Source organism: Carya illinoinensis, chromosome 11, assembly GCF_018687715.1.
Source record: "Carya illinoinensis cultivar Pawnee chromosome 11, C.illinoinensisPawnee_v1, whole genome shotgun sequence".
In the NCBI taxonomy this organism is placed as follows: Eukaryota; Viridiplantae; Streptophyta; class Magnoliopsida; order Fagales; family Juglandaceae; genus Carya; species Carya illinoinensis.
Window position 1 is genome coordinate 11,951,547 of NC_056762.1, and position 72,089 is coordinate 12,023,635.

The following is a 72,089-nucleotide window of genomic DNA, read 5'->3' on the forward strand; positions in this document are numbered from 1 at the left end:
ACATGAGGGCCCTCGAACAGACACATTCCTCTCGACAAGGTTGGACCCCTCTATGGAGTCCCTAGGGGCATCTTTAGAGACTTAATCCCTGACCGTGGATTGGGCAATGGATGTCGAAGAGGGATTCATCTCCACATTGGCCTCAGGAGTTAGCTCGACCATAGAAGACTGAAAAGGAACCTTGTCCAGAAGGGCCCTCCAGAAGTGCATTTGGAGCAAGTTACCTCTCCGAGTCGTATCCTGATGCCACGCAGGCATGATAGGAGCCTTTGAATCGGCAATCGCCACAGGTTCAACAATTAGAGCAACAGACAAAGGAGGAGCAGCCGGCATGCTAAGGCCAGAGGATTGTCCTTCCCCTGTCCCACAGGTAGGATCCACAGGAGACACTCAAGAGACTAGAATCTGTACAAGCATCACGAGCCTCAGTCCCTGGATGTCCACTGCCCTCGCCGATTGAGCTAGAGGAGACGAAGGGTCATTATCGGCCTTGGTTGCCTCTGTGCGAGGATTTTCCCCCTTACCCTTGAGGGGAAGGCTTGGGAAGTGCTTCTTTACCCAGGTCATTGACTGTTGAATGGAAATATCACGGCTGACATGAATGGTGTTGCCAATGGGAGGAAGATAGGCCTCAAGGGTATCCTCTCCCAGAAGAACCTTCGAGTGGACAAGAAGGGGGCGCTCTCTCGTCCACTTTTTGAAGATGGCGATGCGGCGCAACTCCTTGAGCTTAGTTGTTGGGCACACGACCATGTCGTTAGGAACGACACCCCAATTTGCCCAATGGGGAACTCCCATCCCCAGCTAGACACAAAGAAGAACTAGCTAGTCCAATCTGCAATCTTGCGATATTGCTGCTCCAATATGACGAGGGCATTTATCGCCCTAAAGCTGCAAATGTCCCCGATGCCCCTTTTCACATTGTGGGTTAGGAGGAATTCATGGTAGCTCAGGCCAGCGTGCTTCGGGCCAGACTTCAACAACGAGCACCGCTACAAGACGCAACAACATATCAGTATTCACGAAGCATTCATATAAAGGTGGGCAGGAGCTAGCCAAAGGTGGTGCAGAACCTCATGGATAGGGTAGGGAAAGAGTAACCTTAACCCGCAAAAGAACATACTGGGGAAGAGAGTGATGCGCAGTGTGAAACCATCAGCATCGACAGCCCCCTCTTAGGGTTTAGGAATTTCGAAGAACATTATGTCAGGGATGCAGTAAGTGGAGATCAACAACTGTAGAAGGTCGCGAGGGGCCTCCGAGCGCTAGTAATGATTGGCGTAGCCCGGCTCCAAAACACCAGCCTTGGGCTGGTTTTGCTCGTCAAAGTTCATAGGCTTAGTGGATGGTTTGGTAGCCATTTGGAGTAAGAGTGATTAGGGAGATGAAGGGAAGAATAGAGATGCAAAGGGAGAGCAAATGAAGTGAAAAGGGGAGCGAAAAAAGCAAGATAGAACTTATGTAGGGGAGCAACAGTTGACCTTCCAACTTCTGCAAAATGAATGTGGCAAGTTAAATGGTTCAAATTTTGCATACACAGGACGTAGCGTGAAGAAGAAGAAACCATCTGATAGCCATAATTGCAAAGGGAACAGAGCTGCCACCAACGAATACGGAGATTCAATCTTCGGGGATTGTGTCAGAGAAGTTGGAAAGTAGAGTATGGCCTATGGAATCAAGCAATCAAAGGGGGTAAAAAGGCCTGACACGTGGAAGGATCAAGGAATAGAGGCATCATGTCACCCTGGCCAGACGGGTATAAGGCAGTAGTAGTAGTGGAAAGAAGGGAAGAAGAAAAATTAACATTGGCCTAACCCGATGAGAATTGGCAGGGTAACTGGTAGGGGGTTTTCCCCCTGGCCCAGAAGGCCTAGAGGTCGAGACCAAAACCCAAGGACCCATACTGGCCAAGCCATTTGTCAACCCAACTAAAGGGCTCCTAACCTGGGTAACTGGATCTGGGGCCTCGGAGCAGAGGTCAGGCTACAACCTAAGAAGAGCGGGAAATTCACCCCGATAAAAAGGGAGGAGAAACATGCTATCTTGACGAGATTGAAGCCTAGGGTGGAACAGATGATCACGCTGCATTCGATGCGCACCTAGAGGGTCAGACATCACTAAATGCACCCCCCAGAAGGCCAAGCCGCATTAAATAGGCGTGGCGGAAGGGACTTTGGAAGAATATTCCCCTTCCAGCCACAAGACATGACTGCCTGATCCTCGAGGCCAAGTATAAAAGAGTACCCCCAAGTATCAGAAGGGGGTTACATTCTAGACTCTCTAAGCTCTCTTTCTCTCTACTCTCACTACTCTCCTACATATTTTCCCGAGACATTGCTGACTTTGGCATCGGAGGCTCCCCTGGCCACCACCTCTTGGTGTTTTTTTTTTGTATTTGTAGACTCAAGATCGAAGACTCGAGCTGCTGAGAACTCGGCCCATAAGCGTATGAAACACGACATTAATACTATCTTTTTAGAAATTTGCCCATATACTGACATTTGAACCCATTTAATTTCTTACTGAAGACTTCTATATATATATATAAATGGAAATGTGAATGTGCGTGTGAGAGAGATATCTATGCATGTGACACTGTTTGGGTTTTAAATTTAATATCAAATATCTTTTTGTCCTAATTTTGTTTGTATCTTTGCATTCAAATGCCACAAGAAGGATCATGTAGATTATCGACATTGAGGGTACACCATACACTTTTTGGAGTCAAAACACTTGTTGGAGTTTTTTGACAAAACTAAAGAGACCTTGGAACCATTGAAAAACCCTAGGCGCATCCTCCCCCCCCCCCCCCCCCCCCAAAACAAAAATCAAGGAATTTAGATATGATTCTTACTATAGGGGAAGGAGGCCTTCCTCCTCCTCCTCCTCCCTCTCCTTCCCTCCTTCCTCCATTCAGTCATCTTGTCTATGAATGTTTATTTTGCTTTGTATTATTTTGCTTTCTTCAAGGCCGAAAAAGACATGTATAGCCTTCCGGCAACTCGAGAGCACACATGGCACAAGCAAATTCACAAGTCGAAAATCATTCAGAGGAAAGTGGTGATTTTTCGAAAATCACTGGACATGGTTTTCATGTTCTGCCCACATCTGCGCGTGGTTCTCATGCTCCACGCCTTCTGACAGCTCTTATCAACACGCGCGCCAGATCACCGGACGTACCACCACCAAACCTTTTAGATCTGATCTTTGTGGCTGAAAAGAAACATGTGTGTTGCCTTCATGGCTTGTCACAGATTTTGAAGTCTGCCTGAGTTGGTTCAAATTGTAATCCGTCATTTTTTGCATATATTTTACTACTTTCCTTTTTGGTTTCCTTATTTTCAATTAAAATAAAAAAATAGAGTTCGTTTCTCGGTCATTTTTCTGTAGAGGTTGAGTTATCTCTTTCTATGAAGTGTGAGGTTGAGTCTCTGTTTAGGTAGAGAAAATTATCTTTTGTAATTTTGTTTGTAGAGAGTATGAGCAATAGTGAAGACGAAACCAGTCACAAAAAAAAATAGTGTACTGGTGGAGCTTCAAATACATTATTTTGATTTATAATATCATGTTTGATATGAGAACATGGATGTAAATTCCTCTAATGAATGAATGATGAAAGTTTCCCTTCATAAAAAAAAAAAAAAAAAAAAAAAAAAAAAAAAAATTGCCACAAGAAGGGTATTTATTATTCCATTGATCAATGTTGTAGGCATTGTTTGGTTAGCCCTAAGATCTAAAATAGAAAGAGATAGATATATAAAATAACAATACAATATTTATAGCTATTTCTTGATCACAATTAAATACTCAAAACATACTTTAAAATCTACTTCATATTCATATTTTTCTTGCACTCTAAATCTTAGTTACTTCATAAAGTTATTTAAATTACAACGATTTATATATTAAAAAAAATCTAAATTACACTAGAAGAATATAGAGATTCTACGACCAAATCATTTCCGGCTTAAGAGAAGTCAAAGCTAAAACTCATCTTTTCTGGACAATTTTACCTCGTTGCAACTTTCTGCTGCTAAGTGTGCAATTCTAGCAAGGGAACAATTTTATTTGTTTTTGAGGCAACAATAAAGTCATTTTGCGGTGTTTTATTATCGCCGTAGAAAACATTTCTCACTTTTCGTCATTTTATTTGCAACAATTAGGAGTTCGTCACAAAAAATATTTTTTGTGACAAAAAACACATCGCCCAATTAGTTTAGATGGAAAAAATAACGTTGACGCCTTTTGTGTCTTTTATGGCGATACTATTTTGCCGCTAAATGTATTGGATGATATTTATCTATTTGCGAAGATTATTTATCTATTTGCGGTAATATTAAATTGCGGTAAAAAGATCACAATTAAAAAAAAGGAAGAAACCTAGTCCCTAAAGTTTAAATCATTTTTCATTTCTTCTTCGCCCCCTTTGAACCCCAACCACCTGACGTCTCTCTCTTACCCTAAAAGTCTTCTATTTGTTCTCTCTCTCTCTCTCTCTCTCTCTCTCTCTCTCTCTCTCTCTCTCCTTGCACCACTGCAGTCCCTCGCTGTCACTTGTAGCAGTTTTGTCACACTGGTGACTCTCCATCCACCCCTATCATTTGTCTCCCTTTTCTGTCTCTTCATATGCGTCTTTCATTTTCTCAATTTCCCAACCCGTCTCTCCTTCCTCTCTCTTGCTTCACCTTGCATCACAAATACTTATTGGAAGAGATTTATGCCACCACAAATACTTATTTGCAACAACAAAATTGCAGCAAATACATATTGCGACAACAACAATAACTGTTTGTGACAACTTTTTGATGTAAAAATCTTATTATTTGTAGCAATTGGAATCGTCGCAAAAGTTAATGTATTTGCATTCAAATATGAATCGATGCAATGGATGGCTTTGAGACGTATTACCGTCCACTTGGAGGTGATAATTATTATATCTTTTGTAGCATATATAGTACTTTTTGCAACAATTTTCAATGTCACAAAAAGCCATTATTCTTTTCCCTATTTGGCTGCAAGATTTAACTGAAATCAACTCAATTCAATTTAATTTTAAGCTGACTCTAACATCCAAACACCTAACTTTCAAATTACTAAACTTATCTCAACTTAAAACCTTCTTACACGTGAGACACACAGCGTTTTTTGATTTAATACATCTTTATACGTGTGACCCAAAACTTTTTTTAATTGTTCATAAATAGTACTAAACTCATCTTAACATCTAAATAAATCTAAACTCATTTTAGATGAACTCCTCATAACTGACTCTACTGACTCAACTCATTACTATTTATAAAGAACTCAATTCAACATTCAAATAGAGCCTGAATGAATTTCTTGAAAGAAAATAAAGAGTCAAACGGGATTTGAAAGATTAATGTGGCCATCTTGTAATACTTATTTAGTATCTTATGCCGTACTAAAAATTTATTTGGTTAGTTATAAAAATATATCCATTTCGCATTTTAAATCTTTAAATTTAAATACAAACTTTAAAAATCATAATCTTAAATTTAAAAGTTGGATTCCACGTTAGTTAAATTTTGAAACTTTTGAGCTCAGATTTATCATCACATTTTAACCATTTTTATAATTCAATTGATAATATTGAAAATGATGAAATTCATAATAAAAATGCGACATCTTTGAAACTTTTAATAAATATGGTAAAATTTAGAAAAATGATATTTATAGTCTTAAAGTATGTAATTTTTTTTTAAAAAAATAAATATTAAATTCACATAAAAAAATTAATTTATTAATAAAAAATTATACTTTCTTTTCAAATATATATATATATATATATAATATTTATATCCTCTGTAACTGTATCTATTATCCCATATAAAATCAAGTAGGCGGTATGAAAAAGACCGTGCCACTTGAGACTTGTAATGGAAACAGACCGAAAAGTGAGTATTCACCTAACGTAGCTTTTCTGGTCCATCTCCCCGCGACCTGACGGTGGATAATTATACCTCTCTCTCTGTCTCTCTCCTTATCTCTATCAAACTTTCATTGGAATCTATGCATATGCCTATGTCATTTTGGCCGTACCATAAATATGTCTTATTCCCTCAACAACACTCTGGAAATTACGACGAAGGTCCCGAGTAGTACACATGATAAGTTAATTGGTGGGTAAAATATCATTCACATTATTTATATAATAAAATTTAATTTATAATATTTAAATTCTAATTTACTTTTTCAAATCAATTTATCACATATTATCTAATTTGAATTTTTCTTCCATTATTATACTTTCACTTTTACTATTTGTCTCGGTGCTTATATATTTGTCTTTGTCACCAAGGCCATGATCACCAAAATGTACAGATGTGGAATCCGAATCCAAACGTCGTTAATAGTGATTTAATGATGTAATAGACAAGAAGTAATATTAACAATTTCAAGCATGATATTTGCCCACGATATTCGCCCGATATATCAATTCCTCACAACATAGTATTTGCCATATAAGCAAATTTGAAGTCCCAACAAGGATTAAAGAAGATCAAGCCGTAAGACAAACCTTACAAATTAGGCAAGGATTAGAGAAGATCAAGTTGCATTGCAAAAGTCTTTGTGCTTATTAAACAATTGCATATTTCAAAACAATTTTAGATAATTACAGTAGATTCGAAGTATTGTACATAACTTTTTAGCTTGTAAATTGAAAAATATAGAAAGTCTCTGTTCATGTATATTTCTTATTCTTGTCTTGGAAATAGCAACCAAACTTCCTTTCATCATATAAAGGGAATTCAGCGATTAAACACATTTATAAACTAGTTAGTGAAGAAAGATTCCTTTCATTAAAGAATGGTTGTTCCATGGGAAAATCAACGATTAGTCATCCCACAATACCATCTTCCCTTTCTTTGGTTTTACTTTTTATGGTGGGGTGGGTGGGGTGAGGGATCTTATTTATTTTTAAGACGATAATTTTTTAAAAGTAAACATGAACTTTTGACTTTATTTCATCATTAATTTCCGTATACTTACGGGCGAAGCGATCTAATATATTACTAAATTATTTTATTTTTAAATAGATATATAGAATATATCATTTACATCATTTAATTTTTGAATAAAAAGTTTGACCACCGTAATTATTGCTTGTCACGTGCTATATCGTAAATACCGCTCTATTTGACCGGTAACATATTTGCATTTTTTTCATATTTTTTTATATATTTAAATATTTTTAAAAAATAAAAAAATATATCAATATATTTAAAATTATTTTCTTAATTATTAAATAAAAAATAAATAAAATTTTTTTGCCAACCAGTACGCATTCGGTAGCAAACTAGCTTTTTTCATGTTGTAAAACAAAGATTCAATATAAATATAAAATTGACTCTTTTATGCAAATTTAAACTTTAAAAAGCTAAAGAGTGGTGCTACTCTGCTACATGAGTAACACTATTCCATTTGACTGTTAGGCCATTTTGGGGCTTTTGTTTTCTAGTTCTTTTTTTTTTTTTTTTAATTTTATAATATATTTTGATATTTTAAAAAAAATAAAAAAAATAAAAAAACCAATACACTAAAAATTACTTCCTTAATTATTAAGTAAAAAAAAAAAAAAATTTGACAAGCGGTCACAATAGTTTTATTCAAAGCTAAAATCTTAAAACACGTGCGCAAGTTTGTGTATATATGTATATATATAATATTGGCAGGTATAATTTTTAAATACACAAGTTTTTCATAAACCCTTTGTAAAAAAAGGGTCACACTAGAAACTAATATATTTTGTTATATTTTTTCATAGTAGGATTCACATTTTTACAAAATGACTAGGGCTAATAAAAAAAATCCGAAAATTCAACTCCAAATCTGACTCTTACAAAATGGAGTCAAAATCATATTTTTTTTTTATTTTTATTTTTTAGTCAGAGTCAAAATTGGAGGTGTAACTGGATTGACTCTGACTCCAACTTCGATCCGATTCAGCTCAGACTCATACTCTGATATTGTACATATGTTATAAAAATATATATTTATTTATATATTTATCATATATACTAGTATATTTATATCATTATATAACTAGAACTTATATAGTTAAATTTAATAATATTCTAATATGAGCTAATTATTCTAAAATAATATACTTATACTATAATGTAAAAAAAAATCCTAATAATAGTATCAGCAGCTGGCGAGCCGACCGCAGGCGACTTGGCTCCCCCTCTCAGGAGCTCCCTCAATCGGCTCCTCGACAGATGCCACAGTAAGATCGATGGTGGCAGTAGTAAGTGTGACACCCTCTCGGGTCGTCTGTGCGCGAAGAGGCTTAGTTGAAGGCACTCTCTCCTCGTGAGAGCTAGCTCCTTCTACAAAGTCTACAAAAACATCCCAAAGATTTGGTCCCCAACCGTGGATTGAACAATAGAAGGGGAAGAAGGGATCACCTCCACATTCACCTCGGGAGGGGGCTCTACCAAGGCCAACTGGAAGGCCCTCGTAGAAATGCAGCTGGAGCATATTGGCCCCCCGTGTCAGTTCACGTGGTCTTGCAGGCGCAGTGGGCGCCACTAGAGCTGCAACAGACAAGGGCTCCACAACTAAAGAGACAGTGGGAGAAGCAATAGCTAACGTGCCAGGGCTGGCAAGGTTCTCTCCCTACAACCTACTAGAAGGATTTGCAGGAGGGACTTGGGAAGTTGGGCACAGAGCAAGCATCGCTAGCAGTGGCTGTCACACTTCGAGCGCTTTTGATGATTAACCTAGAGGGGCTGAGATGGGGGCTTAAGGTTGTTGTAGGCCCTAACCTTCTCCCTGCGGGGCTTCTTCCCCTTGCCTTCAACAAGAGGGCTAGGGGAGAATTTCTTCGCCACAAAGATAGGCGATTGCATAGAATTGCCATGGTCGGCAAAGATAGTGTAGCTGAGGGGTGGGAGATGTACCAATATGTTCTCTGTCTTCTCAGGATTCTTGGGCATTTCCTTTAAAAAATTTGTAAATTTCGCTACAAAATTAGCCAAGACTTGAACTTTGACAGTAGTTTTAGGAACGTAACTGATGTTGTATTCGCACAGCTCAATGGACCATTTGATTAGTTGTCCCAAGGTGTTGGGCCTTTGCAATATCTTCTATAGGGGCGATGAGGTAATGACCTTTATCGAGTGGACTTGAAAGTAAGGGCATAATCGTCGCACCGCTATTACTATGGCAAAAGTGATTAGCTCAATCTTCAGGTATCTCGCTTTGTCTCCACTCAAAGCCTTGCTCACGTAGAACACTGGTCTTTACTCCTTTCCCTCCTCTCTTACTAGCGTGGCTAACACGGCTTCTATGGTTGAGACAAATATAATGACAAGGGTTCCCTTAGCTTGGCCTGGCTGAGCAATGACGGGTGGGTCAAGTACTCTTTGAATTGTGTGAACTCCTCTTCTCATCTAGCATCCCAGCATTGGGCGTTCTTGAGTACTTGAAAGAAAGGGAGGCACTTGTCCGTTGATCGGGACACAAACCTGTTGAGGGTTGCTATCCTTCCTACCAACTTGTGGACCTCATTCAAACTCGTGGGTGACTTCATCTTAATGATCACCCATAGTTTCTCAGGATTTGCTTCGATGCCCCTCTCTGAAACCATAAATCCAACAAACTTGCCCGACCGTACTCCAAATGTGCACTTGGTTGGATTGAGCTTCATCTTGTATTGTTGTGATACTCTGAAAGCCTCTTTAAGGTCCTTCACATGCTGACGAACTGCATACTATTTACTAGAAAATCATCTACGTATACTTTCATGCTCTAGCTTATTTGATGTTTAAACATCTTGTTTACTAATCTTTGGTACATTGTCTCTGCATTCTTTAGCCCAAAAGGCATAACCTTGTAGCAGTACAGTCCCCAATCAGTTATAAAAGCTATATTATCCTGGTCATCCTAGCTCATCTTGATCTAGTTATACCCCAAGTAGGCATCAACGAAAACTCAGCACTTTATGCCCTTCTGTGGCATCTACTATCAAATCTATCTGCGAGAGGGGAAAACTGTCCTTTGGGCAAGCCTTGTTAAGATCCATGAAGTCCACGCACATTTGCCATTTCCCGTTAGAGTTATTTACCAATACCACATTTGACAGCCATTCTGGATACCAAGTTTCTCTATGAACCTAGCTACTAACGGTCGATCTACTTCTTCCGCAATCGCCTCATACTTCTCGATGCTGAAATTTCTTTTCTTTTGTTTGATTAGCCTTGCCTTTGGGTTAACGTTCAGCCTATATTCAATGACGTCTTCGCTAATATATTCAATGACGTCTTCGCTAATGCCAGGCATGACCTTGTGACTCCATACGAAGACATCCTTATGTTCGAGGAGGATCAGCATCGATTGTTGCCTTTCTTCCTTTGTCAGCTTGGTCCTGATCTTTACATAACTTTCTAGATGGGCTAAATCAAACTTGTTGAGTTCTAGGGGCTTGTGCCTCTCCTTGTCTCAATGCATCATCATCTCTTGTTTTTGCTTCAGTAATGAATATCTCTGGCGGCTTTGGGGGAGCTAAGTCTACAGCCTCTTGCGGCTCGACCACCTTTGTGACGCCCCCAAATCTCCACGCCCGAACACAGGGAAATCGAGACGTCCGGATGGTGACAACCCGGGTCACCATCCTATCGACGGATGCCAAGTGTGTGCAAAGGTAACATATGTGCACAAGAAGCACGCAGCGGATAACGAAAGTCATAACTAAGTACCAGAATTTTTCTTAACGTAATACAAGTTGTTTAAAACGTACATAGATAAAATATTACAAAAAAAAAACACAAATACAGTTTTAAACAAATATAAAACATAGCATCAGCAACCCGGCGGAGCCGCATCCTCGGGCTCAGCCTCCTCCTCTTCGTCCTCTAACTCTGCACCAAAAGCTACGGAACCAAAAATGGTACCGCAGGTAAGTAAAACTCAAACACTACCAGATAAAAACACATAAAACTTAAACAAGATGCATGAAACATGCCCAATGCACAAAGTCCATAAAACACAAGTTTTCCACACACGCCAAAAACCCATTTGGCCCAAAAACACACAACCTTTGTTTTCGGCCGGTGGCGAGCCAAATGGTGGCCGGACGGCGGTGGGCCGGCAGAGAGAAGGTTTCGGCCGTGAGGGAGAGAGAAGAGAGAGAGAGAGCTCGGGGGGGGACGATGCGGGAAGCAGGAAAAAGAAAAAGAAAAAAAAGAAAAAGAAGAAAAAGAAAAAGAAAAGAAGGAAAAAGAGAAAAAGGAAAAAGAAAAAGAAAGGAAAAAGGAAAAGAGATGTAGGGAAAAGAGGAGATCTAATCCTCATTCCGGGAAGTAAAACTAAACCGCCAAAAAGAGATTAAAAACCACAAAACAACTAAAAGAAATAAAACACAACATCAAATAAATTAAAAACTAACTTTAAAACGCAAATAAATTAAAATAAATAACTAATATATTAATTAAAATGAAAACAACCATATCAGCGAAAATACACTCAAAATCGGGTCATCACATCCTCCCCTCCTTAAAAACAATTTCGTCCTCGAAATTGCAAATCAACCACCAACTTAAAGCAAACCACAAGAAAGCACATAAACCAACTGTGATCAAGATTAAGATACATACCTTCTCTAATCGAACAAGTACGGGTACTGCTCCCTCATGTCCGCTGCTCATTCCCAAGAGAAATCTTGAGCTAACGGATCTCCCCAAGCCACTTTAACCAAAGGTATCGTCTTGGACCTCAACCGTTGCTCCTTCCAATCCAAAATCTGCGACGGAACAACTTCATAAGTGAGATCCGGTTGCAACTGAATACCCTTTGGGTCGACGAAGCGTGGCTCTTGCTGTCCAAAGCTCTTCTTCAGGGATGATACGTGGAAGACATCATGAACATCCCCAAAATAATCTGGCAAAGCAACTCTGTAGGCGACGGACTCTACTCTTTCCAAAATCTGAAAAGGGCCGACATACCTCGGATCTAGCTTCCTCTTCTTACCAAAACGCTTAACACCTCTCATGGGAGAGACTTTAAGATAAACCCAATCACCAACTTCAAATGACAATTCTCTCCTCCTGGTATCAGCGTAGCTTTTCTGGCGACTCTGAGCTGCCGCCATTTTATCTCTGATGATTCGGACTTGGCTTTGCATCTCTTGAATTATTTCAGGTCCAATTATCCTACTCTCCCCAACTTCATCCCAACACAAGGGCGACCTGCACTTTCTCCCATAAAGAGCTTCATAGGGAGCCATCTGAATGGTCGCATGGAAGCTGTCATTGTAGGCAAACTCAATGAGCGGCAAATGATTTTCCCAACTCCCTTGGAATTCCATGACACATGCTCGCAACATGTCTTCCAGGGTCTGAATGGTACGCTCTGACTGGCCGTCTGTCTGCGGGTGATAAGCAGTATTGAACTTCAACTTAGTACCCAAAGCTGCCTGCAAACTCTTCCAGAACTGCGATGTGAACCTCGGGTCTCGATCCGACACTATACTCTTTGGTATGCCGTGTAGCCGCACTACCTCTTTGACATAGAAATGGGTCAACTTACCCAAAGAGTCGGTGTTATTAACAGGCAGAAAATGAGCACTCTTCGTTAACCGGTCTACAATCACCCAAACAGAATTCTTCCCACTAGGCGTTCTCGGCAAACCCACAACAAAGTCCATCGTGATGTCATCCCATTTCCACTCAGGAATAGGGAGGGGTTGGAGCATACCTGCAGGTCTCTGATGCTCGGCCTTCACCTGACGGCATGTGTGGCACTTCTCAACATATAAGGCGATGTCCTTCTTCATGCCATCCCACCAGAAATTTTTCTTCAAGTCCTGATACATCTTTGTACTGCCGGGATGAACTGAATAAGGGGCCGCATGAGCTTCCGCCATGATCCGCTCTTTGAATTCAGAGTCCTTGGGGACCACTCTGCGATCTCGGAACCGAAGTATCCCATCATTATCCATGCTAAAATGCAATGGCCCTCGAGATTTTCTGACTCTCTTCCTGATGTTCAGCAGCTTCGGATCCTTTCTTTGGAGAGTCTTCAATTCCTCAAAATCAGTTACCCGAATATCAAGAACTGAAGATAAGATCTCTACTTGCTGCGAACTCTCTATAAGGAGCCTTCTCATCCCACAAAGCAATGAATCCAAATCTGACGGCTCGGCTTCATCTTCCATATGAGACTTCCGGCTCAAAGCATCAGCAACTATATTAGCCTTCCCCAGATGGTACTTGATCTCACACTGATAGTCACTGATTAGCTTCAGCCACCGCCTTTGCCTCATGTTCAGATTTTTCTGGGAAAACAAATGCTTCAAGCTCTTGTGATCAGTAAATACCTCACAAGCTTCCCCATACCAGATCTTGAGTGCAAAAACAATCGCAGCCAATTCTAGATCGTGCGTCGGATAATTCTTCTCATGGTCCTTTAGCTGAAGAGATGCATAGGCAACAACCCGTCCTTCCTGCATAAGGACACAACCCAAACCAAACTTAGACGCATCACTGAAGACTACGAATGACTTATGTGGTTCTGGGAGTGCTAACACTGGTGCCGTTGTCAACCTGTTCTTTAATTCCTGGAAGCTTCTCTCACATTTCTCTGACCAAACAAATTCTGTATTCTTCCGAGTCAAAGCTGTGAGAGGTCCGGATAGGCGAGCAAAACCCTCTACAAATCTTCGGTAGTATCCAGCGAGCCCCAAGAAACTCCTGATCTCACGTACTGTAGTCGGGCGCTGCCATGACAAAATGGCTTCTACCTTACTAGGATCAACTGCCACTCCGCCCCGGGAAATTACATGCCCAAGAAATTTAACTTCTTCCAACCAGAATTCACACTTACTGAGCTTGGCGTATAGCTGGTGTTCTCTCAATCTCTCAAGTACCAGACTAAGATGATACACATGCTCTTCCACATCTCGGGAATAAATCAGTATATCATCAATAAATACTACCACAAAGGAATCCAGATAAGGTCGAAACACTCGATTCATTAAATCCATGAACGCTGCAGGGGCATTAGCTAACCCAAACGGCATCACCTTAAATTCATAATGCCCATACCTCGACCTGAAAGCAGTTTTAGGCACATCCTGGTCTCTGATTCTCAGCTGGTAGTATCCCGACCTCAGATCAATCTTAGAGAACACGGCTACTCCTTGAAACTGATCAAACAAATCATCAATCCACGGGAGAGGATATTTATTTTTGATGGTCACCTTGTTCAATTCCCGATAATCAATGCACATACGGAGGGTTCCATCTTTCTTTTTAACAAATAAAATTGGTGCACCCCACGGCGACGTACTAGGCTGAATAAATCCCTTCTCTACCAGTTCTTGCAACTGAGTCTTCAACTCTTTCAATTCAGCCGGTGCCATGCGATAAAGAGCTTTATGCACAGGAGCCGCTCCAGGTTCCAAGTCCATGACAAACTCCATCTCCCGAACAGGGGGTAGTCCGGGCAAGTCATCCACAAACACATCGGGGAATTCTTCCACAACTGGAATGTCTGCCAAAGACTTCTTCTCAGACGGCGTGGACACCATCTGCACCAAGAATGCATCCGCTCCCCAAGCAATCTCTCGTCTTGCCTGAATCGCCGATATAATCATCGGCTTTTCTTTTAATCTACTCCCCGCAAATTCCAGACAATTACCATCTGGAAGCTGAAAGCTAATTATCCGACTTCTGCAATTAATACTCGCAGAATATCGGTATAGCCAATCCATCCCGAGGATGATATCAAAACCCAACAGCTTAAACACCACCAAATCAGCATCCAAGAATCTTCCCTCAAAATTTAATGGGCATCCCAAAGCAACCTTGGAATACCACACCATCTCACCATCGGGTAGAGCCACTACCATAGCCTTCGGCAACGGTTCCGTGACCAAGTTACACACCCGAGCAAACGTGGAAGACACAAACGATTGTGAAGCACCGGAATCAAACAAAGTACAAGCATAAAACTCATACAAACGGACTCTTCCTGAACCAAACACACAACCCATGAAATCCAAAAAAACAACGAAGAAACCAAATGCACCAAAATTAAATCCAACTTAAAAATTAAATTAATCCATACCTGTGATTACTCCAGCATCATGGGTCGCTGGTGCCTCATCATCCACCTCTCCGGGTGTGACAGCATAAACCCGGGCTTGCACTGCTTGTCTCGGGTTGGTTCTTCCACCGTGTCTACCTCCACGGCTTCCTTGAACTCTGACGGGGCAATCCCGAGCAATATGTCCCACTTGGCCGCACCGGTAACACTGGGGTCCGCTACTCGTCCGACACTCGCCCTAATGAGCTCTATTACAAGCTCCACAAACAGGCACACGTCCTCCCATGCGAACACTTGAGGATGCTTGAGGTCGAGTTCTGGTCCGCTGAACGAATTTCTGGGGCGAACCCGAGCTGCTTCCTTCACCAGAGAAACTCCGCCTCTTATGCCCTGGAGGGGAGCCCATACACAGATTATTTTCCCGCTCTACAAGGGTGGCCACATCCACTAACTCCTGAAAAGTGGATATCCAATGGCTGACCACCATACGGCGTTTGTCATGACGCAGCCCCTCCTGGAAACGATCTGCTCGCATCTCCTCAGTGGTGACAAGGTGAGGAGCAAACCGCTCAAGTTCTATGAACCTCCGGGCGTACTGTTCCACTGTCGCGCCCCCTTGGACCAGATTGGAGAACTCTCTTACCTCTTGCTTCCTTACCGATGCGGGAAAGAAGCGGTCATTGAACTCCTTCTTGAAACGCTGCCAGGTCACCGCAGCGAAAGATCCCAGTTCAGATTCCAACAGCACCCTCTTGGTATCCCACCAATCAGAAGCGGTACCTTGCAAGAGATAGCTGGCGTAGATTACTTGCTGTGCCTCAGTGCACCCACACACCTCAAAAGTTTTCTCCAGATCTTTGATCCATTTTCCAGCCTGAAGTGGATCCTCATTTCCAGTGAAGTGTGGAGTCCTATGCGCCAGGAAGCGCTCATAGGTGCATCCGGCTTGCACCATGCTACTGGACCCTCCTGGATACATCCAAGGCCCTCCCTGATATGGCCAAGGACCTCCTGGTTGTGGCCAAAACCCTCCTTGTTGCGGACAAGGCTCTCCTGACGGTGGATAAGGTCCTCCTGATGGTTGCCAAGGACTCTCTTGTTGTGGCCAAGGTCCTTGTTGTGGCCAAGGCCCTGTCTGTTGAGACCTCGCACTCTGCTGCATAAATTCTGTCATCTGCCGTATTGCTTCGGCTAGGGAGTCATCCCTGGAGGTATTGTCCCGTGGTTCCTGGGTAGATTTCCTTGGTCTCCCCATTTTCCTGCCACAACACCACTCTTGACCCTCCTTTAAGAAAACAAATAAAACCATCGTAAAACCAACAAAAACAAAACCAACACCACACAGCAAGAAACAAAAGAAACCAGCTTGCAAAAACATAACCAAATAAATACAAACAAACAAACAAGCTCAATCAATTAAAACAAATAAAACAACTGTACTTAACATAATTTTTAAAACACAACTTTAAAAAGCATTCTGGTACTGCCTACGGGACATGTGGTTTTACCCAGAGCCAAACCGCTCTGATACCACCTGTGACGCCCCCAAATCTCTACGCCCGAACACGGGAAAATCGAGACGTCTGGATGGTGACAACTCGGGTCACCATCCTATCGACGGGTGCCAAGTGTGTGCAAAGGTAACATATGTGCACAAGAAGCACTCAGCGGATAACGAAAGTCATAACTAAGTACCAGAATTTTTCTTAACGTAATACAAGTTGTTTAAAACGTACATAGATAAAATATTACAAAAAAAACACAAATACAGTTTTAAACAAATATAAAACATAGCATCAGCAACCTGGCGGAGCCGCATCCTCGGGCTCAGCCTCCTCCTCTTCGTCCTCTAAATCTGCACCAAAAGCTACAGAACCAAAAATGGTACCGCAGGTAAGTAAAACCCAAACACTACCAGATAAAAACACATAAAACTCAAACAAGATGCATGAAACATGCCCAATGCACAAAGCCCATAAAACACAAGATTTCCACACATGCCAAAAACCCATTTGGCCCAAAAACACACAACCTTTCTAACTAACACGCCAAAAGTCCCATTTGGCCTCTCAAACCATTATCCAATTTTAACCGTATGCACCATGACCTCCCCTAGGGGTCATCCGCACACCCTGGCTCCAGTGCCACACCGCAGAGTACCACCACGCGTGTGACACCTAACAAGCGATGCCCAGTTCCGCGCCCCGCGCGTGCGTAGCCAAGCATCCTCTAGCCCTCGCCAGCGAAGGGCCACGGAGTCGGTGAGTAGGGCGATGCCCGGTTCCACGCCCGGCGCGTTCGTAGCCAAGCATCCTCCAATCCCGCTCCCGTCGTCTAGCGACAACTCAGGGGACATCACTCAGTTTATTCCGCTCCCGAGTGACCAGAGGAGCTCCACCGAGATAATAACCCATCCCGGCTTGGGCTCGTGATACACACGCACCCGTAATACACTTACGCCAATACACAGGCTTTTCACACAATTCCACAAACACACGTGCATGCACCATGCAATGCCATAACAATGCATAATAAAATAATCCAACAACATAAATCAAATAAACAGGCAACTCCGTCCTCCATCCATCCGACCCCCGAACTCCTCGGACTCAGTCCGGAATCAACCAACCAGCAGATAAAATAATTGAATGAGCAATATATATTTAAATCTGAAAATAGGGTTTGGAAAATACTTACAGCGCTATATGGCAATTTTAGAAAACAAGCGGCGTTGCAAACGGCGGCGAAAAAGCAACGTCACAGTGAAAATTCACTGTGGCCGTGGGTTTGAAAAACCCACTTTTGAATGGGGACAAACTAGGACACGAAATTGATAGGGAATGGTCTAGGGATGGTTGTGAAGCTATTGGAAGTGGTGGTTGGCCGAGGGTGGCGGCGGAATCGCCGGAAATGGCCGGAAAATGCAAATCGGAAACTAAGCTCGTAGGAGCTATTCCGGTGGTCGTTGGAGGCCGGAAATGGGTGGGTTAGGACGGCAAGGGACCGATGATGAAGTGGTGAAGAAATGGTGGCCGGAGGTGGAGCGACAGCGGCGGATCGGAGCAAAATCCGTGGAGGCTTTGGAGGGCTATTCCGGCCAAACGGCCGGCCGGTTGGGGCTGAGCTTAGGAGGGGTGGTGCGCCGGAGAGAGACGAAGAGAATGGGATCAGTGGCGAGCCAAATGGTGGCCGGACGGCGGTGGGCCGGCAGAGAGAAGGTTTCGGTCGTGAGGGAGAGAGAAGAGAGAGAGAGAGCTCGGGGGGGGGGACGACGCGGGAAGCAGGAAAAAGAAAAAGAAAAAAAATGAAAAAGAAGAAAAAGAAAAAGAAAAGAAGGAAAAAGAGAAAAAGGAAAAAGAAAAAGAAAGGAAAAAGGAAAAGAGATGTAGCGAAAAGAGGAGATCTAATCCTCATTCCGGGAAGCAAAACTAAACCGCCAAAAAGAGATTAAAAACCACAAAACAACTAAAAAAAATAAAACACAACATCAAATAAATTAAAAACTAACTTTAAAACGCAAATAAATTAAAATAAATAACTAATATATTAATTAAAATGAAAACAACCATATCAGCGAAAATACACTCAAAATCGGGTCATCACAACCTTCACTTCCCTTTCTCCTTGCTTGAGCTCCTAGATGTAACATTCTCAGGCAAGCACCTGTTCATCATGAACCACTCCAACTCCCGTCTTCGTCAAAAATTTTAGTTTTAGACGATAAGTAGACGTGATTGCCCTTAAAGCATTCAACGTGGGTTGACCAATGATGGCATTGCATGCTGATCATGTCCTCACTACCAAGAACTCCATCATAGTGGTGGCCATGTGAGGGTCTACCCCTACAGACACTGGCAACATGATAGACCTCATGGGTTGCACTGCTTATTGCTTCCCAGTGAATCCTTTTAACGTTGTTGGCACTGGGCGTAGCTGATCTATGCTAATTCCCATTTTGGCGAAAGCATCCCAGAATAGGATATCAGCCGAACTTCCATTATTGATTAGTATTCTTTGCGTTGTATAGTTCACCAGCATAGTTACAACCAACGCATCATCATGTGGGTAGACTACTCCCCAACAATCCTCATTGCCAAAGGATATTGTGTGGGAGACCTACATTCGAGGCTGTTTGATAGGCATCTCTACATTGTACACCTCTTCATATCTTGCCCACCTAGCATATGCCTCTCTCCTAGAGGAGGTTGGGGCCACCTCCGGCAATTGTCTGTGTAATAGCCAGGTTCAATACCAAGCTATTTTAAAAATAATTTGGATTTTATATGTGTGAAAAAAGCTCATATGAGTTTTCAAAAATTTTTTTAAGTAGACTACGGGCCTAAAATATCTCTTTTGGTGAATTATGATTTCCTTCGGCTTTGATATTTAGGTTAAAAATCTTTTTGTGGGCCGAGATAATATTTGAACAAGTTGGATTATTTTTTTGAGTTTGAGTTAAGGTTCAAAATTCAGGGAAGAGCCCCTTTATTTATTTATTTAGCTTATATTCACGTGTTACACAAGTTCATGCATAGCCCTCATAGACTTTTCTTCATACACAACTTCATCATGTCCGTTTTCCACGGCCTACATGATGCACGTCTCCTTCCCTGATCATCTAAGTTTTTCTTCCTCCTCCAATCACCTATATATACACATGTATCACCCATATTCACATAGAAATCTCTCTCAACTACGGTTGCCGCACATCCTAGAATCCTTCCGTTGCATCCCCTCTATCTCTTCTAAGTATAAACATATCTGCCTTGCCCATGTTTGGAAGCTGGTCTTTGTAAACTTCTCACATCAATCTTCACCCACACACAGAAGCTAGCCATATCCATCCACAAACCACCTAGTGTTGCCCTATAAACCGCCCACAAGCCACTCAAACCTTGTTGCCTAGTACAACACTCTATTTTGCACCACCAAAAATAGAGGAACTGCTCCCCACTGTGAGACACATCGCTAGCCCCACCTCGTCATCACCACCTGATTAGACAGTGCCTCTGGGCACTTCTCATTGCTCCAAGTCCATCGTCCTCCTCCGTGTGCTACTGCTGCTACTAGTCATGTTGTCAACGTATGCCCAATGCCTTTCCAAATCACTGTCTCAAGTTTTCTCTTCTCTTGGTGAGTTTATTTTAGTCGCATGGTTTTATGGATTTTACTTCAAAAAATGATGTTGTAAAATTCAACTTCAGCCCATGCATGTTTTGGTTTTTACGAAAACACCCTTTAGGTGAGTTTATATTAAATCTAGTTTCATTCTTTCATTTTTACGAGAGTGTTTTTTTTTAATAAATAACTTAATAAATAAATAAATAAATATTGGAAGTATATTATTAGTCATATTATGTTTTTTTAAAATATGAATTCTAGAAATATATATTAAGTACAAAAATTTTATTTTGAAGTCTTTAAAAGAAACTGATTGATTCTATTTTTGATTTAGCAAAAAATTATGATTTTCTACTTAAAATGACTTTGTTATTATATTAGTTATATTTTTTTGGGAAATAATTTAGACTTTATCAGTTATAGCAATTAAGTGAATGTTGAGGAATTTGGGAAGTGATGATATTTTTGAGTTAAGAGAAATTTAAGTTTTTGAGGAATTAAAATAGGCGATCTGAGTATTTTGGATGCAATTACAAGTTACGTGTTCAATTGGAGATTTATCCAAGTTATATGATTTTCTATAGGAGTCGATTGATTATTCGTTGAGTACTGTTGTGAGGAATTGTTTTGAATAATTTATTTTATTGAGAATTTGGCCTTTATCCCTATGAAGGAACATGGATATTTGGGTTGAGCAAATGAATGAATATTTTATTGAGTTTCTAGTCTTTATAGTTGAGATATTAGAGTTGATATTAAGTAATAAGAGCTAACTCTTCGAACCTCCAGGATCGGGGCGTTATAGTCTGTTTCTCTCCTAGGGGTAGATTTCTTTTATCAGTATCCTGCCTAGGACATCGATCTCACAGTTCTTGCAATCTTCTTCCCCTTTTTGATGAACCCCTCCATCTTGGGATCTCGCTCCATCAGGGATTATGTTCCGGCTTCCAGTCTCTGTACGCGGTGGAGGAGTGGCGTTCTGGGCAACCATACGCTCCAACTTGCCATGATTCCTCATGTTTTCAATTTTTTGCTTTAAAGTGTGGCAATCTTCAGTTCTATGCCCACTCGTATTGTGATAAATGCAGTACTTCTTGGATTGTCACCCATGATGTTCGCCATGCCTGGTATCTTTTTCGTTGTCTTGGCTATGCACACTAAAATAGTGTACATAATTGCTATTGTGCCGCCTTACATTTTTGTCCCGCTTTTCCTCATGTTCGCCTTCTACCCTTCATCTCGATCTCTCTTCTAGCCTTCCTTCGATGCACATTCTTCCTTCCTCTCCGATCAGGCAGTTAAGGTAATCAGTGTATTTTTGGTATTGACAAAGTCGTTGGCTCTATCCATAAAATCTCACTACGTGGATGTGGTCCTCCTTGCCAATTCAGCCATGAAGGGACTTCTCGGTCATATACCCCTGAAGAGGGCAGCTAGCATGATCTTCTCGTCTTGGTCACCGGCTGTCATTCTTTCTATGTTGAACACAAGATACACTTTCAAACTCTCTTATTCTCTTTGCTTCACTGTTAACAAGTATGCTGCCGGCCTCCTATGCTTTTGGCTTGCCATAAACTAGGTAAAGAATTGCTGGCCTAGTTCATCAAAACTGATTATGGATCCCAGTTACAATGTCTCAAACCATCCTCGAGCCATCCCCTTCAAGGTCAGAAGGAAAGCCTGACAATCGATCTCACGTTTTTGCTAATAGTATGCAAGAAGAATTTGAAATGAATATGATGTGAGAACTTACATTCTTTCTTGGATTGCAAATCAAATAAGCTAAAAGCAGAATATTAATTAATTAGTCAAAATATATCAAAAAATTATTAAAAAAGTTTAGGATGGAAGGTATGAAGGAAATTAAAACACCAATGAGACTATCCACTAAACTTGATAAGGATGAAATCGGTAAGCCAGTTGACTTAAAGACACATCGAGCTATGATTGGTAGTCTATTATATTTGACAACCATTAGACTAGATATTATATTCATTGTATGCTTATGTGCACATTTTCAATTATCTCCAAAAGAATATCATTTGATTGCAATTGAGTGCATTCTTAGATATCTTGTTGGTACAATTGACCTAGGGTTATAGTATCATAAGCACACTTCTTTTAATCTAATCAACTACTTAGATACAGATTATGCTGGCTGCAAAGTTAATCGAAAAAACACTAGTGAAACATATCATTTCTTAGGTTATGAACTTGTTTCATAGTCTAGTAAAAAGTAAAATTATGTTGCATTATTTACTACTGTGACAGGATATGTTGCTGCGGTTAGTTGTCATGAAGCAATAACTTGAGGATTTTAAATTCATGTATAATCACATTCCAATTAAATGTGATAATACAAGTGTTTTAAATCTTTCAAAGAACCCAATACAATATTCTAGAACTAAGCATATTGAGATTAGATATCATTTCTTTTGAGATCATGTGTAGAAGTGCGATATTGTACTAGAGTTCACAAGCACACACGATCAGTTGACAGACATTTTTACAAAACCTCTACCAGAAGATAGCTGATGCATGATTAGAATAGAATTAGGAATGATGCATGAAATGAATATCTATTAAATATTTTTATTTTATTATCTCAAATGATTTACAAAAACTTGAGACTTTTAGCCTCATTTTTCAAGCGCTCTTGCTCTTTATATATCAATGTACTATCTTTATCTAAAGGATTAGCCAGTTGAAATGAAGAGAAAAGCAATGATTTTAAATCCTTGTTCTCCTGCTTTAAGTCTCCTATTTTTTTGTTAGACTCATGAACAAGTCTTTGAAGTACACAAATCTTCTCATTAAGCTTTTCAACCTCACGAGTTTGGACTGCAACCGCTGAGAAAATACGATAATGATGATGAGTATCAAGTATCAAGACTCACAAGTTTATAAATGATGTCATCATCTGACTTATTAGTTAGATTATTCTCATACTGCATCATGGCACCTATGGCAGATGCATAAATAATTGGTGACTAAAGTGTAGAATACTTCATATAGTGATCAAAAGGATTTTTGGAAGAACATTACTGAGCCATCGCAAAAAGAAAAAGCTTAGAGAGTAAGAATGCAGATGGATTACAGAGAGGAAAGAAGATTTTATGCGAATTAGATGATACTCAAGACTGATTTTGTAGAGATAAAAATGGGAACATGACAAACTATCATCTTTTCAAATATTACTTAGTAAAAAATTACAAGATACGCTGGACACATATTTTTACAAAATTCTGTTTGTCAACAACATCAGGAGATTTAAATCTTTTTTTACATTAAGTTAGGCCTAGGCTTTGCAAGACTTGTTTGGACTGCCCGTGATGCTTGCTCTACGCCCAACTTCCCAAGTCCTCATACAAATCTTGCGAGTAGGCCGGAGGGAGAGAACCTTGCTAGCCCTAGCATGTTACCTGTTGACTCTCCTGCTGTCGCTTTAGTTGTGGAGCTCATGTCTATTTCAACTCCAGTGGCGCCCATTGCACTTGCGGGCTCACTTGAATTGGCACTGGGGGCCAACATGCTCCAGTTGCATTTATATGGGGCCTTCCTAGTGTAGGCCCCCTGACAGTCGGGCTTGGCGGAGCCCCCTCCCGAGGTGAATGTGGAGATGATCCATTCTTCCTCTTCTACTGCTCAATTTGCAGTCGGGGACCAAGTCTTCAGGGACATTTTCGAAGACTTTGCAGAAGGGCCCACCTCTCACGATGAAAGAGTGCCTTCAGTTGAACCTTTTTGCACCCAGACTTCTCGAGAGGGTGCCACGCTTACTACTGCTACCATCGATCTTACTGTGGCATCTGTCGAGGAGCCGATTAAGAGGGCTCCTGTGGAGAGAGCTAATTCGTCTGGGGCGGCTCACCAACTATTGATACTGTTATTAGTTTTTTTTACATTATAGTATAAGTATATTATTTTATAATAATTAGCTCATACTAGAATATTATTAAATTTAACTATATCAGTTATAGTTATATAACAATATAAATATACTAGTATATATGATAAATATTTAAAAAAATATATATTTTTATAGCATATGTACAATATCAAAATCAGAGTCAGACTCGGATCAGATTGGAGTCAGAGTCGGAGTTAGTCCAGTGACACCTCTGACTCCGACTCACGACTAAAAAATTAAAAAAATCCGATTCCAACTCCATTTTGTAGGAGTTGGATTTTCAGATTTTTTTTATTATAGTCATTTTGTAAAAACGTGAATCCTACCATGAAAAAATTATAACAAAACATATTATTTTTTAGTGTGACCCTTTTTTAACAAAGGGTTTACGGAAAACTTGTCTCTTTAGAAATTATACCTACTAATATTATATATATATATATACACACACACATGTGCGCACGTATTTTAAGATTTTAACTAGACTAATAAGAAATATACATGAACAGAGACTTTCTATATTTTTCTATTTACAAACAAAAATGATATGTACAATACTTGGAATCTACTGTAATTATCTATAAATGAGTCACAAAGAATATTTAAGATCCACATTTTCTGATTATCTCTTTACAATTGTATAAATTAGCCCTGGAAACAATTGTAGAAAAATTGTTTTGAAATATACAATTGTTTAATAAGTACAAATATACAGCTGGCGCCTCGACAGTTGCCAAGGTGTCTGCACCAAGGTTAAGGGAGACTCCCCTAAATTCCCTTGTAGCTCCCATTCTCGCCCCCGTTTTGTCACTAGCCCCAATCGACACCAAAGCTGAGATGGTGTCAGTGAAGGCCAAGGAAGCGCCATCACTCACCAAAGTGGTCGCGGCTTCATTGCGCCTCCACCAACTTTGACTCCAGCTCTAGCTTTTACTGAGGCCGAGGTCGGGCTGGTGTAAGTGGAGGGCAATGGAGCCCTGACATCGGCCGCTGTAGCCAAAGCTTCATTGACCTCCACCAAAGCCACCGAGACCTCAATCTTGGGTGCATCCACCAGGACCTCCACCAATGCCACCGTGACCTCAATCTCAGGTGCATCCACTAGGAGCTCCTTGGCCAATGACATGGCCCTCGCTATCTCCCTCCCAACCTCCAAGTTGTCACCCTACAAACTGGCCATAGGAGGGTCATCACGAACCTGTTAAGGGGGCAACACCACCCTTGCCACAGGAAGGAATGGAAGAAGGCGCAGCCTAGGAGGCGATACGAACACCTCCTCCTTTTTCGGTGACAACGTCTTAGGCCGTTGAATGAGCACCCGCATAGACGTTTCCCTCAAATGGAGGATGGGCATTTTATCAAGGTCGACCTTTCACTTCCATAGGTGGACTAAGGGAACGCTTACAGACCTGAGGAATAGTCACCCCATCGGAATGCCCCTGTCTACAAAACATGGGTTGGCAGGGGGAGGCAGGTATCGCCATAAGCTGTCATTGTCCAGCAAGGCCTCTGAGAGAACATCATCGGGATGGGCCTTCACCCAGGCCTGACCAATCTTGATACGACTAATTTCTTTGGGAGTCGCCTTGGGCCTGACACTTTTGTTGTCCCTTACGACCCCCCAAATGGCTTGAACAGGGTACTCGTGCCAATTGACCTGCTCAACTGGGAACTCCCACCCTCTGCCGGACACAAAGAAGAAGTGCTAGCTCCATCCTTTCACCCTATTATACTGCACCTATAAATGAACCAACGCATGGATGGAGTGGAAATTGTAGGTGTTCCCACTTTGCCTCAGAAGATTGTGGGTGAGAAGAAACTCACATGCAGTGAGGTCAGGTTGATCAGAAACAACCTCCTCCAGAGTACACCGCCATATGACACAACATGACACCAGGTTCCTCCATGCATTTGGATGGAGTTGGGTAGAATCCAAACTCAAAAAGTCCAGCATATCGTGGACTAGACATCAAAAAGGCAGCTTGAGGCTGTTGGAGAACATGCCAGGATTTAGAGCCACCTTCGACGTGTACCCTTCAAAATCCATGGCACCCCCGTCGTGGGACAACGCCTCCAACTCAACAATACCAAGAACCTTGAACTACATCCTCAACAACTCCAACTCAATGGGGGTGGCCACTGACCGCCACGAGAAGCCATCGAATATTTGAGCTCTAGTGCTAACCTCAAGCAGTTCTAGGTCCCTGGGGCCTTGTGAGGGACTAGAAGGCTTGACTAACTTAGGGTTCTTAGGGGGAGGACGTGAAGAATTCTTGGGAGCCATGGGAATGCGAAGACAGAAGGCAAAACACATGGAAGAAACTAAAGAGGAAAAAAACTCAAAGCACTTTGAGAAAGGAAGAAGAGATAAAACAAGCACGAACTACGAAGGGAGAAGGCTTAAATAGGTTCCTGGCAATGATTGGTATCCCAGGGTCATGGGAACACATGCGCCATATAAAGCCAGCGAGCCTAGCGTGAATCTCGCGGCATGTACTGCACAATGTAACATGGAGGGAGCTGTCTAACCCCATCAATGCTGAGGGGATAGAACGGATGCAATTAAGTGCCGCAATTCAACTGTCAGAAAAGGTGCTAATAAAGTTGGGAGGCGAGCCATCACACACTACATTAAATTATGAAAAGACCAAACAAAGGTGTCCAAGGACTTGACACATGGAAGGGCTGGAAAGTAAAATTTAATAAGCACCACTCTTTACGATATAGCATGTGACAAGCAATAATTATGGTGGTCAAAATTTGTATTAAGAGATTAAATGATGTAGATGGTAGATTCTACACACCTATTTAAAAATAAAATAATATATTAGGCCGTATCGCCCGTAAGTGTACGAGGATTAATGATGAAATAAAGTCAAAAGTTCATGTCTACTTTTAAAACATTATTGTCTTTAAAATAAGATCCGTCATCCCACCCACCCCACCATAAAAAGTAAAAACAAAGAAAGGGAAGATGGTATTGTAGGATGACTAATCGTTGATTTTCCCATGGAACAACCATTCTTTAGTGAAAGGAATCTTTCTTCTCTAATTAGTTTATAAATTGATTTAATCGCTGAATTCTCGCTTTATATGAATGCAAGGATGTTCGGTCATTATATATGAACAGAGACTTTCTATATTCCTCTATTTACAAGCAAAAGAGATATGTACTATACTTAGAATCTACTGTAATTATCTATAAATGAGTCACAAAGAATATTTAAGTTCCACGTTTTATGATTATCTCTTTACAATTGTATAATTTAGCCCCGAAAACAATTGTAGAAATACATATATAAGCACAAAGACAAATGGTAAAAGTAAAAGTTTAATAAAAAAAGAAAAATTTTTAATTACAAGACGGTGTGGATAATATATTATATTTTGATTTAGACAAAAAATTAGAATTTTAATATTATAAATTAAAGTTTATTATATTAATAATGTGAATGATATTTTACCCACCAATTAACTTATAAATGGAAGAAAACAGTGAAAGTAGTGTTGTTGTTGCATGAATACAACTCGGAAGCTTCGTCGCGATTTCCGTAGTGTTGTTGTGGGAATAAGAGATATCTATGGTACGGTCAAAAGTGTATCTACCATAACATAGGCATTAAGGCTTAGATTCTAAAGAGACTAAAGAATAAATCTGAGAGTAAAGGCACGGAAAGTGCTTGAAGGAATTTCACTGTTAATTGTTTTTCCTCTCATACATAATGCTCTATTTCCATTGTTTTTCCTCTCATACATAATGCTCTGTTTCCATAGGTATTTATAATGCAAGTCACGACAAATACAATTCTCAGATTAAATCCTCACTGTACAGCTCAGCTAGTTAGTGACACAAATATTCTTTCAGAGGTTTCCACAATATTCTATTTGTTCACATGCGCATTTCTATAACAGCAAGTCTGGTGCATGAGCTTTCTTTTACTGTTGTGCCACTCACTGCATCCTTTGGTGTATCGGCTTGAGTAGTATCCTCAATAGATTCCAATGAAAGTTTAATAGAGAGATAGAGAGAGAGAGAGAGAGAGAGGTATAGTTAATAGTTATCCACTGTCGACTCGTAGGGAGATGGACCAAAAAAGCTACGTTACGTTAGGTGAATACACACTTTTCGGCCTGTGTCCTACAAGTCTTGAGTGGCACAATAGGGTCGGTCTTGTTGGGCTCTTGTTGGGAGTTCCCGCTAGTGTTATAATTTTTAATTTTTTTTATTATATATCATATTTTAACACTTTAAATATTTAAAAAAAGAAAAAAATTTGTAATATTATTAATTAATATTTTCTTAATCACTTAAAAAAAATGGTAGCTCCAAGCAGGATCGCTAGGTTTTTCCTTTTCTGTTTTAATACCACATCATTAATTTTGTATTTGAGCACAACAATGCTACAAGCAACGGTGCCATACATATTGAGAATTTAGACCTTTCAAATTCACCTATCTAGGATTTATCCTTTGTAGGAATAATAAAAAAAATAGAAAAATAATAACAACATAAAAAATTTATGTGGAAACTCTAAAACAGGAGAAAAACTACCAGACTCAGAGAAGAAAATTCACTATATGAAAAATTGTTACAATCACACAATCTTTCTCCTCACCACACCTACAAAGCTCCACCCACTAGTAAAACTTTAACTTTACACCTCTTCCATTTTTACAAAAGGCTAATAGAGAAATTTAACTAAAGTCAAAAGTTACTAGATAAGTTTTCAACTGGTTCACTTAAATTAAGAAGCTAAGTCCCTTATTTATAGATTAGGACCTGTGCCATTTCCTTTAATCTCACCGATGTGGGACTAAAAAGGAGCACAACTTCAACAATCTCCACCTTGCGACTTTGACTGGTCCCACAACCAAGCTCCACTTCAATAAAAATCTTCATAACTTCTGCTATCATGCTTCACCATAAAAGTATACCCACTCAGAATAAACCAATTCCAAGCATTTCACTTCAACCCATGTCGAAAAATAATCTTGTTGAAAATTATGGTGTAACTTTCATGTTTGACTTTCCTAGAAGTTCACCAGCCATCGGTATAAATTTCTACCACACACCCTGCATTAATGCCAAACCAATGCCTATGTGCAAACTTGTGGACTCGCTAACATTAACACATCCTCCATCATGACAACTTTGGAAATTAGCGGCATACCATGAGGATACACATGTCTTTTTTTAAAGATCAAAATCTTCCATAGAGAGAGACATGACAACATTAGCATCATTTCCAGTATCTCCATTTACTGACTTGGAGCCACTTGCCGAACCTGCTCCAACTCTTGGACATTTTTTCTTGACGTGCCCAGATTGTCCACACTTCTAACAAACTACTTTCTTCTTCATGAAGTTCTTTATCTTCCCATTTCCAGCTGCTACCATTACTAAATTCTTAAGTGGAACATTACTTCCACTACTTAGTCTTCTCTCTTTAAAAAAGATTTTACTGGTAACATCTGAAAAAATTATTTTCTCATTCCCATGTATCAAAATAGGTTTCATGTGCTCATAAGAAGGTGGAAGAGACCAGATGAGTCTCAAGGCTTGATCCTCATTATCAATTTTAACTCTAATAGCTTCTAGCTCAATGACAATGCTATTGAGAACGCTTAAATGATCTGAAATAGTTGTACCTTCACTCATCCACAGTGTATGAAGCTGCTCCTTCAAGTACACATGATTTGAGACGCCATTCGTCTGATACAACTCTTCAAGTTTTTCCCAGAGTTCTTTTGCCGTAGATATTCTATACACATTTGCAAGAACATTTTTGGCCAGGCACAAACGTATCACACTTGCTGTTCTCAAATGTAGATCCTCCCAATCTTCATCGCTCATTTTAGATCTGCTCCTTTACCAATCACACTAGTACCAGTGCTTACTTCAGTTGTTGGTCTGCCCTTCAATGCCTTGTATAATCTTGATTGAATCAAGACATCATTGACTTGTACTTGCCACAAGTCAAAATTGATTCTCCCATCAAATTTCTCTATCTCAAATTTGACAAGATTTGAAGGCCTACTTCTTGACATTACTTGAATGAATTTTACTGTAAAAATGAATAGTATCTTACTAAGTCAGTTCCTATGAAAGATTGGAGGGTCACAATAGACACACTTAAAATTTCCAATATCCTAGACAGAACCTTCTTAGACTGTATGTATCCACACTACCACACCAAAACTCCACCCCACAAAAAGAATCTAGTGGCTCCGATACCAATTGTTGAGAATTTGGACCCCCCAAATTCACCCCCCTAGGATCTATCCTTTGCAGGAATAACAAGAAAAATAGAGAAATAATAACAACAAATTTATGTGGAAACTCCAAAACAGGAGAAAAACCACCAAACTCAGAGAAGAAAATTCACTATGTGAAAAATTGTTACGATCACATAATTTTTCTTCTCACCACACCTACAAAGCTAACCCACTAGTAAAACTTTAACTTTACACATCTTCCCTTTTTACAAAAGGTTAATAGAGGAATTTAACTAAAGTCAAAAGTTACTAGATAAGTTTTTAACTAGTGCACTTAACCTAAGAGGCTAAGCCTCTTATGTATAGCCTAGGACCTGTGCCCTTTCCTTTAATCTCACTGATGTGGGAGTAAAAAGGAGCACAACTTCAACAATACAACCTTTGGGTAATCAGCAATGCCACATCAACCGATCTATTTTTTATTTTTTCTAAGAATATCGAACTGAAAGGAAGGAGGGAAATTTTATGATTTCATAAGCATTGTTGCATAAGCTGGAAGAAACGAGTTTGGAGGGAAATTGTTTATTGCCATTATCTTCAGATCTGGAGGAAATTTTTTTGTTGCCGTCTTCGGGTCTAGAAGAAGGAAGAGTTCCGCCTCATCTTGCTCGAACAGCTGTTAGATCTCCTCCATCTCTGTTCTTTGGCTTCGTGTCTCTGTGGCTAGCTTCAGGTAAGATCTTGGTTTTCCTTTTCTAAATTCTGAAGGTGAAATCTGGGTAAGATGTTGGATAGAAGTTCCTTTTCCTGGTTTTTTGCTTTTGAAATCTGAACAACAAGACATGCAGAATGCTGATAACGAGACAACCAAAAGCAGACATTTTGTTTTTTTAAAACTCCAATGGTACTGCTTGGAAGATATGGGTATGTTCGCAGAACTCTTAAAATCCATTTTTAGAATGAGAGATATGAGGGAGAAGATGTATAATGGGAGAAGGGGGAAGAGAGAGCAATAGATTGCAAAGAGGAAGAAGATGAATGAAGGTCGTCTTCGGGTCCAAATGAGGAAAGCTAAAAAACAAAACGTGCCATTTTGGTAAATCTCAAAACACACCGTTTCATTTTCCACGTGGGTAACGGTTCCCGTGGTGCTCCCGCTCGGTTGTAAATATTATTTTTGATTTGAGTAATAATAGATGCAGTGATAAATCATATAAATTTTATATATTTTTTAAAAAAAGAGTGAGATTTATTATTAAAAAATTACTTTTTTTCATGTGAATTCTATATTTTTTTTTTTCAAACAAGTGAGGGTTTATATATATATATATATATATATATATATACAGGGGTGGGGGATTTCAAATCTAGATTTTTTATTTGAAGAACCGGGTCATATGCCATCAGGCTAATAGGCTATTGGCAAGTGTGTGGTACTTGCACACTCTATGACTGCAAATATCATTTTTCTAAATTTCAGTTTAAGAGGTCTCATCTTTATTCGGAATTTCATCATTTTCAATCTTATCAATTGACTTATAAAAATGGTTAAAATGTGATGATAAATCTGAGATTAAAAGTTTCAAAATTTAACTAATGTGGAATCCAACTTTTAAATTTAAGATTATGATTTTTTTAAGTTTTTATTTAAATTTTAATGAGAAATGGATATATTTTTAAAACTAACCAAATAAATTTTTACTTCGGTATAAGATATTAAATAAGTATTACAAGATGGCCACATTAATCTTTCAAATCCCTTTTAACTCTTCATTTTCTTTCAAGTAATTCACTACAAGAAGAATAGTTTTTTCCAGTATTAAAAATTGTTGCAAAAAGTACTAAATGCATTGCAAAATTTTTTTGCATCCATTAATTATCGCCGCTAGGGCGACAGTAATATTGCATCTCAAAGCTATTCATTGCGTCGATTCATACTAGGTTGCAAATACATTGACTTTTGCACGATTCTAGTTGCCGCAAATAGTAAGATGTTCTGCAGCAAAAATCCATCACAAACGATTGTTGTTGTTGCAATATGTATTTGCTACGCTTTTGTTGTCACAAATAAGTATTTACAACAGCATAAATCGCTACCAATAAGTATTTGTGATGCAGTAGCGCAGCAAGAGAGAGGGATGAGAGACGGGTTGGCAAACCGAGAAAGTGAGAGATGCATATGGAAAAAGAGAAAAGAGAGACAAGTGATAGGGATGGACACAGACTAATCGGTATGATGAAGCTGCTACTTGCGATGGCAAGGGACTGCAATGGCTTAAGGAGAGAGAGAACAAACATAAGATTTGGAGCAAGAGAGAGACGTAGGGGGTGGGGTTTAGAGGGGCTGAAAAAGAAATGAAAAATGATTTATTTTCCCCCTTTTTCGCTTTCAATTGTGATCTTTTTGCCGTAATTTAGTGTTGTTGCGATTTAGTATTGTTGCGATTTAGTGTTGCCGTAAATAGTTAAATCATCATCGCAAATAAATAAATATCATCTAATACATTTATTGGCAAAACAGTATCACCGTAAAAGACACAAAAGGCGTCGACATTGATTTTTTCCATCTAAATTAATTGGGTGATGTGTTTTTTGTCGTAAACAATATTTTTTATGACGAATTCCTAATCGTTGCAAATAAAATGACGGAAAATGAGATGTGTTTCTTGTAGCAAGAATAAAACGCTGCAAAAGGACTTTATTTTCATCGTAAAAAAAAATACAACTGTTCACTTACTAAGATTTAGAGTGTAAGAAAAATATGAATATGCAATACATTTTAAAGTATGTATTCAATATTTAATTAAATTCAAGAAATAGCTATAAATATTGTATGACTTATTTTATATATTGTTCTGTTTATATTTTAGATCTTAGGGCTAACCGAACAATGCCTAAAACCTTGGTCAATGGAATAATAAATACCCTTCTTGTGGCATTTGAATCATAGTTTTAAATTCTGTTCCATTCTGGTCAGAACGGCTAGAATTTTTCATTTCAGTGTAATATCTAATACACTATACCTCCTCGTTTCATTTTACTTCGAATTCCGTTTTGGTCCATTTCAACCATTCCGGTTAAATTTTGGTCATTTCGACTGAAATTGACATTCTGGGCCATATTCCATTTCAGACTGTTTTACTAATTTTCTTGTATTTGAATGGTATTTTTGTAAATATAAATTTATATGGTATTTAATTAATTCTAAAATATAATAAGTATTTTTATAATTTTAATTTCTTTTATAACTTTAAACATGTACCACCATTCTTTTTTTTTTTTTAATATCATCATTTTTAATAATTTATGAATTCTTTTATTTTTTTTCTCTATTTTTTGTGTCTAGCTCAGCTCAAATTTGTGATTTTTTTAATTCATATTTATTTTATAAATCGTTAATTCTTTCATATGTATACACACATACATGATATATACTTACAAATTCATGTATTTATTCTATTAGTTATTATTTTATATACGCATATAAATATATAAATATATAGAGTTAATATAGTTAATCTTAAAACAATACATATACTAAAATGTACCGATATCAAAATATTTCATTTCATTACTTAAACCAAAATGATTATTGAAACGGAATTTAAAACATGGATTTGAATGCAAAAATACAAACAAAATTATGACAAAAAGATATTAATTTAAAATCCAAACAGTGCCACGTGTATAGATATCTCTCGACTCAGACACGCACATTCACATTTCCAATGTTGTATTATATAGAAGTCTTCACTAAAAAATTAAATGGGTTCAAATGTCAGTCTGTGGGCAACTTTTTAAAAGACAGATTAATAGAATTTCTATATAGTTAAGTACTTATAATATAACTATGGGAAGAGGTTGGATCATATAAGAAAGAAAAAAGCTACTTTACCCTCCTTATGCATGGACCAATCCTTTTGATCGCTTTGCAAATTTTTTTTTTTTCTCGTAATAATTAAGTAAGTGATTTTAAATATATTGATATATTAATTTTTTAAATATATTAAAAGTGTGAAACGAAGAAAAAAAAAACTTTAAACTAACTAGCGATAAGGTTGAGTGATGCTACTCAGGGTAGCACCGCTCTATAAGAAATCCTAAAGTTGGGTATGCCATTTGTGTATATATATATATATATAAAGAGTTGAGTATGCCATATTAAATGACTAAGATTTTTATTGATACACATATTTTTTAATTTTTTAAGAGTAATGCTAGATTCAGCTATTACCATGGAATTATTTTTAGTAGTATTGTAAGAGACCTTATTATATCATTAACCAAATTGAAATCTAATGTCTAAATTCTAAATTATGGTTAGAATTAAATCCTTTTATGATATTTTGAAGCCTGTTGATGTATATTTTCTCAATGTATTACGCTTCAATCCTACATTACCTGCATCGAAGTAATGAAAGAGATCCCATCTTGAGAAAAAAAAGGTTGGAGAAGAAGAGCCAATTGGGCTGGCAACATGCGACCAGACTAAGAATAAGGCAATTAGCACATTGTAGAAAGTTTGATAGATACAAGACAAGCATAGGACGATAAAGGACTTTTCACGCTATGCCAGGAGGGAAAATACTATGTTGACCGTACGTGGACAAGAACAAGGAGCTGAAAAGGCTGGTAGTTCTAAAAAAGAATGGCTCTTATAAGGGTGAGCAATAAGCAAGGACAAGCTTGACGCAGAGGAATGAGCTCCAAAGGCCACTTGGAGGTGCTCAGAGGATGGCATGTGTCATACACAAAGACCCACATTCCATAAGAGATGTCACATCTAGAGTGAGCTTACGGAAAAAAGACTATAAACCTACAGGCCATATTATCTAGTCTTAAAGGTATGGTCTAACACCAGATGGAAGACCCTTATTAGGGGAAGTACTGTGGGATTGGACATAAGGCAAGCCGCAGGAATGTGTGTGCCTTATTACATCGATCAAGTAGTCTCTGCAAGAGGGAAAATGGACTACTAAGATTGAAGGTCTCCTACTATTCAAGTATATCTAGAGTCAAACGGACATTAGAAAAATGACTGACAGTGCCACAATATAAAAAGCATCAGACAAAAGTCAAAATCTCACTTTTGAGATCTTTATGTGTTTACTCTTTTCTTTGGTCAGAGTTTTCAATAAACCTAGTGATTTTAAAGCTTGCAAGAGAAGGGTCGCCACCAATGTGAATGTAATATTATTCAAGTAAGTTAGCTCCTAAGACCATACTGGGAATGTGGGGTAAATGATAGTGAGTATGTTGTAAGTGTCAACTTTTTTATTATGTATCTCACCTCTTTCTTTCATGAAAATAAATATATTTATCTTCAATATGTTTATCGGTTACCTTTACGTTGTGATTTAAGATGATGAGTTTAAATGACATTCATTGATGATGATGTGGTTTTTGAGTATTGAGTCTTACCATGTGTCTATCATTATGAACGGGTTGAAGAGTCTCCACGTCATTTCTAAGGTACGTTACCACAAGTTTTATATAGGCAGAGAAATTCCATATGATGACCAGAGTGAAACATTTTCGTATTAGCCTCAATTGACAACATAGGTAGAGAGACTCACTGGGTCGATCATGCGTGATGTCCTTGTGTGTGTTGATCGGTTTGAGTGATTCCCCATGTTGGATGATTTGGATTTGGTGAATTATCTTGCACATTGGTTGGGTAGAGTGATTCCCTACATTAAACAGTGGAGTAATTCCCTATTGGTACTTATATGATGAGATATAATAAATTTTATGTGATTTGATAAAAGGGTGGTTCCTCGTCTTGATAATGACTATGCATACATGAGATTTGCTTAGATGGTGATTCCTAACCATGCTTATATACTTAAGATTTATTCTGTGGGAGTTTCTCACCATGACTATGAATAAATGTGTTTTTGCCCAAAGAGTGATTTCTCGCCATGAACAAATATATGTGTTCACATGTTTATTTACATGAAATAATGCATCGCATATTCATTTTTATTGTCTCTCATTAAATACTTTAATGGGTTTTAACTTATTAGATTTCTTAGAAGTCTTACTGTAGTAGTCCCACTTGCAGTTTCATTTACTGGAGCCATAGATCTTGATGCATATGTAGTCTAGGTAGAGTTTCCCAAAGAAGAAGGACCAGCTTAGACTGAGGAATAGATACAGAGGCCTGCCTCGATTCAGTGATTTATTATATTTGTTTAATATGTTTATTGTAGTTAGGCAACGAACCCTGTATGGTTCGTGGTATTTTGATGTAAGCTAATAATTGCTAGCAATGTACAATATTATCTGAGAAAAAGAGACAATGACATATGAATATTATTAGTGGAGGTTAATTTTACACAAACCTCTGGTACATCTAGCATTAGTCCTCGACTAATTCCTTTACTTACTCCCATTGCGTTAGATATATTTTACTTGACGAGTGTTCTATTCAAGAATGCATGCCTAGTCCTGAGTAAAGATCTAGGGTGTTGCCAACTGGCTAGCACCCTTGACACTTCAAATCCTCATCAAGCACCTTATTGAGGGAAGAGGGCGCCACAGGTACTTTTAGAATTTATTAAGTAAATAAAAGACACAATTTTGGGTATTTCAAATAATAATATAATATACGTAATATACTTATTTCCTTATTTATAACATCTTATGTATTGATGAAGAGGGTCACTCATTTGAGATATATGGAGAAAAAGTTAGTCACAAATTGATCAAATAAAGTATATAAAGGAATCCTAAGGAATAAGCAATGAAGCTCGCCTTGAGGAATGAACAAGCCAAGCCTACCCACTAATGGAGAATCTCGAACAAGCAATTATGCTCGATCGTCCCAAGTAAATAGCATGGTCTCAGTTGAGCAATGATGCTTATCTCGAGCAACATGCATGGCAGGCAATCAGATTGCCTGAATTGTGGCCGAGCATGATTTGCATGCTCTCCCACAATTAGTTTTAAACTTATCTATTCTAAAATCTTGGCGAGCACTTAGTTTTAAAAACATTAAGAATTGTCTACATCTGTTCTAGCTGTTGGACTGCTTCATAATTAACTTTTAAAATTCAAATTTAAAATCAAACATTATGATGCAAGTTATGATCTGCAATAAATGGGCTCTTTGATGACCATCATGAAAGATTTTAGGTCATTATGTTATAATTTATGGTGGCAATTAATTTATTGTGGCCATATAACTTATCTGTTCAATATTTCAATTTAGAACAGACGAGTTTTCTCAAAAGATATCTTTATCCTTATCAAAAAAAAAAAAAAAAAAAAGAAAGAGAAAAAGAAGAAGATATCTTTATCTCGTTATTCTCAAAATAGTACTTTGAATTGCTATAAAAAGTGTTGTTTTAAAAAAATGAATTTGAGGGTTTCATTGTATTTTGGAAGCAATTTTGTCAAAACTTTATAGGACTTTGAGAAGAGACAAAAATATGTTTTAAATAAATCATCTTTACTATTGAACCTTGGAGTCCAAATTTTTATTTACTTACATTCTTCATTTGTGATTTCCTAATTTTTGTTTTATTATTCCAACGGTTACTATACCAATTTATAATTGTATATATAGTACAATACACTCAATATGGAAAGTATGTACTCTTAGACAGGTGCATATTCTGTGACAATAGTTGCTAATTCAAGGCCTACGCCATAAGAGCTAGCACTACAAGATGCAACAAAATATACTTGGAGGAGCATGTAAGACAAAACAAAGGGCACTACGTACGGAATCAAAGATGAGATTTGAAAATAGAAATTTGATTACATATACATACATATATATATATATATATATATATATATATGATATGAAAAGTTCTATATAATGTTAAAATGAATAAGTGTCAAATTGACTATATTGTACATATTATTATATTGACATCACGTGACTCAATATCACTAAAATAAAAATCACTTTTAATGACGAAAGTTTTAACTGCAATATAAAAACAGTAGCTAAAGTTTTTATCTTTAGTGAAGCAAGACTTAAATTCATCCTTGATATTACTTTTAATGATCAAAATTATACCGTCATTTATATTGGTCGTAAATATACAAGCGGAAAAATTTCTCACCAAATGAGTAAATATTTGTGACGACAATTATAAAACTAGCTACGATTGTAATCGTCGCTAATAATCTTGCTACAATAGAGTATTGCCAACTAGTGGCATTTTCTCATAAATAATAAGTTTTAATAAAACTGTAATTTTTTATCAGTTATAGTCTAATAATTGACTTTTTTCAACCCAATTTATATTCATAAAAGGAAATATTTTAACGATAATATAAAACTCGTAGTTAAAGGTTTATCTTCAATAAAAAAAACTTTAAACTCGTTGTTGACATTACTTTTAATGACCAAAACTATACCATCATTTATATTGGCCACAAATATATAAGTGGAAAAATTTTTCACCAAATGAGAAAGTAATTGTAACAACAATTATTGAATTAGAAACAATTGTAATCGTAGCTAACAATCTTGCTACAGTTGAGTATTGTGAATGAGTAGCATTTTGTCAGAAATAATTTTTCTTTGATAGATAAATGGCATTTTGTCATAAATAATAAGTTTTAGTAAAGATATAATTTTTTGTCTATAATAGTCTAATAATTGACTTTAGGTGACTTAATTTCTCTTCACAAAATGTAATGTTTTAGGGATAATATAAACCTTGTAGCTAAATGTTTTACTTTAGTGAGAAAAATTTTAAATTCTTCACTAATATCACTTTTAACGACAAAAATTGTACCGTCATTTATGTTGTTCGCAAATACATAAGCGGGAAAATTGTATAGAACTAGAAACGACTACAATCATCACTTATAATCTTGTTGTAGTAGAGTATTGCTAACGAGTTGCAATTTGTCATAAATAATAGGTTCAATGAAGCTATAATTTTTGGTTTTTTTTTTTTTTTCTAATCAAGCATGTTATATATATCAAAATAATTACAAAGCATCAGGGGGTCTTTTCCGCTGTCCAAAAGCAAAATACTAGGTGGAATAAAATCTAAAGGAATGCTACCAAACAAATTGTTTGTAGCGGCCCATTGCGCTATGGAATGCGCAAGTCGATTTTGAGATCGATCTATTTTGTGAAAGCTCCATTCTGGATGAGCGACTAACGATCTTGCTATGTCTTTCGAGATGAAAGATATTTGCCAAGACTCCTCATGTTCTAAGATGGAGGAAATAACCTGTTGAGAATCTCCAACTAATGAAACCCGAGGAAATTTGATTGTTTCTGCCATTTTGAGGGCCAAATTTGCTGCTAGAGCTTCAGCTACTAGAGGAGTTGTGGAGAGGTTCTTCTCAGTGTGTATGATTATTATCTCTCCTTTCGAATTTCTGCTTACCGCCGCCGCTACTGAGCAAGAGTTTCTGACTGCTGCATCGAAGGAAATGCATAAATGATTTGTTGGAGGGTTTTGCCATGGTTTCTGTGAGAGATTGCTGAATTTTCCCCCCCAAGCATGCATATTTTCTTCATAGGAGAGATTCAACTGTTGTGAAATTTTTTGCAGTGAAATATCTTTCTGGTTGTGAATCTTTTCGTTTCTGAGCCTCCATATAAAGTCTAAAATCAGTGCCGCAAATATCCTGAAAGGATGTTCTTCTTCAGTAGTTAAGCTCAGCTTCACCTTGGGGAATAAAATAAACTGTATCCAGTCCTTTATAGAAGATAAACCCAAGGAAGTGAGGTTAAGAGGCCATTTACTTTGACTCCAGAGAATTCTTGAGATTGGGCAGGCTATGAAGAGGTGTAGCAGAGTCTCTTCCGCTTCGTCACAGAGTGGACAATTTATGGAAGTTAAGGAGGGGATGAAACTTTTGAGTCGCTCTCTCGTTGGCAAAATATCCCAAATGATTTTCCATAGAAGAAGTTTGTGCCTGTCATGGATTTTTAGGTTCCATATTTCATTCCACTGGATATCTGGATTCAGATCCCTGAACGGCAAATGGGAGGCAATACTAGATGCTAGATGATGGGCAGTTTTGACTGAGAAGCTCCCATTATGTGTTTTAGTCCAGATGAGAGTGTCTGGGCCTTGATTCGTCTGAGCCAAAGGGATTTTTAAAATCTCATTTATACTGTCTTGCCGAAAAAGAGATCTAAGGATGGGTAGATTCCATTGGCCATTGGTATGAGAGATCAGCTCTGAAACTTTCATTACACTTGAAGTGTCTATAGAGTGGTTAATGGGAGTAGGTTTGAAGCCTTCCACTGTGGGTATCCATGGATCGGACCAAACACTTACAGACAAACCATTAGTGATTTTAAAGCACTGACCTTCTGCCAGCAATGATCTTGTACTGAGGATACCTTTCCAGAAGAGAGAGTCGGTGGCCTTTGAAATCGTGTCTTTGAATGAGTTTGAAATCAGATATTTTTTTGATAGGAGATTTTGCCAGATGTTGTTGGTGCTTTTGCTCAATTCCCATCCTGTTTTTGCTAGTAAAGCCATGTTCATGTTTTCCAACTGCCGCAGACCCAATCCTCCATTTCTTTTTGATTTGCATATTGATTCTTAAGACTTCAAGTAGAGTTTTTGCCTTTGATCATTTTCTTTTCCCCACCAGAAGTCCCTAAATTTTGCATTTAGAGTCTTGCAAATAGACTTAGGGAACTTGTGAGTAGACATTTGATAAGATGGAATGGAGCTCGCTACTGATCTGATTAGCATTGTTCGACCCGCTTGGGAGAGTATTTTTGATTTCCAGCCATCTAACCTTTTGTTTATTTTTTCCAGCAACTCTTTGTAGTCTTCCTTTTTGGACCTTCCGAATGTTATTTGTATTCCCAAGTACTTCATTTTTTAGGATGATTCTTTATAAGGTAAGTTGGCTGAGATTATTCTTCTTGTTGCCGGACTGGTATTTTGAGTGATGAAGATTGAAGACTTACTGTGGTTGATGCGCTCCGGACCAAGATTGATATTTCTCTAAGATTTTTTTGATGGCTCTGATGGTTCTTTCTTTTGATTGCCCAAAAATTATTAGATCATCAGCAAACAGGAGATGGGAGATGGGTGGGCATTCTCTACTGATTTTTATACCTTCTATTTCCCTTAAGACCTCTGATTTTGCTAGGAGTCTTGAGAGAACCTCTGTGCAGAGAATAAAAAGAAAAGGTGAGATTGGGTCACCTTGCCTGAGACCTCTCTCTGCTTTAAAAAAACCCCTCGGAGAACCATTGATGAGTATCGAGAAAGTTGCCGTTGTTATACATTCCTTGATAAGATTTATCCAGGTTGAGCTGAAGCCCAAGACTTTCAATACTGCAAACAGAAAGTTCCACTCTATGTAGTCGAAAGCCTTTTCCATGTCCAGTTTTAAAGCCATCTTCCCCTTCTTACCTCTGTGATTTTTTAGGTGGTGAAACATTTCATGTGCTATGATGGAGTTTTCTTTTATATTGCGGCCCGAAACAAATGCTGTTTGGAAAGGGGAAATTATACTTGGAAGGATATTTTTTAGTCGGTTTGCCAAGATTTTTGTGATGAGTTTGTATATGACATTGGTCAGGCTGATTGGTCTGTAGTGCTGTGGGGTGCTTGGGCTAGCGTTTTTGGGGATGAGGGCTATATGGGTATGGTTTATCTGTTTTAGAAGTCTGCCACTTCTAAAAAAATTCTGCACTGCCGCAATCACATCCTGCTTGATGATGTGCCAGTAATGTTTGAAGAATAGCCCTGTCATCCCATCTGGACCTGGAGCCTTGTTGTTAGGAATTTGCTTTAGGGCTCCGAGAATCTCGTCATCCGAGGGTATCGCAATTAGGATGTCATTTTCCTCTCCTGAGATTTGACTTACAAAAAGGTTTTCTAGATTCTCCGGAAATGAGGGATTCGTAGAGGCATAAATGGATTCAAAATAATTAATGAAAGTAGATTCAATAATATTCTGATCCATAGTCCAGTTACCTGGTCCGAGCTTTATCGAGTCTATTCCGTTCCTTCTTCGCCGGATTGTGGTTGACAAATGGTAGAATTTTGTATTCAGGTCCGTGGTTGTGAGCCAATTTATTCTTGATTTTTGCCTCCACAGAATTTCTTCTTGCTTCATTTGTTCTTGGATTTTGAGATGGAGATCTTTCTCTTTCTGCATATTCCAACAATTTTGAGAGTTGCTTTGAAGATTGCTTAGTTCCTTCTCTAGTTGTTGAATATTTGTTTGGATTTTCCCGAAGTGGTTCTTGTTCTAGAATTTGAGCGCCATCTTTGTTTCCTTGATTTTCCTGCATAGAATAAAAGATGGATTTCCATAGAATTGCTTCTTCCAGGCTTCTTCGATGATAATATTGCTAAGTGGCTCTCTGATCCAGAATTCTTCAAATTTGAAAGAGGAGGGTTTTTTCATTATCTTTGTCGTATTCAGCAAGAGGGGATTGTGGTCTGAGGCTGCAGAAGATATGTGTTGAATAGTAGCTTCTGGAAATAGTAATCGCCATTGAGCGTTTGCTATACCTCGATCGATTCTTTCTCTGATTAACGCTCTCCCTGTTCTGTTATTTGACCATGTGAATGAGGGTCCCGAGAAGCCAATGTCAATAAGACCACACGAGTCCATCAGATTTTGTAAACCCCCAATAGAAGAAGATGTTACTGGTCTACCACCACTCTTGTCGGGCTGGTTTTGTAAATCATTAAAATCACCAATGCAAAGCCAAGGACCAGTGAAAGAATTGTGAATAGAGTTCAAATGATTCCAGAAACTAGCTTTTTGTTTCCATTGAGCCGGTGCATAAACAAAAGAAACTAACCAAGGATGATTAGGAGGGTCAGAGTAAACCAAAGCTGAAATAGCATTACTATTAACATTGACCGGTTCAATATCAACACCCGGTCGCCATAATAACAAAAGGCCACCTTTTTTCCCCGAGGCAGTGGCTGCTACAAAATGGTGGAAACCTAGACTATTTACAATAGTAGGGGTTCTGTCGTTTATCGACATGGTTTCCGACAAAAAGATTATATCAGGGTTATATTTTTTTATAAAGGCCCTTATACTTCTAATTGCTTTGGGGCGGGCTAGACCCCTGCAATTCCATACCAACGTCTTCATGGATCCACTGGAGGCATGGTAGAGCCCGCTTCGTCAGCTTTCTTGAACTGTTTCTGTGGGAGTGTCTGCCTTGTGACTCTGCTGTAGGGTTTGTTCTTTGTTTCATCATTTCCTTTTTTTGCTTTCCCATGTGACTTGGATTTGATGGCGAGGAGTGAATCAGCTACTTTTTTCTCTTCTTCATCAATGTCTGTGATTTTGAGCCCAGAATTTGGTGTACCATGCTCTGATATTTTTTTGGACTTAGATCTCAGATGAAATGAGGAGTCAGAAGAACTAATGGGAGCCAATCTCTTGTGTGGAGCTTCTATCTCTATTTTGGGAGTTAAAACAAACTGAGTTCCAGGATGAGAGAGAGTGGCTTTTCCTAGAGGACTGAAAAAAATTTTTTGTTCTGTCGGCTTCTCAGAGACAGAGTGTGTGCTAGAAAGAGGGTTGAAATTGGCCTTGAGTTGGACAGGCTTGTAAACAAAAGAAGGAGAATAATTTGGTACCTTGGGCCTTTGACCAATCGGATTGAACAAGTTGTAAGGGGGGCCCAAAGATTTATGTCCAGGTTGCTTCGGTTCAAAGGGAGAGGGACCCGATAGTGAGAATGCATTGGTTGCATTGGCTACGTGGAAGTCATTTCCGGATCCTATAGGTTCACTTTCCAGACAAATACCTTTCCCTTTATCCTTCGGTGGGCCCAGTTCTTTTAATGCTTCATCTACTACTCGATTGCCCTCATTGACTAACTCTCTACTATGCTTGTTCGGTTGCTTCAAAGATTCTTCACTTGTCTTCAACCAGCCGGTTATCCAATCCCCTTGACCGAACTGCATCAGTTTATTGCATGGATAAAAAGGTACAAAAGCCTTGTTCTGAAGTGATGCCCGATGGATTGATGTGGAGAGATTAGGTGGCTGTTGCATTGATGAGTATTGAAGGGGTGGACTTTCGGTTGGTGAGGGAGCTTTCAATTCCTGTATAAGGTGACTACTGTAGTCCACAGTGTTTTTGCATTTCGGCTTGTCAAGAATTCCTGCTTCTGATGGATCACCGCAAGGGGCGGAGGTATATTGACGGAAAACGATTTCTTGGAGGCACTTCCTTTGCTGTTCTGATTGCCTGGGAGTAAGGAGACTGCCAACCTCTGTTGGTATTTTGGGTTGACTTTCCGAGAGAGGAGGAAAGGAAATTAATTCATAAGGGCTATTTACTCTGATTGGGCTCTTCACTGGATTTTTCTTCCCAAAACAGATCTGAGGTTTCCTTTGATCCAAGTCCTTATTGTTCTGTGAAATTCCTCTGACATATGAATTACCTCTAATTGAAAAGTTTTCAGTTTCCAGTACTTCTTTCCCTTTTCTTGATCCTGACAGAGAATTTGCTTTTGTGGCTTCTGTGTTATCTTCAACTGAATATGGAAGTGGCAAGTACAAAGCCGATGAGCCAAAAGAAGAAAACAATTGTTGGTCCTGACTGTTGTGTGGCGGTTGTACAGTCATGAATAAAGGAGATTCTGCTCTCAACCAAGGCCCAAATGGCATATGTTCTGGAGTTTCAGTAAGGAATTTACAGAAAATCTGAGAATGTCCTATTCTCCCACATGCATAACAGAAATCAGAGAGCCTTTCGTACTTAAAAGAAACCCATGTGTCTGGATTAAAATCTCTTGGTTCCCAGAGACCTTGTTTCAGTGGTTTGGAGATATCAATCTCCACTTTAATCCTGATAAATTTTTTTGAAGCTAGACCAAAGAGAGGATCAACATCCACTGAAATAAAATTACCTAGAGCGCTTCCTATTTTGAAAGCAACTTGCTCTGTCATGTGATATCTTGTCAGACCATGGATTTGAACGTGAAAGGGTGAGGACTCAAGGCTGATCTCTTTCCAAGTAGCATTTGCAGGGCAGCTTTTGAGGATGAGGAGGTGTCCTTTGAAATTCCATGGGGCTTGGTTCAAAATTCTGCTTTTATCACTGGCATTGTGGAAAGTGAAGAGGAACATATTGGCATCTAGATCCTCTATGTGGAAACTGCTGAGGAATGACCATGCTGCCTTGATTGTTGCATGCATTGAAATTCTATTCAAGGGTCTGAGAGCCACTATTCTACCAATGAGGGCTAGATCAGGATCATCGTTTATCTTATCTTTTTCAGGAGATAAATTCAAGCTCTCCCAAGAGAGTGCTTCAGTCTGTGAGATCAGTTCTTCCATAATTTTCAATACTAGAAGAGATGAGAAGAAGAATGAGAGGGGTAGATGAAGGAAAAGCAAAAGACACTATCAAAGTGTTAGAGAGAACTCTATTCTGGAGAGAGAGAGCGAGATTATAATTTTTGGTTAATTATAGTCTAATAATTGACTTTTTGCCGCTCAATTTATCTTCGAAAAGGTAATGTTTTAGCGAGGATATAAGACTCATAGCTAAAGTTTTATTTTCAATAAAAAAAAAACTTTAAATTTGTGGCCGATATAACTTTTAACAACCAAAGCTATACTATCATTTAAAGGGACGTAAGGGTAACATATAAAAAAGGTGTGTACGTACTTTATAAGGGGGGTGCGCCGCACAACGTAAAAATGGTAAGGAAGAAAACTACTACACACATATATTGTACAGTGAAGGAGAATTGAGAAAAATTGGAGTTTCTCTTTTAGTTTTGTTGCTAGCTTTACGTTCTAGAAGCACTGTAAGTGTTATTTTTTTTATCAATTAATTATTTTAAATATTATTTTAATATTTATTTATGTTTAAATTTTTAAATTTATTTTCATGAACATGTCTATCTAAATTTTTAATTAAGGTTGCAGATAAAATCTTATTATTATGAGATGTAATTTCTTCCTCAATTATTTGTGTTTAATGATTAATTATTCTTGCTTCATGTCAATTGATAGAGATAGAATTATGGATATGGGTTCAATCATGATTTTCTCATAATCTTGAATCATCTTAATCAATTAAGAATGATAATATCCGAATTGTTTTAATTTTATTACTTAAAATAAAATATCTTCTATTAATTAAGAATAAAGGTAGCAAAGAAATAAGAGAATCAATGCAAGCTTTCCACGTTGGGCTATACACTAGATACACAACAATGCAACGATGAAAGCTAACGTGCATGATAAGTGCAAACTCTCTTTTTTTAAGGGAATGATAAGTGCAAACTCGAATATGGAGAGAAGGCTGGAAGACGTAACTAACGGAAATTAATAATTATGAAAAAAAAGGTGCAACAAACCAGGTGGCTCAAAATAAAGTGACCAGATCTAATATCGGGAAAACTAAAGTACTTGAGGTATTAATTTACATATATAGGAATAAAATAAATTATCATATTAAGTACTAGTACGTAGAACTTGTTTAGAAATCATTTTAATAAAACTATATATTTCTCCTATCTTTTAGGTCTTCTTCACTCTTAATTTGTGTTTTTTTTTTTTTTTAAAAAGTTATTTTTGCAAAATAACATAAATGTTTGGAAAAATCTGGTTATAAATGATTACGTGTACTAATATGTGTATCCATCCAATGTGATTGGTCAAAAAGTCAGACTTTAATAAAAACGATATCAATTTAAATTTTAAATATAAAGGCAACAACATTGATAGTACACAAATTTGCTTGTACATAGCAAAACTCTAAATGTTTATATATATTGTTAGAGATTTAATTATCATTTTAGAAAAAGATTATTGTATGTATATATAGGTTAATTCTTGGGGTTTGTGCTAATTAATTGCAAATTGATCCATGTGGTATATAATTAAGAAATCTAGAAAATTCATGATTCACATAGTGATCAGTTGTAACAATTGGGTCCGGCTTATTATGTCCATTATGTGTTAAATCTTTATATAAGGTGCTAGATTTAGAAAGAAACTTCATAAAAGTAAATATCAAAAATTAATGTGATTAGATATGATACATTATATTCATGCTATACTACAAAAATTTGTAATCTAATGTCATGAGGAAGTTACGTGGTACATACATGCCTTTACTTGTGATATTACACTTTGTAAGCTAATATTTTCTTAAAGAGTGGTGTTACAGGAGTGTCAAATCGTGTTAACGGGGTCGTGTTCGTGTCGTATCAAATCGTGTTAACGGGTCATATAGGTCAACCATAACCCAACCCGTTAAACTTATCGTGTCAAAATCTCAAACCCTAACACGACCCATTAACATAACAGGTCGTGTCGTGTCAACCCGTTTTGACCCATTAATAAATATTATGAAATATGTTTTTTTTTATAAGTAAACAAATAAATTAAGAAAATATTACGAAATAGGTTAATACGACACAATACAACTCATTTTAAACTATTTATATAAATGGGTTGAATAGGCCTGAAATTAACTTTTTTAACCTGATTAAATTTAGCATAATTTTATATAAATGTTAAAATTATAATATCTATAAAAATTATAAAACTAATTATAAGTCCAAAACTACAATCCAAATAATAAAAATATCGAAATTGAAATTTTAATAATTTTATTTTTAGATATAAGGGTATAATTGTAACTTTAACTTTCTTAACGTGTCATAACGGGTTATAACGGGTCAAAACGGGTTAACCCGTTATCAACCCGTTAAGCATTCGTGTCTTAACGGGTCAATTCGTTTTGACCCGAACCCATTAAGGCTAAACCCTAACCCGCTATTATCGTGTTGTGTTCGTGTTGGGTTAACGGGTCGTGTGACATATTGCCACCCTAGTGTTACTCAGCCGCCTGAGTAGCACCTCTCAAAGTGATCACTAGTCATTTTTTGTTCATATTTTTTAATAAATTTAAATATTTTTAAAAAATAAAAAAGATATATTAATATATTTAAAATCACTCAATCACTAAGTTAAATGTGACATGATTTATTTGATCGGTAATTAATTTTCCGAGCATATATTGTTAATATTTTTTGTCATAGCACTTGTGTTGTACATTAATTTTGTCACATTTGCTCGGAAAATTAATTTTGACTAAGTCATGTCTTATCATTATTTTTCATTAAAATGTGATAAAATGGATAGGATCAGGAATTAGTTGCCTAATTATGATCATCTTTGTACGCCAACTACCCAAATATATAGGAGAGATCTTGGGGTGCACGGTGCACGTGAGGGGAATAGAGACGTGAAGCGCGAGGGGTGATGTGATAAAAGGAAACAAAATAATAATAAAAGGAAGCAGAGTCAAATTGGAAAATGAAAGATGTTCTCCAAATGAGACTAATAGACCTCTCGGGGCGCAGCACAGTGAGCACACAACGAAATCCAGAGAGGCAAAAAGGCCGCCGCCTCAGAGCATATGGGGAAGAAAAAAAAAAAAAACTGGAGGTACCTCAAATTCTTTACAGTTATGTTTAGAGAAAAAATTTAATTATAAGTACAGTTATATATTAATATATATATATTAATTTATTGTGATTTATTAAAAAATAAATTTTATTAAAAATAGTATTAATTTAAATAATATATTAATATTTATTTACGTTTAATTTTTGGAATTTATTTTCATAAACAGAGAACTTGATTCATATTTTGATAAAAACAAATCGAATACCTTTTGTCATTTGTTTAAATAAATAAAAGTGATGATTTGATTTTATTATTTTTTTTTTTAAAAAGAACGTACCCTAAAATATTTCTTTAAAAGAGATGTTAACGATATTATATTCTATGATAATGAAATTGATTTTTAGATTATAATATAATTGTTAAGGAATAGTAAATTTTTAATTTTTCACAAATACTTTTCAACGATGCTTTTAGTTTTAGTTGAGCTCGATTTATTTGTTAAATATTTAGTTTTATTAGAAGAAACAACTCTCTCTTCTTCAACGTCCGCTTCTTGTTTCTTCTTCTGGGTAAGGCTGCGCCCAAACCCCTTTTTCTCTTTTCCGGGTGCTTTGCTACGGAGTAATTTGACATTTGAGCAATATTACATACAGTCGTGGAATTGTAAACACCGCACAATCGCTTTGAAAAAGAGTGGAGTCTACAATTAAAAAGTTAATTTTTTTTTCATGTGGGTTCTATATTAATTTATTTTTTTTAAAAAGACTATACGCTGCTTGTACAACCACGACTGCAGATATCATTTATCTTGACATTTATATATCAGTAACCCTAGTATTTTACATAAGGGTAGAACTTAAGTTAATTACAATTATGCCATAGCAGATGTGGATTGAATAGCTTTTCGTAGGCTTTACTTTCTTTTGCATTGGACTCTTTTAAGTGGCCTTATTCCATTCTGACCTTGTTTTAAATATAGAAAATTATATATAGTTGTTCAGATTACATTCTTAATTATTATTTTATTACAATAAATTTTTAGTAGTAGATAGAGTTTAGTTTATTTTTATTTTTTTTAACATGATGAGTCTGTTAAGTACATTTTTTTAAACAAGCTTCCAGTGTTATTAATAGATTTAAACCAAATATAATTTCCTACTAAATTATAGTATCTTATTAGTGTTAATTTATTGTTAAATTACAATAATATAAGAATTTTAATATTATGTATTATTAAGTTTATTTTATGAACTAAATATTTCAACTATTAGTTTATTGATTTAGATAAAAATATATTATTTACTAGATTATACTTGAAAGACTATATATGATATTATTGTTTAAATAATTATATGATATTAGTACTTAGTAGATTTCTTATAACATTGAATAATTATTTTGATTTTAAGAAAGTAAATCTATTTGAAGAATTTATATTTTTACGACTTGTTGAATATAGCTTTGATTATTTCACTAAAGTATGTTTTTAAAGTGAAATGTGTTATTAGTATTGTATTAGTTTTGTGATATTAGTATTTAATATCTTTTGTATGAAACATAATATGCATTAAATAATTCTCCACAATATGTATTAATTTAGGGAAATGTTACGACACGCTATTCTAGAAACCTTAGTGATGATTCATACTTCATATAGGTAACGTCGAGCTATGAAGGAGAACTTAGAAAGCAGCGTCACGAGGTAAGTAATTTGATCACAAATTAAGATCATCACAGTTTAACTTATATAGACTATATGAACTAGTGTTTTGGTAGCCATTTTTATTTACCACTCATGCAAGCATGTCATTCGGCACAACATAGCACACGATCATGTTATTCAGCATTATATTCAGATTTAGAAATTTTACAATTATTTATATCAGTATATATATCATGCATCTCATATCGCATAAAACACGTAAGCTATTTCTTAAATTTAAGTGCAATATAAGATAAGATAAATTAATTAGTTAATCAGATGGCCATTTAGATGTATGGTACAAATGCAGTTCAGATCAAAGTGGATGTGCAAGGCACAAACTCAACTGTGGTCTACCATATTACACTAGAGTACTATCAGCGACTTCCCTTGCTGTAGCAGGACGTGGGGTTGGTGCACAATTTCGCACACATGATTAAGTGTGTTGGCTTATCAGATTAGTTAAATCAGTCAGATCTATCAATTAAATCAGATAAGTAAGTTAATTCATATAAGTCAGTCATGCATAGTATAAGTATTAGAATGAACAATGATGTTTTAGTTCTCAACATGAGAATTTATGAAAAGTCTTATGTTTATTATGTTCACGTTGTGATAGATTTTTACTGAGTTTTCGACTCAGTTTAGTTTATTTTATGTTTTTAAACCACCAAGGTCAAGATGATGATCAGTGCGAGCAGGTGGGCTAGGCTTATATGGAGCAGTTGAATTTTTAATTTTAGGCATTAATTGTTTTTCTTTTAATTTATTAAATTAGAAATCTTTTGCCGGGTTTATTTTATGAAAATCACGTGACACTCCTAACCTATAGGAAGGGGGTGTTACAATGTGTTAAGTGTAAGAATGGGTATTATAGGACTATAAATGTGGTGGAAGATCATCTATTCATTAAAAGAATTGATAAGAATTATACGCAATAGATATTTCATAAAGAAGATGAAACATCGAATAAAAAACAGGTTCGTGACAATGCTAATGAGAATGATTGGACAGAAAATGTTGACGATGTTGAAGAAATGTTAGATAATGTTTACATGCGAGCATTTATGGATTCTAATGTAGGAGGGTCTTCCAATAGCCAAGGTTCCACAATGGCAGAATTGAGAAATAGAAATTTGGAACAATTGTGGAAAGATTCGCACCGTCAACTTTATTCAGGTTGTATGAATTTTTCAAAATTGGCTTTTATTATGAGGTTGCTCCATTTGAAGACAACTAATAATTGGAGTAATAAGTCATTTGAGATGTTGATTGAATTGTTGAAAAAGGCACTTCCTGATGGAGAGACGTTGCCAAAGTCATACTATGAGGCAAAACAATTGAGGCGAGGTTTGGGCTTTAATTATGATAAGATAGATGCATGCATGCAAAAATGATTGTGTACTTTTTTGGAAAGAACATGCTAGTAGTCAGGAGTGTCCTTTATGAAAAGAGTCGTGATGGATTGACAATGAGAAAAAAAGATAATAAAATTTCTCATAAGGTGTTGCTGTATTTTCCATTGAAGCCAAGGTTGCAAAGGTTATTATGTCAAAAAAGACAACTGAGGATATGAGATGACATAGAGAAAAACGAGTTTAGGATTTGAATAATTTGAGACATCCAACCAACTTTGTAGTTTGGAAAGAATTTGATAAATCGCATCAATGGTTTACTTAAGAATCTCATAACGTTCGACTTGGATTGGCAACATATGGTTTTAATCCATTTGGTAACATGAGTACATATCATAGTGTGTGGCCAGTGATACTTATGTCATATAACCTACTTTCTTGGAAGTGTATGAAAGATTTATACTTCATGATGACCTTACTTATTCCTGGACCTAGGGCACCCGGAAAAGAAATTGATGTGTATTTGAGACCATTGATTGATGAGTTGAAACAATTGTGGGAAGAAGGTGTAGATACATTTGATGCATCGGTATCATAAACGTTTCGATTACATACAATATTATTATTGACAATAAATGATTTTCCTACATATGGAAACCTCTCTGGATGGAGCGCCAAAGGAAAATGGCATGTCCAGTGTCAAATAAGGAGACAAAATCTATGTGGTTGAAATATGAGCAGAAGCATTATTATATGGCTTATCGTCGCTTTTTGCAACATAGGATGAAAGATTTATGGAATGAGAGAAATGCTACCAAATCATCACAGACTACCAAATTTATGCCCTATAACCTCATTGAAAATATATTCTGTAGTCCATGATGATCCAATAGCATTTCTCTCATTCCATAAGTCTTTCATCCTATGCTGCAAACATCACAATGAAAGACTTGTGGAATGAGAGAAATGCTACTAGATCATCACAGACTGCAGAATATATTTTCAATGAGGTTATAGAGCATAAATCTGGTAGTCCGTGATGATCCGGTAGCATTTCTCTCGTTCCATAAGCCTTTCATCCTATGTTGCAAAAAGCGACGATAAGCCATATAACAATGCTTCTGCACAGATTTCAACCACATAGACTCTATCTCCCCATTACACATTGGATATGCTAATTTTCCTTTGGTGCTCCATTCATAGAGGTTTTCATATGCAGAAAAATCATTTATCATCCATAATAATGATGTATGTAGTCAAAACGTTTATGATACTGATGCATCAAATGCATCTACACCTTCTTCCCACAACTGCTTCAGCTCATCAATCAATGGTCTCAAATACACATCAATTTCGTTTCTGGGTGCCCTAGGTCCAGGAATAAGTAAGGTCATCAAAAAGTATGGATCTTTCATACACTTTCAAGGAGGTAGGTTATACGACATAAGTATCATCGGCCACATGCTGTGAGATGTGCTCATGTTACCAAATAGATTAAAACCAGATGCTGCCAATCCAAGTCGAACGTTGTGAGATTCTTAAGCAAACCATTGATGCGATTTATCAAATTCTTTCCAAACCACAAAGTTGGTTGGATGTCTCAAATTATTCAAATCCTAAATGCGTTTTTCTCTGTGCCATCTCATATCCTTAGTTGTCTTTTTTCCATAAATAACCTTTGCAACCTTGGCTTCAATGGAAAATATCGTAACACCTTACAAGGAATTGTCTTGTCTTTTTTGTCATTGTCAATTTGTCTCATCTCTTTGCATATAGGACACTCTTGATTACTAGCATGCTCTTTCTTAAAAAGTACACAATCATTTTTGCATGCATCTATCTTATCATAATTAAAGTCCAAATCTCACCTCAATTGTTTTGCCTAATGGTATGACTTTGGCAATGACTCTCCAATGGGAAGTGCCTTTCTCAACATGTTAATCAACATGTCAATTGACTTATTACTCCAATAATTAATTGTCTTCAAATGGAGCAGCCTCACAATAAAAGCCAATTTTGAAAAATTCACATTACCTAGATAAAATTGACGTTGCGAATCTTCCCACAACTGTTCAACATTTCTATTTCTCAATTTTGCCATTGTGGAACCTTGGCTAGTGGAAGACCCTCCTACATTGGAATCCATAAATTTTCCCATGTAAACACCATCTAACATTTCTTCAACATCGTCAACATTTTCTACCTAGCCATTCCCATTAGCATTGTCACGAACCTGATTTTTATTCCATATTTCATCTTCTCCATTAAATACCTATTGCGTGTAATTCTTATCAATTCCTTTAATGAATATATGATCTTCCACTAAATTTATGGTCCTATAATATACCCATTCTTACACTTAACACATAGACACTTGATCCTACCCAGTTTTTCTGCATGACCACGTGCAATACTAATAAATTGGTTTACCCTTCTACATATGTTGTAGAAAATTTATTAGTAAGATGCATCTAGCTTTTGTCTATTTTGTTATACCTATAAAAAATTTAACAAACAAATTAAGCTCAACTAAAACTAAAAGCATCGTTGAAAAGTATGTGTGAAAAATTAAAAATTTACTTTCCTTTAACAATTACATTATAATAGAATATAATATCATTATGATCTTTTTTGAAGAAATATTCTAAGGTACGTTCTTTAAAAAAAAAAAAATCAAGCCAAATCATCACTTATTTTTGTTAAAACAAATTACAAAAGATATTCAGTTTTTTTTTACCAAAATATGAATCAAGTTTGCTGTTCGTGAAAATAAACTCCAAAATCTGAACATAAATAAATATTAATGCAATATTAAAAAGAAATTAAAGAAAAATAGAAATTACACTATTCTCAAAAGCGTAAACATAGCTGTAAAGAATAGGAGATACCTCCAGTTTATTTTTTTTTCTCCCCATATGCACTGCCGCGGAGTCCATTTTGTTTCTCTGGATTTTCATTGTATGCCCCCAGAGGTCTATTAGTCTGATTTGGAGAGCATCTTTCCTTTTTCCAATTTGACTCTCCTTCCTTTTATTATTATTATTTTTTTTATCACTACGCCCCTCACCCTTCACATCCCTATTCCCTCACGTGTACCCCAAGATCTCTCCTATATATATATATATATATTTTCCAATCAAGCTTGTAGTATATATAATAAGAAATGTTATGGGGTACAAAGTTTAAGGTGGATCAAATAGAAAAAAACTAAAAGATCTATTTAGGGGCATGCTTCCAAAAATAAGATTGGTTGCTGCACATTGCACCACTAAGTGCGCACATCGATTTGCAGTTCGATGGATCTTGAATATTTTTCAGTTTTCAAGAAGAGCTAGTAAGTGTTGGATGTCTTTTATGATGGGAGAAATCTGCCAATTTACTACTGATGAGGAATCTTCTATAGCTGAGATAACCTGTTGAGAGTCTCCTTCAAAAATTACCCAAGTGTGTTGAGATGAGGCCACCAAGTTTGTGGCTAGGAGAGTTTCCAATGCTTCAGCCATTAGAGGATTTGTCGAGGATACTTTTTTGGTCTGAATTTGTAGGATGTTGCCGTGGTGATCTTTACAAAGAACAGAAATTGTGGAGAAAGAATCTCTGACTGCAGCATCAAATGAGTAGCTGAGGTAGTTGCTGCGTGGAGGTTGCCATTTTTCTTACTTTTTTTTCCTTTCCAGGCTTCTTAATAGTTAAGATAAATGCGGCTCAGTTGAGATTTGGCTGTATCCAGTGAGAAAATGAGTTGATTGTATACAATGTTGTTTCGTTTCTTCCAGATGAAGTCTAGAGATATGACTGCAAATAGTTGAAAAAGGTGTATCTTTGTGTCTTGAAGTCTTAGTTCTTCCTTGGGAGAGATTATCATTCTTATCCAATCTAAAATTGAGTGGATCAGCAAATTTCCTAAGTTTAGTGGCCATGAACTTTGACTCGATAGTATTCTCACTATGGGACAATTGATAAAAAGATGAAGTGTGGATTCTTTAGCTTGATTGCAGAGTGGACACACTTCTGAAGTTGAGCTTGATATAACTTCTTTCACTTGAGTTTTTGTTGGAAGGATGTTCCAAAGCAGCTTCCACATTAATAATTTGTGTCTTTCATGAATTTTCAGTTTCCAGATTGACTTGAAGAGGTTTTGGTTTTGGACTTCATTCTGTTGATTCATTTCTTGTCCTTCTACTATCACTTAATAAGTCGATTTAACAGTGAATTATCCACTCTTGGATGAGGCTCAGATCATTTTGTCTTGATTTTGAGAGAAGATCAGTAGAGGAATTTTTTGTATTTCGTGGATGCTTTTTTGCTCAAATAAATTCTATATTTTCTCTAGGTCCTAGTGTCTTGGGTTGCCAGTGATGATGTCCGAAACTTTAAGTTTTGAGTGGGCTTGATTCATATCTTGTAGTGGTCTTGATCTGAAGTTCTCTGCTATTGGTATCCAAGGTGCATCCCAAATATCAGTCGTGAGGCCATTGTTGATCTGTAGGCATCTCCTTTTTCTGAGTATTTCTTGTTTGTAAGATTCCTTTTCATAAGTAAGAGTATGATTTTCTTTGTGTTGCTTGCCAAAAATATGAGTTGTTGAGATATTTTGTAGCTAGTAGATTGTACCAAAGACCATTCTTGCTTTCACTCATATTCCATCCTCTTTTTGTGAGTAGTGCTTGGTTCATGTTTGTCATTTGCCTTATTCCGAGACCCCCGTTGATTTTTGGTTAGCATATTGATTTCCATGATTTGAGAGTCAAGTTATGGGTCTTTTCTTTTGTGAAACTCCACCAAAAATTTTTGAATTTCGTATCTAATGTCTTGCACACTGTTTTGGGGAGCTGAAAAGTAGATATGAAATAAGTGGGGATGGTGCTCGCTTGGGAAATTAGTTTTAATTTCCACCCTTCTAGTTTTTTCTCCACTCAGTTTAATAATTCTTGAAAGTTTTCTTTTTTGTTTCTGCCAATGGATGTTGGGAGGCCCAAATATTTCATTTTTTCTAAAGAGTTTTTGTATGAGTGGATTTTTGACTTTATGACTGGGTTTACATTCCTTGTCATGAAGATGGTAGATTTTTGCATATTAATCTTTTGTCCCAACCACTGTTGGAATTTTGCTAGGCTTTCAGAGATTACTTGAGCACTTTCTGTGATTGCTTTTGCAAATATGATCGTGTTATCTACGAATAGAAGGTGAGAGATTGGTGGGCTGTGTCTACTGATTTTTATCCCTTTTATTTTCTTCATTGCTTCCACTTTTAAAAGAATTCTAGATAACACTTCAGTAACTAGAATAAAGAGGAAATGAAAGATTGGATGTCCTTGCCTTAGTCCTCTTCGTGCTTTGAAGAATCCACAGGGCAAACCATTAATGAGGATGGAAAATGTTGTTGTGGTTATGCATTCTTTGATCAAATTTATTTGCCCTGAGTTGTATCCCACTTGCTTCATTACCTAGAATAAAAAATCTCATTCTACCCAATCAAAGGTTTTCTCCATATCAAGCTTTATTGCCATTTGAGCTTTTTGGCCTTTTTTCCTCTTGAGATGATGGATAAGTTCATGAGCAATTCTAGTGCTCTCCTTGATATTGCGTCCTGAGCAAAGGCTGTTTTTAGAGAGGATATAATGGCATCTAATGTGGCTTTAAAGTGATTGGCCATGATTTTGTAGATGACATTTGTGAGACTAATTGGGAGGTAGTGGCTCGGATTGTTCGGGTTTTGAATTTTTGGAATAACGCCTATATTGGTATGGTTAATTTACTTTAGCAATTTACCACTCCTGAAAAAATTCTATACTTCTCCGACCACCTCTTTTTTGATAATATTCCAATAATGCCTGTAGAAGAGTACTGTCATACCGTTCGGGCTAGGTGCTTCATGGTTTGGGATTTGTTTGAGAGCACCAAAAATTTCTATCTCACTTGGCACTGCTTAAAGGTTCTCATTCTCTTGATCAATGATTTGCTTCTCAAATAAATCTTCCAAAGTTTCCGAGAAACTTGGATTTGTAGAAGTATATATGGACCGAAAATGATTAATGAAAGCATTCTCTATAAGAGTTGGATTTAAAGACCAATTACCTGAATTTAGCTTTATGGTGTCAATTGAGTTTCTTCTTCTTCTGATCGTCATTGTTGAATGGAAGAATTTGGTGTTGAGGTCTGTTGAGATGAGCCATGCTATCCTTGACTTTTGGTGCCACAGTGATTCTTCATATTCTCTTTGCTTATGGAGATTGTGTTGAAGGTATTTTTCTCTTTCCTGGTTGAATTCGCTCATGGATTTGCTTTGCACCTCCAGTAACTCTACTTCCAGATTTTGTATATTATTTTGAATTCGCCCAAAATAATTTTTGTTCCAGAGTTTGAGGGCTTCTTTTGTTGCTTGGATTTTTTGGCATAGTATATATGCTGGGTTTCCCTGAAAAGGTTTACTCCAATCTTCTTGAATGATGTTCTGACTAAGAGGTTCACGGATCTAGAATTCTTCAAATTTGAAAGAGGTGACAGATTTTTGATTGTTGGTCGTTTGTAGTAGTAGAGGGTGATGATCTGAGGCTGACGACGCTAGATGTTGTAATGATGCATAAGGAAATAGTAATCTCTAGTCTTGATTTGCAATCGCTCTATCTATTCTTTCTCTGATGAGTGCCATACCACTCCTGTTATTTGTCCATGTATATTTTGGGCCTGAGTAGTCAATGTCTATGAGATCATGTCTATCCATTATAGCTTTAAGACCATGGTTTTGATTGTTAAGAAATGGGCACCCCCCATATTTCTCTTGTTGATTTATCACATCATTGGAATCTCCCATACAAATCCAAGGGCCTTGAAAGGCTGGTTGGATTGAGTCTAGATGACTCCAAAAATTGGCTTTAAGGTTTTGTTGCGCTAGAGCATAAACGTAAGCCATTAGCCAAGGGTGATGAGAGGGATCAAAGTACATCAAAACGAAGATTGCATTCATATTAATATTGACCGGTTCTATATCTACACCCGATCTCCACATAAGAAGTAGTCCCCCTTTTGTACAAACAGCTAGAAAGCTTACAAAAACATGGAAACCTATACTATTTACAACAGATATGGTACGCCCTTTTGTTACCATAGTTTCCGACAAAAAAGATTACTTTAGAGTTATATTTCCTAATATTGGCCCTTAAATTTCTGATTACCTTTGGGTCAGGCCAAACCCTTGCAATTCTAGACTAGTGTTCTCATTTGGCTTGTGAAGGCATTTTGAAGCCTGCCTCATTGGCAATTTTGGACATTCCTTGGGGGTAGGTAGTCGGCCTATTGTAGGGATTGACTCTTGCTTTCCCTTTTCATTTTTTCTCTTTGCCCATCTTTCCTGAGTGCATTTCCAGAAGAGTAAGAGCCATTGATGATTCCTCTGACTGTGGATTTTTTTCCATGCTATCCAATTTCTCTCTTTTCTCTGTTTTTAAAAGGCGTTGGGATTTCCTTGTTGGGGCTTCAAAAATTTCTACCTCTTGATGTCTTTTGGATGGGAGAAGTGCTTGGGTCTGATTTTGAAGTTGAAGCTTGGATCCCTCTGATGGATAACTTGTTTGAGTGAGGCTCTGTACACTTGGGGCTTTTTCTTTTCCTTTTGATGGTTCCTGTGTTGGTGTAGCATATTCTTCGTGCATGGGTCTAGTTTCACTTAGGGGGCTAGAATCTTGAATGAGTTGGATGGTTATCTGAGAATGGCTTTGATCTAAGTTGATGTATGGAGGTGTGTATGAAGCAGCCATGATCGTTGGGTTACCTGGGTTGAAATCAACTGAAGCTGTTTGTATAAAGTTTTCTAAAATTTGTATGGGCTGCTTTCGGTTGGGATGTGAAGTGGTTTTTTTCCTACATTGGTGGGCTTCAGTTTGTAGGTGAGTGCTTCAAGCCTTGCATCTATTTGTATAAAGCTTCTGTTTCTGTTGGTTGATCTATCGGCATGAAGGTCTTGTGGACTCATGAAGAGAGGCCTTGTTTCCATTTGGCTTGTGGTGTTGCAAGTAGACTCACTTAAATGGGCTAGTTGAAAGCCAAGTCCATTCGTTTGATGTTGGGATTTAAATCCGTTCATTGCTGTGTTTATTTGATGCCATTGGGTTTGCCATGGTAATTGATTGGTTTCTACTGACATATTGCTTTTATGAATATTCTATACCATTTCTTTTGTGCCCCTTGTTGACTAAATTTCTGAGCTTGAAGACAAAAGAGAAATCTGACTGCAGTAGGGGGTAAGGTTGTTGGATTCGGTTGGTGGTGCTATAGTGAAAATATTAACTTTTCTTGGTGTGGAATTAACTTCGTTTTGATCATTGTAGCTAAACATTTTCGAAGAATTTGCAGAGGGCATTCGCATGGAGTTTTCGCCTAGGTTTGAGATGCCGATTTGGATTCATCTAAAAGCAAAAGTACCAAAAGGGCAAGTGAAGGTGGTCTTTTCTTGATCTTCTGATGCGATGGCAATTTGACAATAACCAAAAAAGCCATCCAAGAAACAATAAAAAGTATTTCCAGCTATTTTTTCTAAAATCTAATCTAGGAAAGGTAATGGGAATTGATCTTTTTGATTGACCGAATTTAACTTTCAGTAGTCAATACACATTCTTCAGCCCGTTACCTTCCTAGTCGGGATCAACTCACTATTAGCATTTTCAATAACAGTTAAATCAGATTTTTTTTTTGATTACCTGTGTCGGATTTACCCACTTGCTGTCGGAGATAGGATAGATGATGTCCATAGTTAACAATTTCATCCCTTCATTCTTCATCACCTCCTTCATGGTAGGATCCAATCTCTACTGTGCATCACGAACTGGTCTCGCATCTCCTTCTAGAAAAATGTTGTGGGTACAAATTGAAGGGTCAATACCTTTGATGTCTACAATAGTCCAACCTATAGCTTCTCAATGATATCTTAGAACTATTAATAATTTTCCTTCCTACTTCGAAGTAAGCTAAGAAGAAATGACCACCAGAAATGTATCCTCAATTGGGCCCAGAAAAATATACTTCAAATTCTTGGGTAGTGGCTTCAACTCTAGTATTGAGACTTCTTCTTCTAATGACTTCATGGCTCCTGATAAATCAAGAGCTTCGAAGACTAGCCTATGCCAATTACTTGTGTAACTCACATCTGATAATTGAAGAGACCTAGTTGTCTCTGTCAATTGCCCATATGATTTTGTCAACTCTAATGACGAAGGAATTGTCTCAACAAGAATTTCGGACTGCTTAGGAAAGCCATCCTCAGATGCACTCTTAGAATCAAATACTGATAACAACTCTGAAACGTCAAAATCATACACCATATTAAGAACATGCACATCTGAATCATCGCATCCACTAGACATCTTGCAAGCGTTGAACACATTCATCTCCAATGTCATATTCCTAAAAGTGAGCTTCAGTACTCCACTTCGACAATTGATAAGTGCATTGAAAATAGCATAGAATGGGCGTCCAAAGATGACAAGCGCATGGTGAATAGTGGAGACTGGCTGCTGCATGTCAAGAACTACAAAATTCACTGGGTAGTAAATTTGTCCACCTAGACCAACACATCTTCAACTATACCTTTTGGCACTTTAATTAATCTGTCAGCAAACTGTAGCATGATGGAGGTCTTTTTCAGCTCACTCAGTCCCAATTGCTCATACACTAAGAATGGTAGCAAGTTCACACTACTCTCCAAATCAAGTAGGGCTCTCCCAATGTGTGACTCACCAATCATAATGGAAATGTGGGAAGAGTCGGGATCTCCAAACTTTTGAGGAGTCTCGTTCAATATCAGTGCACTAACTTGCTATGTTAGGAAGACTTTCTTCTTCACATTCAGCTTCCGCTTCACTATACACAAGTCCTTCACAAATTGTTGTATGGCTATTTACTTGCTTGAAAATCTCCTGAATCTTAGTGTGATATTTATTCTTTTGGCCAGCTTCCAATCTCTAAGGATAGGGAACCATAAGTTGCTACCCCCTGCTAGTTTTAGCCTCTTCGCTCATAGGCTTCTTTGACTCTAGCCTCACTTCCCTTAGGTCTTTCTCAGCTTCATCAGTCATTGTTACATCATCAGCTTTAGAACCAACTACTGGTCTGTCCATGGTCATCTCAGGTAGGCGAACTTCCTTTCCACTTCTCAAATTAAGAACGGCCTTCGCTGTCTCAATAACATTCCCTCAGACATTATGCACTTACTATTGTTGTTGTTGTCTATATACTTGATGATTAGGCTGAGACTGTGCTAGAAATTTCCCTTTCTTTAGAGTGTTCAAGGTCGTGCTCATCTTATTAATGGTGCCACACAACCTCATTTATGGCTTGAGTATTCTACTTGTTTATGGTGGCCTGAATCAGCATGAATTGCTGAAGTGTATTGGCCATCTGTGCCATACTATCGTGCAGAGACTTCTTTACAAATGATTGAAGCTAAGAACTTTGTGTAGCTACATGAGGCTAAAATCCAAGAGGCGCTATAAAATGATAGCTTTGAAACTCTGATATGGCTGATACTGGTGCTGAGGAGCACCTTGATGAAATGGCTGCTACGAAGATGGTGAAGACCGGCCAGGCTGATCATTTCTCCATGAGAAATTTGGATGATTCCTCCACCCAGGATTATATGTGTTGGAAAAAGGCTAATTATGTGCTCTGTTAGCCTAGTTAGCTGATTGCATCTACTCAAACCCACTTTCCTAAAATACTAACATAATCGGGCAGTCCTAAGTCTTATAGTTCGAATTAGTGCATATAGAGCATGCCTCTACTACTTTTAATACATTCAATTTTTTCATTTCCATAACCTCCAGTCTTCTAGCTAATGCAGCTATTCAGGTTTGAATATCAGTATCCTCCTTAAACTCATATATGCCCCTACCAGAAATAGCCCTTAGTGGCTGTGCTGTTAATGGCACTCAATCAGTCTGAGTGTTCCACTATTGTGCACTCTTGACAAGATAGTCAAAAAATGATAGTGCTTTATTAGATTCCTTGCTAAAGAATTCCCTATTGCACATCATCTAAATAAATTTCTTGCATTCTAGAGTGAGACTAGTGTAAAAATGGCTCACCAACATCTAAGATTCAAAACCATGATGTAGATAGATGTTTACCAAATCTTTAAATTTTTTCCAACTGGCCTGAAAAGTCTCATAAGGTTTCTGATTGAATTGGTTGATTTGCTCTTGCAAAAACTGAGTTCTCTGAAAATGAAATTCTTTTTGTAAGAATTCACGTTGCATATCAGACCAACTAGAGATAGAATTAGACCTCAAAGAATTAAACCAAATATTCGCTTTATCTTTTAAAGAGAAATGAAATAAACGAAGTCTAATAAATTCATCATTAATGGCTCTAGTAATAAAAGTAGTGTAAGCCAACTCAAAATCTATCAGGTGCTGGTAAGGACTCTCAGAATCCATCCCATAGAACTGAGGTATCACTAATCTCATTCAATGCTTAATAAAAAAAATTAAGTATATCATTTGATAAAACAATGCATGAAGATGTAGTGGTGCGAGTAGGTTGCAAATAATCCTTAAGAGTGCGTGATGCAGGTGCAGCCATGCTTTGTTCAATTTCAATATCCTCGCTCATAGAAGAGACACAAGAGCTATCTATCTCTGAGCTGTGTATACTACTCTCAACTCTAAGAAACCTATTTGAACTGTCTCTCACCCATGATATGAAACATCAGTCTAAAAAACATAAATCAGGTTCAAGCGATTGAGTAGTAGATGACAAGTGAAACGTGTATTCAGAGATAAGATAGTGAAAAATAAATTTAAAAAAATAACGAGTTTAAATTTAAGTTAGACAACTGTCCCCAACAACGGCGCCAAAAACTTGACTTATTCAAAAATGAGTAGCACAAATGCTATCCCAAGTACAGGAGGATGTCGTGTAATAATTATAAATAAAATTTCTAAATCGTCTCCTCGAAAAAATTTGTTTCAATTCAAAAACGTATAAAATAGTGAAAAGTTTCACAAACAAAAGTGGTGATACGTATAATAAATGAAAGAGTGCAACGGAAATAAAGAGGGCACTAATTAGGGCTGTTCAATCGGGCCGGATTTAAATCCGGCCCGGTCCGGAATCCGGATAACCGGATTCTGGTTTCGGGTTTCAGCCCGGATTTAATCCGGTCCGAAATCCATATTGCAAAATCCGGAACTGTCCGGTCCGGATACGGGTTGTCTAACCCGGGTACCGCTTTTAAAATCCGGTACCCGGTTTATGTAAAAACCAAACTCGCTCGTTTTCATTAGGTTTTCATCGTCTTCAGCCTTCCGCCCCCTTTCGCTTCATCTCTCTCACTCTCTCGCCGAAACCTAGCTCACTCTCTCACTCTCTCGCCCTCTTTCGCTCGTTTTCATTAGGTTTTAAAATACGGGTCGTCTCTGTCTTCCTCCTCGTCTCGCTCTCTCTTCTCTCTCTTTCCTGTCTCACGCCGAAACCCTAAGCTCCTCTGCCGATCAAAGAGTCATTTTTATCATCGTGCCTTCGTTTTCATCCTCGGGTATGTCTTATTCTTTTTGTTTTGTTTTTTTTTTTTCTCTCTTTGTTGATTTTGGGTTTGTTTGAGGAGTATTTTTATGGGTTAGATCTGTAATGTTTTTATGAGTATGTTTGTTGTATATGTTATAAATACTTCTTTTTGGTTCGTAACTCAACAATATTTTTCTTGATTTTTGAATCTGTTGTAAATGTTTCTTTGGATAGGCAAAACTTGGGTCTCACCGTCAGTGAGATATGCAGTTGTTCCTGACGAAACTGTAAGATCCTGTTTCAATAATTTTGGTCTGTTTTTGTACTCAGCTCTTACTTTCTAGTTTCAGATTTTTTTTTTCTTTTTTCTTAGGAGTGGATCATCTGTGCACAGTGATATGGAATGTTTCCCTTGCATTGCTTTCACGCTCTTTTCCCAGAAAATATCAGAAAAAACTACTAAGTGGTAGCCAGTGGTGTTTTCTGGTGATTTTTAGACTCTGTTCTGGAAAAACAGGCCCTTTTAGTAGTGGATTCTAATCTTTTGGTTGTTTTCTCTGATTGCAATCTGCACATTTTTCTTTATACAGTGATGATGAGGGATATGTTAATATCTATGTTGTAGATGGTCTTGGTTGTATGGGTTTGTGTTAGTTTGTAGACTCGGTGCTAATGTATTAATTATTCTCCGTGTGCAGACATCATCATGGTGAGGAAGAGGAGAACTGAACTTTACTTTGTAATATCTTAGATTACGTTTGTGTTTCAATTGCTACATCAGTTCTATGTTGCCAGCTTGGTAAAAGCTTTGCTAGAAATGGAAAATATAAAAGAAAAAGAAAAGAAAAATGCTCGGTGAAAGAAACAGCAGATAATGCCATATTAAAAATATGGCTACTTGCATTTGAATTAAATTTTTTTTGCTTTTGCTTAGTTATGAATTTTCTAGTTAATGGAAATGTGCTGATGAGGTTACTCTCTCACTTTGTTACTGATTCCTAAGGTTTCAGTTTGGCAACTATTCTGCAATTTTAATTCCGTATTGGTGATATATTTCCTTGTAAGATATGCAAGGTGTAATTATTGGATGCCATTGTTCTAGGGAACAATATTTCTTTGGCTAATGACACTGAACATGTGATATCTTGTCATTCTATGGTATGATGGTTCTCCCCCCATCTTTGTATTCGCATTCCCCAGCCCCAGACTCACCTCCACTGATGCTCATTGATGTTAACCACCTTAAAAATATGGGATGTGAGGTGAAAATTATCTATGATTGTTGTATCAAGCATCTTCAAATTTATTCTTGTTTTTTATAAAAAAAAATCAGACCCAGGTTTCGGCCCTTATTAAAAAATTTATTCTTGGATACATTTAGGCTTTTATATGGGTTTTTTTTTTTTTTTATTAAAAAAAAAAAAAAGACCCGGGTTCAATCCGGAACCAATCCGGGTTTTGAAAACCCGGATTCATCCGGGTTCCGGCCCGTTTATGACCCGGGCTAACCCGGTCCGGGTTCCGGCCCAGATTTGAAATCCGGATTCCGGTTTGGGTCTACCCGGATTCCCAGGTCGGAACCCGGATGAGCAGGGCTAGCACTAGTCATGGACTAAATTCATATTTTTAAATTTTTGAGTATTGAAATAGAAAGTAAAAGATTAACAAATTGAAATTAACAATTAATGACTCAACTACGCTAAATAATTTTAATTAATCTTAAAATTAAAAAATGAAATTGAATTTATTTAAGTCCTAATTATCTTTTAATCAATCTAAAATGTAATTGTAATGTATATTTAATGAAAACTTAAATAAATAAGAAAAAAATAACTAATATAAAATAAAATAAATACTAAATAAAATACCTAAACTTTTAAGTCAAAAATATTAAAAATATACTATAAATTTCAAATTAAAATTAAATAAAAAATATAGAATAAAAAGATCAAATCAAATAGATAGAGATAGAGATTGAAAATAATAAAAAAGATTGAAATATAGTAATAATTAGACTTCTTAAAAAACTCTTCAACAATGCTAGAGTTCGTCAATGAAAAGAAAAAAATGAATAACCCCCCACGTCTCTTGCAGCGTGAATTCCACCCAAAGAAAAATAAATCTGCAGCGCTGAAATGCCCAATAGAATATATATGTTGTCGGCCCCAGGACAAAGTCCAATGCCAAAAGTCATCTTTTCAAAAAAAAAAAAAAAAAAAAATGCCAAAAGTCATTTATATCGAATTAAATTCGTACAACGCCCCCACTTTCTCAAAATGCAAAGCATCAATTCACTCTTTCCCATGCAGCGTGAAATGCCCAATACGAAAATGAATTCCTTTCGTGCGGTGTGCAAAAGCCCAAAATGCAAGTAAGGCCAATTCAAATCCCTGTGCGTCCAAACCCAAAAAGAAAAAGTCGGGCCGTTCAATGTGTGAGATTTTTAAAAACTCAAAACTCCATATCTTTTAACCCATGATTGCATATATTGATAAATAAAATAAAATAAAAATAATAAAATACATAAAAAAATAGATGTTGTGGATATAAAAAAAAAATTATTCAATTAAATCATAAGTTCTAAAATTAAATGTAAACCATACTATTAACTAATATAAATCACAACTCAAATTTATTCATCTTAATATTTTTTTATATAAAACTAATAATAATATAATAAAATAAATAAAATAATTGATTCTAAATATATAATATTTCAACTCAATTATCATTCTCAATTGATTAAGATGATTCAAGATTATGAGAAAATCGTGATTGAACCCATGTCCATAATTCTATCTCTATCAATTGACATGAAGCAAGAACAATTAATCGTTGAACACAAAAATAAATTCGGATAGACATGTTCACAAAAATAAATTCAAAAATCATAAGGTTTTATTTGCAACTTAATTAAAAATTCGGATAGACATGTTCACAAAAATAAATTCAAAAATCTGCACATAAATAAACATTAAAATAATATTTAAAATAATTAATTGAATGAAAAATAACACTTACAGTGCTTCTAGAACATAAAGATAGCGGCAAAACCGAAAGAGAAATTCCAGTTTTTCTCCATTCTCCTTCACTGTACAATGGGTGAAGTAGTTTTTCTTCCTCACCATTATTACGTTGTGCGAAGCACGCCCCTTATAAAGGCCATACACACCTTTCACTACAACAAATTTGACTTTTAGGGACCAAATTTGTTAAGGAGGAAATAAATTTCGTCCCTAAAAGTACTTTTTGGAAATGAAATTTAAATTTCATCTCAAAATATGAAAAACTTTATAAACACATTCGAACAAATAAATATCTATTCGAACATGATATTCTAAGATGAATTAGATCGTCTCAAAAAGTATAAACCATTCAAACTAATGACATTATGTTTGAACAAATAATTAAGCTTGTTCGAATGGTGAATAATCTGTTCAGACAGAACATAAATATTTGAACGGTGATTACCTTGTTTTAATGCATAAACAAGCGTTCAAACAAGATTGTTTAATTGTAATAATATATTGTTAAAAAGATCCAAAATATAAAAGTAATACATATTTTTTCCATTAATTTGTTATCATTTTCAAAATTAAAAAAAAATGTATATATTATGATTTACAATGAATTAAAATATTTACGAATTCATAAATTAATTTTATGTAATTAATTTACAAATATTTTAGTTAAATAAATATTAATTTAAAGATAGCGTCACTTTTTCTATTATCGTGAACGTTACATATAATGAAAAGAAAACATAATTAACAAAAAAAGGCTAGCAAATACTAAAAATAAAAACTATACATTAATTACATCCCAAAACTCTACTGTTCAATACAACATAAAAAAGTAAAATAATAACTAACAATATCTATTTGTTCAATAAATCAAAATCCTCATGTAAGATAGTTAGGCATCCATCCAGCTCCTTAAGCTTCTCTATAATGGGCTCAATAAACTTCTGATTCATAATTTGGCAGTGCTCCACCAATAAAGCTCGTACCTTATCGAAAAGCAGCATCTCTCAACACCGACAACAGCAGTAGAAGCTAGATCGATAGGCGTACCACTATCCTGTGCTGCAAGAGTCTTTGACAAGTGACACTTGCTATTGCAGAATGTGCTCTATTGGTGGAGCATGGCCAAATTATGAAGCAGGAGTTCAAATGTTAAATTACCTCCACTCGAATAGCGTGACTCCAATCGAATGTGGAGGAAGAAATACAATGCCAGATCAATCCCCTCCCCCTGTGCTATCCGTAATAGAAATCAAGCTCGCTCGATCCCTAAATTAGTATTGTGTATTTTCAGGCCGATGTTATACCCAACAATTAGATTAATCATTATGAAAAATGCTACATAGTCAGCCTGTTGGATCACCTTACCACCATCATATGGAGGAGTCGAAGGGTCTTGCAGTAACTAACGAACCTGATCGTCTGTAAGGCCATCATCAGTTAGATCATAGCCACAGTCCCTATCATCCGAGCCAGCATCTAGCTCATTGGTCTCTACATCCGGTGCTAGCAATGAGGATGTGGCTGGTGTGTCTGCATCAGATGGTGCAGCCGCTGCTCTTAATGTAGCAGCCACAACCGCTGTAGGATATGTGCCGGGCATGCACGGAAGATTAAGAAACTCTGCAATAATGAGAGGAGAGAAGATGATACTTACTCCTCGGACTGATAAGTTGTAGCATAGAGCCTCACCAGGCTTCTCTCCCATGGCATGGTAAAACTCACCGACCATCTCAAGATATGATGTGCTCATCTGCTGACAAATCAATGTCCCTCCCAAGCAATATCGTGGAAGTCATTCAGAATGATCTCCAGCTCAACTCGTATAGATCTTGGGGCGTGTTGAGTAAGAGCTGCTCTGCTACTTTGGCCTGTCTGATCTCGGGAACATTTTCTTCCACTACTTGCCATTAGTATACTGTTGATCCACAAAACAACAAGGGAAGTAAGAATATAATTATGTAATTATATTATTGAAGAAGTATACTATATTGAAATGAATTGAAATAATTTGTTCGAACACAACATATTCTATTGAAACTAGTTATCTTGTTCATTCCAACAGGCAACAACCACATCTGAACACTGGAATTCGTGTTTGAATGGCCATTTTTGGTCGTTTGAACTCAACATATTCTGTTCGAATTGAAATAAAGCTGTTTGGAAACTCCCCATTTGAACGAATTCCAATCCATTCAAATAAGCGCTGGCATACAACATCTTTCATTTGAATAAGCTTCAAATCCATTCGAATAGATACTGACCCATTCGAACAGAAATTGAGCAAAACAGGATAGCTAAGTCAACTCAACCTCGAATTTAAAAACCAAGGATTTGTCGTAATCCTTGGTTTTAATTCGGATTGTTTTCTTGTGATTTTGTTCACAAAACATCAAAATGGGGTCGGATTGATTCAAAATCCGACCCCCTCAAAACCCTAACCATTTAAAAAAAAAAAAAAACTATATCATGAAGTGTGAGAGACCCATACCTTTTAGAAGTGAGAGCTTTGATGACATACAGTGGAGTTCATGGTGGAGTTGGTGGCTGCAAGCGGCGAAGGAGAAGGAGGAATGTTCACGAAATGTTCAAAGAAGAAAACTGTATCGCAAGTTATATAATCGTTATTTATTCAAACGAACAGGGTATTCGTTCAAACTGAAAGGGTATTTGTTCAAACTTAATATATAATAATACTAATATATATAAGTACAAAATGTAAAAAAATATTAATTATATTACTAATAGTAATTTATAATACTAATATTAGTATTAATAAAAAATTTCTTAACTAGTATATATATATATAATATAGTATATATAATATATATTAAATAACTATATATAGTACATAGTATAGAGTATAATATATATCCTATATATATTATAAGTAACTATATAATATATACTATAGTATATATATTATATATTAGACGAGTATAGATAGTATATCGTAAAATATACTTAACTAGTATATATATAATATACCTGTAAGTGTATTCTATAATGATACTTAGTATACTTATATTCAATATACTTGTACTGTCTATTAGTAATATACTAAGTACTTAAAATTATAAAGTATTATAGTACTATTAGTTATCATATTCTTATGCTATTTGTACTATTATGATACTTAGTATTATACTATTAGTAATACTTAGTATTATACTTATAGTGATACTTATAAGTATAATACTATTAGTGATACTTAGTATTATAGATTTATAAGTAACTTAGTATTATACTATTAGTGACACTTAGTATTATATATTGTATAAAGTTTTAATATATACTAATAAAAATATATATAGTGTATTATATACACTTATATAATGCTATAATTTATCTGTTCGAACCAACATCAAATCCATTTAAACAGAAATAAATGTTCGAACGGATTTGAAAGAGTAGAATGTGTTTGGAGGGAAATTTTGCACCAAATAATCAGAATATGCTAATATTTTTTGTTTGAATGTGAAATAATATCTGCTCGAACGGTAAATAGACGGAGGGAAAATTTCATAGTTTGTTGATTTTCGCATTTGAACTACTAAAATATCAGTTCGAATGGAACTTCATAGATTCTCAAGCCGATTCCTTCATTTCATTTTCACCCAGATTGAAGTTTGAGAGAGAGAGAGAGTTCCAAAAGATTTTCTGAGAGTTTGAGAGAGTGTTGTGGAGAGAGAGAGAGAGAGAGAGAGAGAGAGAGAGAGAGAGAGAGAGAGAGGAACAAGTCTAGTGAGAGAGAAGAGATGCTTGAGAGAGAAGAGAGGGTAGAAGAGTGTTTGGGCTTGAGGTATGTATTTTTTTTTTTGCTAGTTTTTTGTATTTCGAATTTACATATTTTATTTTATTGTGTTTGATTTAGGGTTTTTGTTATAATGTTTTGTACATATGTAGGTATTGTGGATTCAAATTTCTTATTGGATTGCACAAATTTAAGGTAAAATTTCTACTTTTTACTAAGTGTTGATTTGTAGTGATTTGATAATTTATTGATGATTAGTATTATAAGTTTTTAATGTGATTTGGTAATAAATTTGAGGCAAATAATGTTTTAGGTAACCCATTTGGTATTTTTTTAAAAACAAATTGGTATTTAATGAATGTTGGTATTTAAAATGGTTAGATATGCTTAATATTGTGATGATAATAGTGTTAATTATAATGTTTCATTGTGAAATAATTTATTTATTAGATATCCAAGTTTGCATATTGCTGGAATATGTTTGTATCTGAATGGTTAGGTTGCGTTCGAATGGGTAGATTACTGTTCGAACGGGTAGACTGCTGTTCAAACAGGTATAATATCAGCTCGAACAAATATAATAACTATTCAAACAGGTATAGTAACTGTTTGGACGGGTAGATTTCCTTCCAAACAATCTAAACTCCTATTCGTACGTTGATTACCATAAAGTATCAATATTCTCTTTGAATATTCAAGTATCTCTAAATAAAATATATCCATAACATATATTAGTTTAATATATTAGTTAGGACTTGGTGGTAGTTGAGTTTTTATATGCAATTGAACCTTAAACCCATTTGAGAGTTGTGACCAAATATTCTCTTAAAGAATGTTTGGGTACAACTCTTGAATTATCCAAAATAAACAGTTTAAGATTTTATCATCTATATGACATATATACTCAGTCTAAACTCTTTTGTTGGTGTTGGAAATTTCGGTTCAGTATTTCCTAACATTCTTTGGGTGTGTGGTCTGTAAGTTGCTTGGCCCATGGATAGGGTCAAGGACTTAGTGTGATTAGAATACTTGGAGAATTGTAGGAAAATACTGTCTAAATTTCAACTAAT

At 36.7% G+C, this 72,089-nt stretch overlaps 2 protein-coding genes and 1 long non-coding RNA gene across 3 annotated transcripts; 1 reads left to right on the plus strand and 2 right to left on the minus strand.

Moving 5' to 3' along the window:
- Positions 1–24,971: 24,971 nt before the first annotated feature.
- LOC122282210 lies at positions 24,972–42,433 on the minus strand. The gene is made up of 3 exons (XM_043094161.1): positions 41,383–42,433; positions 39,523–40,769; positions 24,972–25,265 (listed from the first exon to the last, which is right to left on the minus strand). The coding sequence occupies exons 1-3, from the start codon at positions 42,431–42,433 to the stop codon at positions 24,972–24,974; spliced, it is 2,592 nt and encodes an 863-aa protein (XP_042950095.1).
- Positions 42,434–42,526: 93 nt separating this feature from the next.
- Positions 42,527–43,279, minus strand: LOC122282211. Its single transcript, XM_043094162.1, has one exon. It carries the CDS (start codon positions 43,277–43,279, stop codon positions 42,527–42,529), a length of 753 nt encoding a protein of 250 aa, XP_042950096.1.
- A 20,616-nt stretch (positions 43,280–63,895) lies between these two features.
- LOC122280459 lies at positions 63,896–65,260 on the plus strand. The gene is made up of 2 exons (XR_006229913.1): positions 63,896–64,529; positions 64,941–65,260. It is a non-coding gene; the product is annotated as an uncharacterized LOC122280459 (long non-coding RNA).
- Positions 65,261–72,089: the final 6,829 nt, after the last annotated feature.

What these genes read in the sequence shown, in the direction of transcription:
- LOC122282210 (XM_043094161.1), bottom strand. Translation starts at nt 42,433, where the DNA reads ATGCAGAAAGAGAAAGATCTCCATCTCAAAATCCAAGAACAAATGAAG. An exon ending in GGTCTTAAGGGAAATAGAAG is followed by an intron (nt 40,770 to 41,382) that starts GTATAAAAATCA and finishes TAGCAAAAACAG; the next exon opens with GATGGGAATTGAGCAAAAGC. An exon ending in TAGTTGGAGATTCTCAACAG is followed by an intron (nt 25,266 to 39,522) that starts GTTATTTCCTCC and finishes GCCAGTTTGTAG; the next exon opens with GGTGACAACTTGGAGGTTGG.
- LOC122282211 (XM_043094162.1), bottom strand. Translation starts at nt 43,279, where the DNA reads ATGTCGATAAACGACAGAACCCCTACTATTGTAAATAGTCTAGGTTTC.